Source organism: Empidonax traillii, unplaced genomic scaffold, assembly GCF_003031625.1.
Source record: "Empidonax traillii isolate 1590-97213 ecotype Southwest subspecies unplaced genomic scaffold, ASM303162v1 scaffold425:size1421777, whole genome shotgun sequence".
NCBI lineage: Eukaryota > Metazoa > Chordata > Aves > Passeriformes > Tyrannidae > Empidonax > Empidonax traillii.
The window spans coordinates 644,622-716,710 of record NW_020955618.1 but is presented as its reverse complement, the minus strand read 5'-3'; the positions used below and the strand labels follow the sequence as shown (position 1 = coordinate 716,710).

Here is a 72,089-nt window from a genome sequence, read left to right as displayed (position 1 = left end):
TTGGCCAAGAACATTTAGTATCCTAGATCTGAACAAAATGCAAAGTCAAGAAAACTGGGATTCCTTCTGGCATTGGTTCAAGATGCAACCAGCTTTTTTGGCAGGCTTCTTAGTTTTCTGTTTCATGCCTCATCCTTTCAAGGCAGACCTGCAAAAGGCAGCAAGTATTCAGCTGTCTAGTTCATGAATCCATTAAATATCTTTACACACATACACAAGGTTCCAGAAGGGCATTCCACTACATCTTCAATAACTCTACCCCTTACATGGTCTTTGGTACCACACTTCACCCAAGATTAACAGTCCAGGATCCACTTCTGGGAGCAGGCATCTGAATTCTTTCCTTACAGAGGAGGCCTCTTCTCTATTTCTAAAGCACTGTAGTGTGAAAAAAAAAAAAAAAAACAGAAAGAAGACAAGCCATATTTTATGGAACAGCTCAATGGTTAAATATTCAGTTCACAGCTCAGTGATGCTTAGTTGCATTCACTCCTCAGGTTTGTGTGTTAAATTCAGAGCACTGCTCTCCAAGCCAACAGGGGTTGTGGCATTCTCCACCCTTGCCATTGAAGCTATCCTATACTACAAATGAAGAATTAATTTGCATTAGGACAAAGGAAAGAGAGAGCGTGGATAACAATATGAAATAGTCTCCAGGACACACCTGGACCTCTCCCAAGGACAGTAATTTTACGTGTCACTCACTGGTCACTTTTAAACACTTTTATCTAATCAAAGTGCCCTAGGATTTTGCAGTCTTGTGAGATTAGCACAAATCATCTACTATCTACTTTCATCTCAAGGGAACGGGATGAGATCCCTGTCTAAAGAGACACAGCTGATTTCTGGCAGTCCCAGCTCCTTGATGCAATGGTGAAGAACCACGTTATGTTTCACTTGCCATGATGCTACACACGGTCTCATAGCATCTTGCAACCCCAGTCCCAGAGGCTATATTCTTATGTTCTTCCTGAACCTTTCAAGACAGAGATTGTCACATCACTGCATCTGCATTGCAGACAGACTGACGACCTGTACCTTTTACAATCCTTTGTGAAAACAGCTCATTGCTTTCGAAGGTATCCTGGAATATATTTTACACTATTATTGGCTCTTTAGATAAAAGAGCACAATTAGACCTTTCACTTCGCAGATATTCCTTATGTGGAATTTACCTCCCAGCTCTCAAGACAGCTATGGCCAACAGAGGCAGATCATGCCAAAACTGTTGCAAAAATTGGAGATGGATGAGATCAACTGCTTTGTTATCCTTGCAGTTGTTCTGATCAAAGTATTTTTTCCCCTGTGTAGAGAGCACAACATACCCCATCAACGCCATTACAGTTAGTGATGCTACCTTTAGTTTTATGCAAGTTATTTATAGCTTTCCACATTAGCACTTAGGAATTGTAGATGTTCTACTTTCCTTGTTTCAAGGTAAGTTTACGCTTGTTCTGTCTGTGCTCCAGACTAAGCAAAGGACAAAAACCTGGAAGCTGTGTAGTCCTGTTAGCAGGGGATTGCACACAGGCTAATAAGTTGTGTACAAAAACCTCCAAAAGACAAACCAGATATTCCCCAATTTAGGTTACTACTATATTTTTATTAAGTTTCTGGAGGTGGAAGTCACACGATCTTTGCTGTTTGGGGCTCAATGTCATGCTCAGTCCTGAAAAGTGGTAGCCCCAGGCTTCCCCACAACATGCCTGGCAGCATGTGAATGCTGCATGAGGCAGTAGTAAAATCTCACAAAGGGAATTTCCTTCCTCTTTTACCTGCTGCTATTCACCACCAACCCTGACCAGCTGAAAAGACATCATTTCATAGGGGGTTACCAGATTTTGCTGATTCTGCTGAAGCAAATTGGCTTATGTAATTTTGATATTTTCACAAAGCTAAAAATACCAAAATAGGGAGTGGAAGGGAAGTGATGAGGGAATCATGTTAAGAGCTTTAAATATATAGAACTAAGAGAGTAATGCTTGTATTTAGTATCTGGAGGAACCTTTCAGAGCATGAGAAAGAAAGAGAGAGACAAAGACTTAAATTCAATTCTTTTCTTTTCCTATTACGCAGGAGTGCAGCATCAACAACCAGCAATTGAGAGGAGAGATACATCATTAAACTTATTTATAGCATTAACTACTTTGCATTCATCCACACAAGTAAAACTGTAAAAAGAAGAAAAAATTATAAAGGGAGTGTGCGGTTCTTTCATTAGCTTGTCTGTAATGTTGGATTGGTCCATAAATTAATGTGTAAAAGAGGACAGAAAAAAAAAAGAATTCAAAGCTTTGCCATTGTAATTATAGCTCTTTAAATATCAAAAGACACAAAGAAAGATTCCTTTTGAAAAGAGCACCGATTCTCTTGGCAAGCCACTATTAAACACTTGCATAAATCTACAGTCTGTATCCTGTAAGTTGAGGTGACATTGCTATCATGGCTTACAGGTCGCTTCACGTGACCATTGGTGCACCTCAGGATTATTTATATATATTTTCAGGACACCTTGAATAGATAAGACAACTCCCCTTCTGTCAATGGTGAAGGGCTAGGAAGAAGCAACTGAGAAAACTAGCAAGAAAAAGGGCCTTGATCGAAGGTCACCTAATTGTCTTGGGCTGTTCCAAATACAGATTCTGAAAGTCTCTTTGATACAACTCAGACATTCAGGTGCACTTTCATCATGGATTTACCAGTGGGTCCTCCATAGCATGTCCCACATGCAAGTACCATGTCACAGCAGCACACCTGTAACTGCACTCCTCTGTCTTCCCCAGACGGTACTTGGCCCCAGAAAGCCACCAAAACTAACAGTCCAAATATAGTAATAAAACGTTCCCTAATATGAAGAACAAAGTGGATTGCTAGGCACTGCAATTCCTAAATTACTTGCCACAGAGCTCAGTTCTCACCCACAAATCGCTCCCTCGCAGGCAACCTTTCCTCACAGTCTCCCAGTGAGACTGTCTTTTGAAGGGTGCCACAGAGAATGGATCTCATTCTTGACAACTGCCAGGATGAATCAGTGTCCTTTGGTCCTATACATTTCACAGATTGCAAGCCTCCTCAGCTACAGTCCCATATCAGAGCAGCAGCACCAGATATTTTCTGAAAAGACCAAATCCCACATTGCATAGGGTCTCATAGACTAAAATAGTCATGCACTACTCCTGAAATAAGTCAGGGGCAGGCAGGCTTTTTACCAAAGTTTATGTGCTGTTCCCACAAGGCTGCTTTGTGAGCAGCTACAGCATCTAAGGGTTTTTCAGGGGGCTGGCTGTTTCCTTAGGCTGCAGCCTCACAGCTCTCAGGCTGCCCAGAAGCTGCCCTGTTGATGTTCAATAGTCACAGACAGACCTCACACGGAGTACAACAGCATTAAGCCTTGGTAATAGCACAGCCTGTCTTCTGATTTAACACTTTCAAAAAAAGTCCAAGACATGGCTCATCAAATGCAATAGAATGAGAGCATGTTTTAGTGAAACACAGCAACTTCTCTGCAGCTGCTAGAAACATAAGCCAACGCCCAGAAATGGGCATTTGCAGGACAATTTTTATGAAGCCAGTGAACTTGGGTGCTCTCCTCTTCTTGGTCCTCAAGCACACAGTGAGAGGCACCATCCCTCCTACTTCCAGGTATTAATGTTACTTTAAAGGTAATCCAGCTGAAGAGAAGTGCGACTCAGCTGGTCCCCCAATGGGAATGAACTGGACTACAGGAGACCAAAATAGGAATGGACCATCTCAGACTTTGTAACCAGGACATGACAGAAATGCAGACCTCAGAAGTAGTGTGGGACACACCACAGAGAGCTTCTTCCATTAGCTTATATTGAGATATTGTGGATGAAACAGCTAATTTCTAAGTGCAATAAACTTACAAAACCAGCTACGCAGTTTGGGCAGTATCTCTGTCAGTGGTTCATACTTGAAGCAAGCTCTATTTAAGATTAAGTGGGAAGAAAAGCAGTGGCTATCACAGGTGCCCTAACCATTAAAAACACTCAGTACTTTTTCCACTGATGTGGCTGCTAGCAGGGAAGAAAAAGTTTAAGAGCAGACCCCTGAGATATGTTGTACTGCCTTCTTCTAAGATTGACTTGACACCGTTTAATACAACCTCTACTCATTCTTCTCCATGAGCTAACAAGCCAATTAATTATGAAAGGCAACAGGTTTTGGCCTAAAGCCAAATTACAGTTGTGTCATTAGTCTTTGCTTTGAAGCAAAATCAAGAGTCCTACCTGGATTACATTCTCTGAACTCTTCAGTTCAAGGATACCGTGCTGTAGAACTCCAAGTAGCTGCCGACACTTACACACACATCTTAAATAGCAGCCACAATTACAGCCATAATCATCTATATTCGCAAAGGATTTTTCACCTTTATGTGTTCAGAATCTCTTTGTAAAAAATGTGACCTCAAACAAATGCCTTTAGCCTGGAAGATGCTTATCCACCAGCAACGCTCCTACCCCTAACCACAGCTTGTCCCTGCTCTCGGTGCTGCACGTCTCTGACTGCCTAAACCTTAGATTTTGTGCAGATTATACCTACAGATTGCCCACAAATTTAACTTCAAGGAACAGTATTTTTAGAAAACAGATGAAGGATGTATATGTGACAAATATTTTGTTTCAGTGAAGATACTTTAAATTAGAACAATACTTACACTAAAAAGCAGATCTGTTGGGCATACAATATACGTTTTAAAACTATACACATGCAGGAAAAAAAAAATCAATAATCCCTGAAGCAGAGACACAATTTCAAGTATGATGGTGATCCCCTAAAGATTTTGCCCAATTAGGCTGCACCTCTACCACAACACTTTAAGGTCTTCCTCCTGAGATATCTTCACTTTCCACCCCATTTCATCACCCAGCACTGCTGTGCTACCCCCTGGAGTCACTCGCTGAATTGCTGAGCAGGCTGGAGAAGCTGCCATGAGCCTCCCTATCCATCAATGCACCATGCATGGCCCAGTGACATGAGTGAGCAAGCAAAAGCAAGCCAAGCAAATTGCTTTATTCATATATTGTAAAGGCTCGATCTGAATCTCATTCAGTATAATTTATTATAAAGTGCCATACTTTAAGCTAGCAGGATCAATGGCTCATTTTATCAGATTTCTGTATAATGTGAAACAATGGGAATTCACCCTGTGACTTCTGTGTTGCTGTTGCTGCTTCTGATAAAATATTATACAAACATATTAAGGAAACCAATAGAAAACACCTGAGATGTCTATCTATGTTAGTTTTATTACTTCTGGGATCTCAAAAGGCTTAGGAAACATCACTGAACATTGTTCATACATACTCGTGAAAGGGTAATGTAATAAAACCAGGTCAAACAACACTGAATATTAAATTTAATGTAAAGTATGTAAAAAAAAAGAAATACTGGAGGTTCTGGATGAATTATTAATAGAAAAAGAACTGTACTTGTGATTGTGGGGGGTTTGGTGAGACTTTTCTGGGGTAGTTTGCTGGTTTTTTTAACTGACACACAAACTCATTTTACATCCAAAGAAAGATGCAATTAATTTTCTTCATTTTTTTTTCTGACTAAATTTGGAGCAGCTGAGAGGTTGGTTATTTCTATCTTTAAAAATGGACTTATTATGTTGCCATCTGTTGGCATATGACAGATATAGCATCCCCCAATTCCAGACAGACTCACAAAGATGCAGAAATTTAAAGAGACAGATGTGAGAAATACATGCTCTCATTTGGTTCCAGTGTTCACATCTGTTCTCCTCCAAGATTTTTCATTCATATAAATCCATCCTCAGAAGCTAGTACCTTGAAATGTTATGGCATTTCTGGTAATCATAAAAATCATATTCTAGTGGAGTTTACTGCATTCCAAAACATCATTGGATTCATAAAAATCTGGTCTCCATCAACAGGACACAAAGTACATAGCAACATTACTTGTTTGCTTAACTTCCCTCTCCTTCACAAATCATGAGCAAAAGGGTAGGTGACTCATGCAACTGTAACAGCACTGCAAGAACACAATTTCAACACGTATCTGCAGATAACATATGTTTGCACAACACCTACAAAGCAAATTGACATCGCTTTCTAACAGTCACTGTACGTTGTTGCACTGTCCCTGTGGGGGTCACAGAGAGCATGATCCATCTCCTGCTGGTGTAAGGGCATTTCTTGTCACTGAAATTGTTGCCTACCATTGCAAGCACCTGCCTTCATTTGCAACATTATTCATTTCTTTGTACAGTGCTTTTGACAGGCTGGCTGCTAATGCTTCCATCAACTATCAAAATTTTTCCCTCTCCCTGCTTCCCTGTCCCAGCCCCTCCACTCACATGGCACCAGCTCCCTGCAGTCCCTTGACCAACTTGGATAGAATAAGAGCTTGGGAGATTAAAAAAAAAAACAAAAAACAGTCACCCGGTCTATTACTCTTTGTTCTACTACCTCCGTTTTCTACACCTGTTACCCACTTTCCTTTGAATTTGAACTTTTTATCATTTTCAGCCAGCTAGGATGAAAAGGTATATAACCTACTCCCTTTATTCTGTTCATGGGAGTAGGGACTAAAGGATACTTGTGAGACACATATATACGCTTCTACAGGCAAACCTGTACCTCCTTTTTTATTTATGGATAGGTTTTAATGGTGAATAGAGAAATGATGCTTAAATTCTTATTTTGTCTTGGATACTGTGAACCCTTTTTCACCTTTAATACAATACACCTCCTTCTCTGTAATACACTACATAAAATCTTCCTCAAAATGGCAGAGCCATAAAAAATTAAAAGGTATACTACAAAGCAAACAATATTGGAGCTACATAAGCATGCTTATTATTCACATGAACAGTTTTTGGTATTTACAGAAAGCATTGACTGTTGCAGTTCACCGGCCCCATGAGCAGTATGTTAAATCATTAAAGTGTGAGCAGTCTTTATTTGTATTGCAATAATATTCTGTATCTCCATCCCAGAACCCCAGAGCACTCAGCGCTTACAAACAACCACCAAGTCATGATGTGCATTTGAGGATTAATTGTTTTCCTTTAAGAACTAATTTAATCTTTGACAACTCCTCATTTTTCTACATATTTTCAATTATTTTGAAGCATAAAATGACCTGCAGGCTACAAAATAGAAGACAGAATTCCCCCATGCGGCTCTTACACGAAACATTGAAATAAGTAGAAAATATTAACTATTGCATATTCCAGAAAGGCCACTAACCTATATATATTTCACAAATAATAAGCAACTACGTGCTTGGCTTCAGTTGATAAGAGATAGTTGATAGAAGTAACAATAAACTTCTTAATTTTCAGAGGCCAGTAAGCACTAGGACCAGTTACTCAATATCCCCTCTGTGGGTTGCCCTCAGCTTAAATCTTGTGGCCACATAGGAGGGCCATGTTTAGTATTGCCATGACAAGCCAACCCAGGGAATAAAGAAAATACAGTAAAATTAAATAAAATTAAAGCTGTCATGTCTAATATGGAGCTCTCAGAAGCATTTTGTCTCATATTTAATTACACCTAAAAGTAAATTAGATTTATATACTTAATACAATTCAGTCAGAAAATGGGGTTAGGCTAGGATTTATTAGAGAGAAATGTGCACTTGCACATTGTTGATCTACAGTTAGCAATTTCTCCACTTTTTTCTTGTTCTCTTCCATACTGATAATTCTCTGCAAGAAATCCCACTTGAGTCAATTATTTATACATCTACTTGTCACTAAAATTCCTTCTCGAATAAGTTGTTGTTTGTTTTTTTTTTTCAAATTAACTCTAGAGCTCTCAGGAATAACTACACAGGCTAACTTCCTTCACTGAAAATCCTAGCTGTAGTAGAGATTCATTTCACCTAAATTTAGTCATCTGACCAAAATGCTACCCTGAAAAGTCTAGATGCAGAGGCTAGAGACTAGTAGTTTTAAACTTTTTTACACGGCCAAACCTAAAGAGCCTCTGGGAGTTGTTTCCATGTTCTCAAGACCCTAGTCGTGACTGGAGACGACCGGCCTCTTTCCCTCCAGCAGTTGGGAAGGCAGCTCCTGATCAGGTGTGGTGAAGCTGAGCTGCTGACTTCAAGAGCTTTTGAGAAACACTTAGTGTACTTTCAAACCAAGGTGTTACATAAAAAAAGAATCACCATGATATCAGACTTCAGCTGCAGTAAAAAGAAGAGCAGAAACAACAACCAAATTTGTGAGTCACCCTATTCTGTCAGTCTTGCATCTCATCCATTAGGTTAGGGACATAAGCAGAGAAATGCTCAATATTCTGAATCCCAAAAAGCCTCATGTACAAATAAGGTAGTGGAGTACTTGGCACTTGCAAAATGAAAATGATTCTAGCCTTGCATTTTTATAATTTTTAATTAACATACAAAATCAGTAAACTTGTAGAGTGTAGGGTATATTTTGGTTTAGACAGCATTTGAGCAGGGAGTTTCAGTGTGAGACCGAAACACTTAACCTTCTGGCATCTGTGTGCTGAAGGGCATGACTCATCAGCAGAGTACACTGTGGAAACAGGCATCCCCCTCCAGCCCTGACCTGAGTGGGAGGAGGCTCTGGAGTCAGGACTGCAGATGGAAGCAAGACCCATATCCACTCATGTAAACAAGGGGTTAACAGTTCATTGTATACCCCTCCAATATGCCACTTCTGATAAATGCAGAACGATGCATCCTTAGAAATTAACAGTTACCAAAACAAATCGATATCAAATCCTGCATCGTGATGCAAACAGCTTTTTTAAAAGACAAATTTATAAATCAGAAAATTTTCACCTGACAATTTGTAAAAGGAAAAACACTTGAAGATGCTCAATGCTCCTGTGTCACTAGGGAAGGGCCTTGATGTAAAAAGTACTTCTGTTTATTGCATTAGCATCCATTTTCATTAATACCCAAGATGGTATCATTTCACACATTGGAAAGCAGTTGCCAAAAACACGCTTTCAAAAACGTATCAACTGATCAGAAAGTGCTGATGAGATGAATCAACTTATGCAGACCAAGGAGAAATACGTTCATAATCCCCTCGCAGCTGGAAGAGACGGAGTGCGCAGCAGCTTGAAAGCAGCCGTAGCAAAGCCCTTGGGTTTTTTTATGGTAACGCTTAACACTCCTACACCACTGCCATCTGCTGGCAAATAGGAGAGTACAGGCTTCAGTCTAAATTAAATAAATAAAAAAAAATTAGTAGTGCTTTTAACCATGGAGTGCTAAGGCTGGAAGTAACGCATTTGCAAGGTCGGGACTGCAGCAAGGCACTTGTCTTCAACTTACCACTGGAGACACCACAAGCTTGGAAAGCACATCACCTTCTGCCAGCAGCATTGGTAGCACTAATTAATATTATTGCTCCCTTTTTGAAAGTATTCTCCTTCCTATGAGAAAAATCAAGTCTTAAATGTTTCTTTATTAAAGACAATGAAAAAGCTTCCATTGACTATGGTGGGAGCTACAGAAGACATTTAAAAAGCACTGACCTGTTGGATAATACTTTTTAAAATGGTCAATCTATGCAATCAAAACAGGAAACAAAAAGAAAGTGCAACGCAAAGTCAATACACCATAACATTTTCTTCCTCTTGTTAGTCAGTTTAGGTTTCGCATGAAATCCAGAGGAGTCTTTGGTGACAGGCACAGCAACACATGACACAAACCTCAGCAAACCTTCCTGCTAGCTTTTCAAGTGCCAAAGTGCTACATAATTAAAAAAAAAAAAAAATCTACAGTGCAGGTGCTTTTTTTATTTTCCCTGGCCAAAGAATGGGTCAGTTGATAAATACAAATTGGAACACCAGCACTGAGTTGTCCTGTGCATTAGTTTGCGATTAACTGATTAGAAGGAAAAACGTTCAGTTCTGAAAACTCAGGTATCAGCCCCCAAAACAGAGCATCTTTCACAGCTCTAGAAGGGGTTAAATTTTTTCAATTAAAAATTAAACTTTTTAGGTAGAATAAATTAATAATAGCAGTAACAGCAAACAATTTGCCGCCAACTCAGTAATGTTCATAGAACAAGATCATGCCTTAGGAAACCGACAAAAATAAAATCTTTGTTCTGTAATCAACACTCTGTAAACCATAACTCTATAAACTTGAATCTATAAATTGACACATCTATGTTATTCATGTTATGACAAGATCTAGCACACTTGGTCATGGAGTATGACTGCTTTCAGCAATAAGACTATATAAGAACCTATAAGGTTTCTAAGATAACAGAAGAAGAAATACAGTGAAGTCAAAATAGAGGATTTCATCCATTAACTGGCCAGGGAATTATCCTGGCAGCAATGACAAGAAGTTTCTCTGAGTTGCCTATGTGACTCACATCACAGAATGCAGCAAGTTGCCCTCATGCCTTGTCATGAATGGTAGGCACTACTTATGAATGACTCCTTTAAAACAGGTAGCTGTATAAAAGCCAGTTGAACCTCATCTCGTGGTGAGAGAAGTACAAAGAGTTGAGCTGCCTCTGGTCAGCATCAGCCTTTTTGGTCACATCACTTAATAATCCTTTATAAATCCAGAAAGAAGATGAAGATTTTGAAGGAGACTACTGAGATAAGATGGTAGCCTGAAAAAAGAATGATGGTATTTGTATGAAAATTAAAGGATAGAAAGAAATTAGCATCTTTGATTACTTCAGATGAAGAAGTTGGCATAATCACAGTGGAAGAAATGGGGGGTAGGCTGGGAAGGAACTGTGAAATGAAGTTTTTGTGCAATGTGCTAAAGAAGTGATAAAGTCTAAGCAATGGCTTGAGGGGAAAAAATAATCTTGACAAAGTTGAAAACTTTGTCCTGCACATTTGAATAGAGTAAGGCTGTAATTCCTGTGCCAAGTTAGATTATAAAATAACTGACACAGAAAAGTAGGAAAAAAATGTTACCCATGCAATTGGATTTGGAATACCAGAAAAACCTGCAACAATTGGCTGTAACACATAAGAGAGGCAAAGACAATACCCAAAAATAGGCTACCCTTTATAACAGAAAGAACAGATTGTTTTCTTTTTATATATTATACATATCCTTTTATATACATGTATGTGTGCATTATGAAATAAAACTTTTGTATTTATATAAATACACAGGCTATAAATATAGACCATTTGGGGACTTGAGTTAGTGATTGGCCATTCATGAAAAGATTTCACAAGGATGGAATGGGAGGCCCAGGGAGGGGGTGAGAAGAAGGTAGTTTAACACAGAGAGTAAGTTTGCAAGTATAGAAATAATACCAATCTCTAAAAAAATACAACTCAACTATCAAATCAATCATTAACAGCAGCAAAAACAACAAACTACAAAAAAAGAATAAAACAAACAAAACCACACAAAAACCCCCAAAACAAACAAACAAAAACAACAAAAACAACAACAACAAAAACCAGAGGAATAAAAGCTGAAACCAGTCTGGATTTCCAAACTTATGGGGAGCACAAGGGAAAGAAGCAGGATAGGAACTGGCCTAGCACAAAATTGGAACATTACATGACAATGGGTAGGACTTCCAGTAATCTTGGAGAAGCAAAAGAGAGGAAGGGAGGGAAAAACCCAGGAGCCGAAACCAACACTGATAGATGAACAGTTGGAGAATGAGCAAGGGAAACAAAACATGAAACCAGTACAAAGTGGGTATTTGATGCCAAATTAAATCTGAAGTATTACTTCACATTCAAGTGAGAGGAAAGCATATCTATGGCTTAGTTTTTTGACCTATGATCTAGGCAGTCTCAAGAGACGAAGCCTTCTCTCTGCCCAGGAATCCAGCTCCCACGATAAAATATTAAATCATGTGTGATATGGAACATAACTAGATAAATGGAGCATCATAGAGAAGTAAACAAGCAATATGGCATTGAGCACAGATCTTGCAAATGAGAGAGGAAAAATATCAGCATTTTCATTCAGTTTGGATTTGGAATCTATCCTGAATTTGAATTAAGTGTGAACATCAAACGTGAGTGTAGTTAATTATTTAAAGATATGCTTTGGGGGAAAGCCTTGTTTTTATGGGTTTTTTTTTTTTGTGGCTAACTTTTAATCTTTAAATTCTCTTTCTTATTACACTTTGTTGAATAATATTTTAAGCAGTGCATCCTGTGAAGTTCCCATGAGCCTCAGTTTGAATGTGGTAAATAACATGAGTTGGGACTCACAAATAGTCTTCCATATTCCAAATGTTATAAACTTGAAAGTGCTGGAATACTTTTCCTCCTCCTCCTCCTTTGTGGAGTTTCTTTTTCTTCTTATAACTTTGGTGGACTTCTTTGGTTGTAATGGAAAATACTGTATCTCACTTGTTGTCCACTCAAGTCCCTAAGCTCTATACTTAATAGAACAAGTACAAAACTACGCCCTGTTTTTTGAAAGTGTAATAAACACTACAAAGGCTTGTCTAGATTAAGTATATTTTTCTCTAATTCCTTATCAGCATCAGAACAAGTATAGACTATTGGTTTATTATCTAACTTTTCTTTCAGAGGGATTAGCTCACTCCTCAAACTGTGTGTTACCATTCCCATTTAAGAAGCAGCTAATCTAAGGCCTAAGACAGTGAAGTAATAATGTCGTGGCAAATCTAATGTACAAACTGCATCTCACAACATTTCAGCTTCTACTCTGTCCATTGGAGTACATAACCCAATATTTAATGCAATGCAATTCACTGCATATCTTCTATCCCACTTTTCAAGAAGCTGTGTTTTACTATTCTAGCAAAAGGTCCTTGGATCAAGTATTTAGAAAGCAGCCATCCTGACTACATATCATCCATATCCTTTTTCAAGTAATTATTATGAGATATCTATTGCAACAAGTATAACAGCAATAAGTAATATCAGATGCGCGATAAACTCTTCAATAATAACTGGTTTATAATTATTATTTGTAATTAGAGTACTTGGCCAATGGAAAACCTTCTTAGACGAGAGCTTCATCACTACACGTGGTTTTATACCTACAAATGGTCATAAAATTACCCCATTACAAAAAACCTCAAAATTCTTTCAAGACAGAATGAATCAAATTAATACAAAGTTGGTTACAAGCAAATATTTCAATACCAAACTAACAGCACACTCTGGGAGAAGTAAAGAGATTCTAACCTCATGCAACTGCAACCGAGGTAAAATTCAGCCTCCTTTAATAACATTAAAGTTGAAGGATATAAAAGATTACATGGCCTGAGCAATAACCTCTGAAAAAATTTAGTTGCAGGCATCAGCAACCTTTGATATCACTGGCACAGAGGAGATCTCAGCCTTTCTGAGGAGCAGCACAGGTCTCCAGGCATCAGTGAAATATTCTATTTCAGGCATGAAGATCTATCTCCAAGGGCTAACAGCCAGATGCAGCTCAATATCCACAAACAGTGACCACAGCTTATACACCACAGACTACTTCCATGAGGGACTATACTCTGGAGTGGACTCATACTTCTATGCATAACACCAAACAACATTATTCTGAATACAGCCACAAGCTGGTTTGCTTGGTTGCTTGTTTGGTTGCCTTGTCTTTTTAATGCCTTGCTAATAAACAGTTAAGTTGTCAGAGTTCATAGAGTGACTTCAACCTCATGATCTCATGAGTGTACATCTGCCCACAGGAATAAAAGTGCCAAGAAGATGAGCTGTTTATCTCCGGGCCCCAGTGGCAGAGTACAGCTAGGAAGGTCAGGCATTACATTTGCAAGAAGTGACAGAGTTTCAGCATTAACTTCATAATTTCAGCAGCTGTAAATGAGAACTATCTAAACATGTGAATGGCAATAAGGAAGGACAACTACATATGGGAAGATGAAGGTCGTTGTAGTGTATAATATTGTGCTGTCATGACAGCTGGAACTTAAGAAGGTCAACTTGCCTCCAAAAAAAAAAAAAAAAAAATCTTAAAGTAATTGCAACAGACAGATGTGTCAGAGTGCCCCAGCTTCCATTTGATGCTGTGTCTAGGAATTCAGGATGTCATTATTAGTTTGCAGAAAAGAAAGAATTATATCAACAAAACTACTGAAGTAAAAAAAAGGTTAATTCTACTATATATTGGAAACCTGTGTATTAACCTAACAGTTGTTAAAAACAGTAATCCAAATTCCTCAACTTTTTTTACTGTCCTCATTTTTTATTTCTTTTTTAACTTACATGTTCAAATTAATTGCAAGTTTCTATAACCTCAGGTTATTAGATTCTTCTATTGTAGGCTCAGGTGTTGTTTCAAATCAACTATTAAAACTCATAAACAATGAATGATGGCCATAATTCTTCTAAGAGGAAGACGGTAACGTCACCAACCTTCCACCAATAAATGAATAATTTGAATGAATTAGTGGGAGCAAGAATGAAAAACAAACCATAAGGATGCCGTGAAGGTTCTTTTAGTTGTAAGGACTCTCTCGTGCCATAAACATACATTAAAATAAGATTAAAAAACTTCTTTTACAAACCTCATTCTTATTAACAATAGAAAATTTTCAAAATAAAAACATCAAGGAGATTAGGAATATCTGTAATAACTCATAAAAGGTCCCAGTGACCTTCTGGAAAAATAAAATATGCTTCTTAAATGATACTTTAAGTAAAACACTGATCATCTCAATTGAAGAATTAGCTGGTATAACAGGAGTTGAAATGTAATTATTATACATAATGCAAAGTTTAATTTTGATTCAAACAGAGTCTTAAACCGCAGTTTAAAAACTACTATTTCTTTAACCTAAAAACTAATATCCCCAGACTTTTACACATCCATCTGAATGAACAGCAGTGGCAAATCTGTTAAGGCAAATAAATTGCTGCTATTAGATTTCAGAAGGGGCAGTCTTTAAAAAGGAGAGAAGCTTACTGTTCCTTCCTTGCTGTCCAATGCAAAATTCCATCAAATTACAGCTATGGAAGTTAATGAATTAGAAAAATGAAGAAACCACTCTTTCTGTGCAGTTCTAAATTTTGATAAGCCTAAATCTCAAGATTAATCTCAAGATATTAGATATTAATTCAATCTTTTAGAAAATTCAAAAGAACATGTCTGGGTTCTGATGTTTCAATTTCACAGGAAATCCCCAAATCCAGGCAAAAGATAAGATTGTGGTTTTATTTTTATGTCAGTGTGGGTACTTATAGTAATAGAAGACTCTATAAATGCCCAGAATCTTGCTTTTAATTGCCTGTGCCTTTTTTACAGAGTTCTACATGTACAGATTTCCTCCTGGAAGCGTCATTTTGTTGTTTAGACCAAAAACTAATAGATTCATCAAAACAAGAAGGATTTCTATCACTTCTGTTTAAAGAAAGCAATCATCTTTTGTGGGTACAGAAGCATTGCAGGGTCATACCTAACAGCACACATCTCATTAATTGTATTGGAAACCTCTTGGCAAGTGTAAATTTCTCCCCTTCCCTAGTGATTTGTTAACACAGATGTCAGAGCTGGACTTCTGGATTATTTTGACTGTACATGACTATTGTCTACCTTAGAATACTTTCACTTGACAATTTCTGAGGTTAATTTAGATACACTCAATACAACAGATACTACAACATACAGTATCACATTTGGGCTTCTCAGCTGAGTCAATCAGACACCAGCATCAAACCAAGCACTCAGCTTGTATATGCAGCTCTTTTGCAAAGGAGACTGTAAGTCCTACCAGTTCCATAGGACAATGACCTTTTTATTCACTTTTCTTGGGTCTGCACTGCCATCACTCCAACTAGATAGAGGTGTTCTGTAGTTATGTTGCTTATCATTTACAACTAAAAACCATTTTGGTTTCTTCTTCTATCACCTTATATTAATCCTTTGGTTCACATTATATTCAGAAATTGCTTGTTCTCCTTCCAAATGCAAAACTATACAACTAACCCCACAGATAAACCCATGATCTCATGGCTACCCATTTAACATTTGATAGAAAACACTCCTGGATGATCTGGAAAAGTCCCAGTATCAGAGTACCTGATGTTTCCCTTCATCCCTCTTGACATTTTCCTATTCCTGACAAGTTTATAATGTAAATTCTGAACTAAATTTATCCTCAAGCCACAAGGACCTAATTTACTACTCCTCTGAGCAGCAGTTTACTCCACGATAAGTGAAATCCAAAGCTTACAGAGGATGCAAGCCTTCGCTATAAAATAAACCTCATTACAGGCTTATTTTATTATTACAGACTGTCTTCTTGCAGATTTTCACCTCAATTAGCAGAAACCAAACAAGTTACCCTACTAGAGAGGTGGTTTGATGCACCTCAGAAACTGGTGTAAGCAGGACCCTGGCTGCCCAGATTTAGATACAGCACATCACAACACCACAAAGGCACAGGTTGTTCTGAGAGCAATCCAGGTACAGGAACTCTCTAAGAAAGACCAGAACTCAGAGAAGGATTAAGACAACGCAAATATTACTTAAAAATTCTCCTCTTTTTACACCATCTTTTTGCAGCAGCAGATACCTCATATCATCTACTGCACAAGGGCTTTCCCCAAATTTGGAAGTTGCAAATACCAGATTTGATTTTATAATGCACTTCTAAGAGCTCTCATCATGTATAAACCCTTTGGCAGCTTAGTTTACCACCTAATTTTCTGTGTTTCAAAACTACTGTCAGCACCAACATACAGGGAGAGCTGGCCACTGCACAGAAGTGAGAGGGTCAGCAAATGTGTCCCTCTTCATGATACATTTAGTTCTACAGGTGGTACAGGAGCAGCAATGCTTGAAATGCAGCATAAAAACATATCAGGCAGTCTGGCTGCAGTTAGGGCTTCTAGCATGTCCATGAAGTCTCACTTCAATATGAATGTAGTCTCTGGACTCTCATTTTTGTTCATGTATATGAGAAGTCTGGGTTTGCTAAACTGAGAACATAGGCTTTAGTACCTAGCACATTTCTGTCTTCAGCAAAATCTCTTTGTGCAGATGCCTAACAACCTCCAGTTAAATCTTGTATTATTAAAGAAACAATAAATTGCACTGAACTCCAACAGATGTATACAGAACTGTGCACCAAAAAAATGACTATGAGTCATCATTTAAACAATTTAGATATTTCTCTTCTTCCTACCCAAAACTGCACTCTAACACTGCTACTAATGCAAACGTTATCACCTAGCTGTAGTTCACATCAACTATGATGCCTGGAGTAAAATCTCAACCGGCATTGATCTGCTGTAGGCAGCTAACTTAATCTTCCCACCTCCACTTTCTCCTCCCACACCACAGTTTACGCCACACCATTTGATTCCGAGACCACATGCCTCAGTGTTTTTGGGGACAGCGTGTAGCACTATGAGCTATCACTTTTTCGTTGTGGTTTCTAGCAAGTACCAGGAAGAGTCAGTCATAAGAATTTAAAACTCCTTTTTCTTCTTACCCAATTGCTGCAGTCTATCTGTTAACAAGACTTTTGAAAATATGGAAACACACTTTGAGCACATAGAGCTTGCTTTTGGGAACTTCTGTTAACATTCTTGCAATGCCCACACAGCTTCAGGCACTGTGCAAACATATAGAAATATAAAGACTGAAGTAAACACAAAACAGTAGAAAGAAATATCAGTAGATGTAAAAAATGAGGCAAGTAATAAATGCAGGTTAAAAATAACAGATTTATAGTACAGATTTTAATAAACAATACTGCATATTCTAGTGGAAACTTCATGCATTTGACACACTAATGCCACTGCTTGGTGCACAAAGTTGCGTCCCCAGAATTTATTTAGGAAGCTGCCAAGAAGGTTTATATAATCAACTATCTGGAGTATCTCAATACTTCAAGTGATACTAGTGTAAAATGTATTGAACTAACTTGGATTTTTTTTTTCCCCCAAAACTCTAATTCAGTTAAATATGGAGGGGAAAAGTACTCTATAACTTGAAGTCCCAGGTTTTTCCTTTAAAAGAAAAGCAAACCAATCAAATCTCAATGGCTCCCTCTGCTGTCATGTCTTAGAAGTTTCATTATATTTGTAATTTTTTAAAAACAGTTTTTTCCTTCCCCAGTCAGTGAATATCTGGTATTTTCACACATCATACAGTGAGTCAGCTCTAAAGAGTCAAAGACACCTTTATCCAAAAGCAAATTCCTCAAAGTGCAATAAAATGCCAGCTTATCAAGGCTTGAACAGTAGCATCCCTTCATGTTTGCACAACAGCTACACATAGTACTATGGAAAAGTGTTTATAAATGGTTTATCATCTTTGCAGTCCAGCTGGATGCGAATGTAGAGAAAGCCAGGCTACTTCGCATGAAGCAACTGTATCTGTAATGAAAAAAAAAAAAAAAAAACTGTAACAAAAAATTTCAGAGCCATGGGAACTGTCCTAGAGACAGAAGATGTCTCTGCTGACAGAAAAGAGATTCCACAACCCATTAACCAAGCTGGAGAGCTATACTGCCTCTGGCAAGCATTTCGCATCACTTTTTGCCAGGGCCAAGGGGCAGGTAATGGACATCACCTGGCACAGGTGAGTAGCAAAGCAGCAATATCAGGGTGTCTTGCCACACAGCTGACAAGGATTTGTCTGACCCTTGGCATACCAATAGGAAGCTTAGCAACAAGTACTCCATTGGAGATCTAACTCCAAGGCACAGAAGTCAACATGTTCCTCAAAAGAACCAGAACCAGACCCCGGGATCTGCCCTTAAAGAAATAAAGAACTCTGGAGGATGTAATTTATTCCCAGCAATGTACAAAAGAGGAAGATAATAAAAATCTGCAGTGCTCGGCACATAGGTGTAAGTTTGAGAGGAAAGTAAAATACCTCAGTACTTCACTTTCTAGACAGTCTGTGAAAGCCACCTCCCAGGTACATGGTGTGTGTGGGGAGGCAGTTGAAGAGAGTCATCCCCATCAGCGTTTCTCCCCCGCTCTTTGGCCGCCCAGCAGAGGCACACACTGCAAAGTGACATAGTTCCTCAGTGCCCTCTGAATGTAGATTTTGCACCTGAGGTTAATGGAATGACAGCAGAGAATATTTCCACAGTCACAGAATTTTTCTCAATTGCTTCCGTCTTCCTTCCGCTCAGAACCCGATACCTCCCAAACCGGGGAGCTATTTTATCCCTCATACACTACAGTCTTTGATGGTCTCATCATTCTAAATTAAGCAGCTTCTGTCATGCCCAGAGCCAGCTGTAACCCCTTCTACTGGATCTCCACATCAGAGTTCTTGGTGCATTTGTGCTGCCCTGTCTAAAGCAAACAGGTGTACACACTTAAATAGCCAGCGGTCATCTCATTCATCTGGTGGTGAAAGCTGAGACTGACGGATGTTTCAAACTGTACTTCTCTACCTTTCATTCAGTATGGATTCAGACTGGTGGAAGACAGTCTCTCTCCTCAAACTGCCAAGGTTTCAAACAGCAACAGCTTAATTTTGCCTAAAGATTATACTCACTGCATCTATCCCAATCACCTTCGTTCAGGAAACATACTAAAAGCATTCCCACTCTTCCCATACCTTTGTCAGAGCAAATCCATCCTCTAGATTTCAACTGTTGTTTTGTTTTCACTTTTTCCCTGCATGTTTTTACCATCATGGTAGGCTAATTCAGCTACAGGAAGCAATTCTATTTTATTTTTTGTATGGAGATAAAAACACATTTATTACTAACAACCTCTTAGCATGAAATGGCTTTGCTCTCTCATTTTACTGGGCTAGGCTCATGCATAAATTCCACCCATCCAAATATAGATAATACTTCTAATATCCCAAATCTAGTTTGGAGGTAGACCATCGTAATCTGACGATAAAATCTGAAAGACCTTCCAAAATATTTCAAGTGAAATCTGCCCCATAATATTAAAATAACTCCATATTTCAAATTTTCCATATGCCTTCAGCTTACAATCACAGTTTTTGGCTATAGAAGTCCACATACAATGAATGTAAGACTGGTCTTAAGTGCCTAGGTTGCAAGTACAAGCTACTTTAACATCTTCTTAAGAGGTAGATACTATATACAATATCAATGGCAAAAGCTAACTAGAATTTCCAAAACACATTAAAGCATGATTACTCATAAGGAACCTTGTGCTATCAAATACACAGTCATTACAGGGTGATCTGTATATTAAATACCCTCCAGATTAAATCTTTTTGCACTCATGTTTGTAAGAAGCTGCATCTTTATTTCCTCGAGTTCAGCCCAACCGCTGAATGCTTTCTGGTTTACTGGCATTACTGGTATTACTGGCAGGCTTGGAAGGAGCAATTTTCATACAAGAATTGCTGATATTACAGAATAAAAAAAAATACCTGGCACAATTAGACCTGCCACTTCAAGATATCTGATGCTGGAAATCAAGGGTTAGAAGAAGAATACAACTAGTTAATGTGAGCAGTGATCAAGCTCATTCTCTGTGTTTTTTTAGACAGAAGAGAGAACACAGCCTTCCAAAGCTCCTCTTGCATCTATTCCAGACTCTGCCTACAGAGCTGGAATAATTATCCTGACTTGGGATCAACTAAGTGTCAGAAAGCCTGAAATGAAAGAAGTTTGTGAGACTTATCTTACCAGTATTTGCATGCTAAACTACTTTATTCCCTAACCTCTGTTAGGTCAAGGAGAGCCATTACTGACATAAAACCAAGACATGAAGATTAAAGAATGTTTGCTGTTCCACAGCAAATCTGAGGCACCCAACTCCTGACCCTTCCTTTACTGTAATGCTGTTAATCCATGAATAAAGCCAAATCTTCTCATTTCACCCCACTGCAGATGCACCTGCTGTATCAGATATCTCTTTGTTTGCTCACCTGGTGGATTTGAACTGAACTCCCCAGATACGATCCAGCTGTGAGACAGAAGCCTGCAGCAGTCCAGGAATGCTGCTGAGCTGATTAAGTCTCGATGAGAGCAATTCAAGTAGCAAAGCTGAGCCCGGAGCTGTGCTGCAGAGGTGGGCACACAGGCAGCAGAGGTGCATAAAAACAGCTGGCAACTAGGTGAGCAGTTACACAGGTAACAATGACCACAGTGTATAAAATGGATTTTTCCCATCCAAGCTGTCACTCTTCCACAAACAATAAACTCACTTAGGTAAAGACATCTCTCTACTGGCATTAAAATAATTTAAGTTGTGTCAATTACTTGAAATTCAATCTCTTAAAAAGGCTCTGCCTCTGTAAAGAAGGGGGAATACTCATGTTAAAATCTGTAGAATATAAGAGGGAATATCCAGCAGCATCTCACCCCTATTCTGAGAACAGAAGTTCCTAGAGGGAAAACCTCAAATCCTGAGCACCTTTTCTTTATTTCAGAAAGTATTTTCTCAAGTAATCACATTTCAGGTAAAAGCAAAGGATCCAACTTTCACCTGGGAACAGGTGCTAATTCCCACAGGACCCAACATGAGCACAAGGGAAGAAATCAATAGGGAAGAACAAACCCAAACCAGTAACCAACCAAACACCAAGTACATTTTGTCTTTTTACAGGGACAGAAGCACTTGATTTCAGTGGGAGTGCAGCACCTGCCCCCATCTAACTCCTATATTTAGTTCTCCTGTAGGTTGCTTTAGTATGCTTCCCCTGGAATAGCAAACATATAGAAAGATGGAAACTTTGACCAAGTGCACTCAAGGGTAACTAATTGCCAGAGGTCTGAGGTACTTTTCCAGGGGAAAACAGTGTGAAAAGTCTGTGGGTAGCCCTTCTGGACACACATAGTAACAGAAACTTTCCACCCACATTTCTGTCACTTGCAGTACAGACTTAATTTTGCAAAGTGCCATTTTGCTTGTAGAATAACATTCTATTTATCATCTTGATAATTTTTCATATTTGGTTAAAGTTTCTTTATAACATAGAGAATCCGTGCTTTGTCCTTGTGTCCTGAATGGACTTTTTTGTCCCTGCCTATCAAGTGAGTCAGGTTGCTACTGCAGATGATGTAACAATCTTTAAAAAAACTATGTTTTGATACAGAATTTTCCATATTTTAAAGGCTTTCTGAGTCTATTTAAGTTGCATTGAGCTATTTATGTAATCCACAAATCATAAAGCAACTTAAATAATTCAACAAAGTAAAAATCCAGAAAGGGTCTTGATTTAGAAAGTCTCAGCTAGATGGAGGCTAGGTGAGCATGCCAGAGGCATCTTCTGCTTTCCTTGCTCTTACACTGCTCTTCTAGTGTTCTCAGTTGGTTGTGGTCAGAGGCAAAATACCAGATTAGTCAGATTTTTTGTCTAATTGGCATATCCATTCTTATTGATTGTAAAACACGTGCAAAAAGGGCTGAGTTCAGGTTTCAAAATATTTTTTTAACAAACTTCTTGAACTTGTTAAAACTTAGGACTGAAGTACCTTTATACTTTCTGGAACTCAGTTCAGGCAAAGAAATGAAATTCAGTTTTATTTACATATTTCATGTATTTATTTTTAGAATCTTTTTTGAGCACATTATGAATACTAAGCCAAAAGAAAGTATTTAAACTAATTTGTTTTAGAAAGAATCATGAAAAAAATTAACATTAATCCATCTTTTCTGCATCCAACATTTTGGTGCATTTCTCTAGTTAGTAGGGTAGAAGACTCCTACACAGGCTTTTTTCTGTGTTTATATTACTGCAAGATTTCAACTTCATCTGGATTGCATATTCATGACATTACTGACCAAGGACTTTGGCCTCATCATAAGTCTGTGAAGCTTTGTGATTAAGAACTTGGACCCAAAACTTTCTGCAATATCAGAGCATTCCACACAGGTTGTAAGGAGACCTACAAAATTGGATCCAAATAAGCCAATGAGCCTTTTATTATTAGTGATGTGAGCTAGATGACAGGGGAAGGCTCAAACTGTCTTAAATCTCTCCTGAAAATTTCGCATTCAGAGGTATAGTCTACCTTCAGATTCAGCATTTCTTGTCTTTGAAAAGCTGCACAGAGCTCATCCTTTTTTAAATCTTGTTAGCAGATTAGTGGGTAAATTACTTACCAACCTGGATGTTTCCCTCTACTTCTCTCCTGAGGTAGATGTGATTCAAGGTCAAGCACTTACCTTTGCATGGAAAGTTGCAACCACCAGAGAACAACAGCCATCCTGGGAGCATGCTCCCATACTTCCAACTCTTCTCTCCTACCAGCATGATGAAATAATTGTAGTATAGTTGCTTTCTCACAGCTAAAACTTTGGACTATAAAAATCCTCAATTAATATCAACAAGTTTATTTCAAGATGCTTTTCCATCCATTTCTACACCTTCTCTATCATTGGTTCTTCCTGTGCCTCTCCCACTAAATCCTCTAATCCTCCACTAATATTCCTCTACCTTCATGGTCCTTTTCATAGCGTTTCCATGTATCCCACCACTACTGACTTCTACTTAACCCTTTTCCCACTACATACACACAAATAAAAAGTATTTGCTGCCAGTACATTCTTCCTTCAACTATCCCTGTTTCCTCATGAGAAGCTTTCAAGTCTAGGGACATTCATCTGTGAAGAGTTTAGTGCAGGTGCCTCACCCTTTGTGTGTCCTCCAACTCTCCTGTAGAAAATGTGATTTATTATAATAGGAATATTACATTATCAGTTAAATATAGATGAGTTTATGCCAGCTGATGGTTGACTAGATATAAATGTAAGAACTACTGCATTACATTTGTGCATTCTAGTTGCAGATCTGTTTGTCTAAAAATACAAAGAGGAGAAATTTGTGTACTACACCGTTTGCAGAAATATACATTTAAGACATCACATCAAGATTACCTTTTACCTGCCAAATTAAGTAACAATTCCTCTTTCTTCAGCAGTATTTTTATGCCAGAATTTAAAAAAAATTAGCTAGCTTATTTAAATAAATCTTATCACATTGAACGACTTATAAGCACAACGCAGTATGCAGGTATTCTGTTCTGTGCACCTCATCACACCATTATCCTAATGCTTTATTAAATCCTTAATTGCCAGTCTGTACTCAGAGGGTGTTTTCTTCTCCCATTGCTCAGGACAGGAAAATACTCTGCAGCAGGCATGGTCTCACTTGGGGTCTCTAGAAAGTCTGTTGCCTCAGCAGTACCTTAACTTTTGAGAGCAATTATAGAAACCAGCAACTCCTTTGATCAGAGATCTGACATAGACATAACCTGTTTCAAGTCTCTTTTCACAGGCTCATCTTGAAAAATGAGCTGCATTATCATCCTGGGTCGCCCAGGCAGCAGTGCCTCAGTGCTTCTTTCTGTGCACTCCTCCCTGGGCTGGTAGCTTGCCTCCAAGCTCACGAATTTCACAACTAGTTGCGCTACACAAACTTTTCCCTGCACTGTTGGTAGGTCTTTCCAGGGGATTTAAAGACAGAGAAAGAGGGAAGGAAAAGTACCTCCCAACTTCAAAAAAAAAAATAAAATAAAATTTGGAACTTTGCTGATCTTAAACCTATAGTTCTGATGATTACTAAGAATAAAAAGCTGGGGTTTTTTTTTCAGTAGGGAGACATTCAAACTGCTTCAATTATTAAAAGATGCCAAAAAGCAAGCAAAAATACCCCAAAACCTAAGACAATCTTAGCTCCATACTGAACCAACATACAAAAGCATAGCAAAACAGTACATCTGGGTAGCGCTTCCTCGATTTCCTCTTACCTTAGGCTTTGCTGGTGCATTTGCTCCATGCAGTTGGAAACACCACACAATTCAATCTGTTTCTTATTTTCTTGAAAGACCTCCCATTATCCCTCTCACTTGTTTCAACCCAATAAACCAAGAGCTCATTGTTCTTTTACATGCCATAGGTACAATTAACTGAGTTGCAAGGAACGGGAGTAAAACATTAAAAAAAGAGAGAAAGTCAAGGTGTTCTTTGGAGTGAATTTTCTGTTGCAGAGAAAGCAGGCAGGTCCACAGAATGGGATTTAAGTTTCTCAGTGACAATCTTACTCTTAGATATAAAGACAGACACTGAGACACTCCATCGTGATGTAATGCCGTGGAAAAGCTGTGTTTAACAGAAACTTTTTCAGTCCACCTATGAAGACTTGAACACCATTGAGACAATTTGGCACAGAGAAAACTAACTAGAACTTGCAAGAAAGTTAAGCAGTGAAGTGTTCAAAACACAGCTTGTGTGGGAACACTTCAGCATGTTTTTAATCTCATGTAAAACTTAATCATATTTCCTTGTCATTTAACCAGTATGAGAATAAAAATTGTGCAACTCATCAATATAGTCTGCTCCAAAGGCTGTTATTCTCATAAATAAACTAGTAACTGAGTTACTTCTTCAGATAAGTAACAATAAGGAAGAATAGAAAAACCACTGACCACGGGATCAGCTGAGTAAGTCTAGTGAATAGCAACAATGACCTGGGGCAAGGGAACAGCCTACTCACTGAACACAACTAACCTTCAAAGCCTTGCAAAATCTACTGCTTATTTAAAGAAAGGGTGAAACAGGGAACCTTCTACTGGAAAGCAAGTTAACTCTAAGACTGTAAACTGATGTAAGGCCAAGAGTAAAATCATAATGTTAAGTGAAAAGCGGGAGAAGAGATATATGAGATAAATGGTGAAAAAAACATAAGACAAAACAAAAAAACAATCCCACGCAGATGAAATTAGGAGTTCAACTGGACTATGTAATCATACTTAATATTTTGCTCAAAAGATTTTCCAGCATCTGAAAAGCTACCCTGAAATGTAAGTGAAGACCCAACTTCAAAACACTCTCTTGGCTGTTGAACATCTTTTCTCTCATACAGTTGAGTTCTCTTCAGCGTTCCAGCATTTTATCTACTTCCCAGGACAAAGTATTCCTGTCTCCACCTTTCCCTTTAAGTTTTAAAAAAACCATCAATACTCACTAGCAACCCAAAGAGCAGATAATGATAGTTATTTATTAACATTTAAAATAAGCATAGATTTCGGTAACTAAAAAAATTCTCTGAATTGTTTTGCATGTGGTATTCTTGAAATTAAAGAAGATCAATACAACTGAAAGACCAAGCATTATCATCAAATATGAAGTTGAATGGAATACAGATCAAGTTAATAGCAATTACATTAACTTGAAGAAATTAAATACAGTTTTACACATTTTCTGATGAAGCACCACACCTCACAAGACCCAGTGAAGCATCTCATGAGAACTAAGCTGCAAACCAGTTAAGCAGCTAAAAACAAATTGGCAGCCAATTTAAATTTAAAAAAAAAAAATAAATTTAGTAGCAATGTTTTCCAGGTAACTAGCAGAAGAGGGATAGATATAACATCCAATGTATTCCAGTCATACATCACAAACATCTGAATTTTAATCAATTTAACAATTCTTTATTCCAGAAAAAATATTTCAGTCCCTTCATCCTCTATTTTACAAAGCTGCCAATCCAATCTGATGCAAATACTGCTAAGATTCTTGGGTAATATTGAACAGCAGCTGTATATGTTAATGCTTGCAAAATAAAATTTCAGCTTTTTTTTCTTAGCAGTAGATACACAATTACATTAGATAATGAATGATCTACAACCTTTAATCTCACCCCTTTGCTGAAATGTAATATCTTAGCTCAAACTAAAGCTAAGCCTCCATTTAGCTTGCTCAAATACTTAGTTTAGAAATTTTTATTCCTGCCAGGATTTCTTTTTTTAACATCTGAGGTTCTTTCAGATGTTTGCAAAACAGGAAAGAAAGGATGCATAAATTCAGATTTCAAGATTAAAGTGTAATGCTTCACATAAGAGGGCACAAATCAAGACAGCTTGTTCATTTGACAGTCCATAAGCTCAACTTAAAATACAGGCATCAACCTAGAGTATCCTGCTTCATTTTGCATGAATACCCACTTCATTCTCAAGATGCACATAAACTTGTGCAGGCAGATAAAAAGTTATGGTATCTCTGAGTGGATGAAATTCAAAGCAACAACAAAAAAAATTAAGTTTCTCAAGTGTTACAAACTAATTTTACAGGCAAAGGAAGTTAATTCAGTATTAAGATGACAAGTGCAAATGCACATGGGATATGCAAACGGCTTATAAACTCTCACTGTTAACACTTTGGTTATCACCACCACTAAACTTCAGAAGAACACCTAAAGTGGACCCTTGTATTTTAATTACTGTATGCCCTTGAAAATTCCAAAGAATTACTGTTTCCACCTTCTGAACGAAAATGCTGAAGAATTAACTTTAAAAAACTGTATACACCACATGGGAGACTGAATTCATCCTGTTATAAAGCAATACTTCTCTATTTACATTGTGGCAAACAAGCTAAGACAGAGACAACCTAAACTCAGAAGACTTTCTCTTTCCAGAGAAGGAAATAAGTGAAGTTGGGAACTTTTTTGCAGATTGTGAGAACAGCATCCAAAGCCAGGCTTCTCTAATGGGCATCCAAAGGATACAGCTGACAGACGTAACAGTGAAATTTTCCCAGAAAAGGTAGGGAAGTGGAAAGGAATGGTTACTTAGATGGGAGCAAGGCATTCTCTGTCTCTTGAATGTTTTATTAAGAATAGTCTTCTGGAGGAAAATATTTGAAGACCCACCTATTTGCACTCTGCTCGCAGTGTGGCAGAACAGTTTCTCATGAAATACGTAGGGAAATTGATTGGAGAAGACGTCCAACTGGTTATTGACTTCTGTTTGTTGCATTTTCACTTGTGGGGAAGGACAAGGTCAGAAAAGAACAGGTAACACAAACATTATGCATCCCCTTATATTAATAAGCAGCAAGTTTTATTATTAATATTTGGCTTAGAGATCCCTGGACACTGACAGTATCATTAATAAGAATTCTTCCAGATTATTATGAGAAAACTGTTGAAAGCCTGGACTGGATACAAATTTAAATTTTTAACTGAATGGTTCATATTCATCATATTAAAATGCACTTTATTAAAATATATAAAGTAGAACAAACAGTATAGAACAGATGTTTTGAGGAAAACATGCCAGCTGTACACTAATATTTTTATATGACGCCAAACTAATGTACTTAAAATTCCTATGATCTGTAGAGAAGTTATTTCTTCTCCCATGCCAAACTACAGTATATTTGTCAGGCTGAAAATAGAACAAATAAGGATGTGAACAGGTTGCTTTCGTGAAAACTTTCAAACATATTTAATAAGATTGAATGGTCAATTTTTGTGCCAAAGAATTCTCCTCTAAGTTACCATACTTTAATGGTACGCACAAAAAACCCACAAAATTTAAATATAGGTTTTGCTGCACAGGAATGGAAAAGAACTGCTCTCAATCTCTCTTAGTTTATCAGTAAATTATATGGATCTTCACTTGGCAAAAGAATAAACAAGACACTGATAATCTTCCTGTATTTCCTTAAAAAAATGGTAGGAAAAATTAGTACAAATGGCTTTGAAAATACAATAAACCCACTCCTGTAGAGTGTTTTGTACTTGAATGCCTAGAATTATTCATTTCAAAAACAGTGCTGGAGAAATTTCAAAGAATGTCCCCGCTGGATTTTCACTGTACTAGAATCAGCTGAAGTATGTAAACATCTTTTACCAATAATTTTGAAAAATTAAGGTAGTGACTACTTAGAGAATTCAAAAGACTGTTGCTTCAATTCAGTTTCAGCTATAAAAGATGCAGACTTTTTTAGGAATTTGCTAGGATGACCCTGCTTGAGCAGGAAAGTTGGACCAAATGACCTCAGTTCCAACCTTACCCATTCCATGATTTTGTGAATATATTTCAAGTGTGTAAATTCTCATATGAAATAAAAAGCAACTTAAAAATAGAACTTGGACTAAAAAGTGAAAAACATTTCAGATGCTTCCTCCTAAGTGCATTATTTGCACTTGACCTCAACATTACCTTTTCTTCAGTGCCACAGACTTTTCTGGAATAAGAATCATTTTGGTAAGGGGCTTTTGCATCTAAGTTTTGCAGACACTGAACTAGGAAACAGCCAGAATATTAAAAAAAAAAAAAAAAAAAAAAAACCACAAACCAAAACATGCACCAAAAAATTAAGTCTAGAGTAGCAAAATACATGAAGAAGCAAAATTTGTCTAGTTGTGAATACTGAATTTTTCCCAATGTAAGTCCCTCAAAGCAGTGCCAATGTTTTCTTCAAGCCAACAAACTGTATATTCAGCTGTCAGAAAGTCAAATACCAAAAATCCTATGTTGAAGACTTTGACGTTACGAAGCCAAGAGATGCTCAAAGGTGAGCAAAGCTCATACAACTTTAGTTTATCCCGCTTGTGTTGGTAGGACAAGCCTTTCAGTAATAACTGTCTATGAGAATTCCCAGGTCTCTTCGAAGCAAAATAACCAGTCAAAATGGAAAATACTCAGCATTTCCTCCCTCCTCTTTGTGTCTTTAAATGTGTGTGGTAACATTGTATCTCACTTGCATACTACTAAAATCTTAACACTGAGAACAGAATTACTTTCTTTTTTTTTTCCCTTGGGGAGCTTTTCCCAGTTTTAAACATTCTGCTGCCTCTCTGGCTCATCAACCCACAGATGTATAATTATAGTGCAACTAAGTCTATTCAACAGAGGGTACCTGCTTCTGAAAGGACAAGTCTCCTTTCCTTACCCTCCCACCCTCTCCCTTCTACACATCTAAACTCAGAGAGAACTGGCCAACCATTAATCCAGAAGAAAATGGTTTGAACTGGCTCAGTTTGGATCACAGGAAAACAAATGCTGGCACCAAGGAGAAGGCATCAGGAACAGAAAAGGGGTTCCACTGATTCCTCTATTAGCGAGTTAGCAGGCAGCCATTACACCAGCTTCACCATATTGAAAAATCAGACCAAAAACAGTATTTCTACATTTATTTAAGATATTAAGCACCATTCCTTCTCTTTCTGGAGGAAAAGAACTTGTGCATTAGGAAGCTGAAGGCTAGAAGTTTCACATGTCCATTAACTAATACAGCACTCCACAGCTGATTTTACAATGTTATATACTATTTTTACAGTACTTTATATGCACATAAAATTCCTTTTAATTTCAGCTGCACATACTAAACTCTCAGCAGTCAGCAAATCGGTCACAACATGACTAACACCATCAGCAATCAAACTCTTCTATTTGTAGATTTGCTAACAATCCTGGAACAGTGTAAGAACTGTCACAGCTCTCTAAATGTGATCACCTCCTTCTCACAATCCTGTCTCATTTTCTAAGCTTTCAAAGCCTGCAACAAAGTGATGAACCCACTTTCTACTAAACCTGATTCAATCCAAGAGCAACACTCATGCTATTAGAATAAAAGAGGCATGAGATAAAGCAGGAAATATTAAGAGAGCCTGCAAAAATATGAATACTGCAGTGGAAGCAAACTAAGGTTGCACATGCAATCAGTTCCTGAACGTTTGACTCTAACGGGAGCTTTCTTTTAACTGGAAACTTCTGCGCATTTTCGTAAAACAATTTTGTAATAGAGAAGCAAAAACATGCTGACCCCTTGATGGATCATCAGAAGAACTACCTTCTTTGGACTCACAACACTGACCTTTGCCACTTCAGCTGATCAATGACAGTTGGAATAACAGGTAGTAATCCATAAATCAGCCAACAGAGGGAAACAAATAGCTATAAAACCTGTTAGCAAGAAACATATGCATGGAAGCAGCAATTTTTGGGCTGAAGCCAAATTTCACAGTAATTGGGCTTGAAACCTTTACCTCCTAGTCTCCTCTTACAATACGCACTTTGCTTATCCCTCCTTTATCCCACTTGCTATTTGTTACACATCTACATTTAAGTGGCATTGCTTCTTTACTCCCAAATATAGGAGTGGCTTCCCTTTTGAGCTTCCAGAAAACTGCCAGTAAAAATTAAAATTTTTATCTGCTACTCTGAAGTCTTAAAAAGCATTTCAAATAATGAGCAAGAAGGGTATACTGAACTTTTTGTGTTCCCAAGTTCATAAGAGTGCAAGAGGGTTAAGAGAGAAAGCAAAAGTTAGCAAAATAGTCTGTATTCAAAACAAACCTTTGCTACTTAAGCTCCAGAACTTTGATTGCCAGAATCTGTAAATTAATGACTTGAAACACAATAAAAGCAACTGTGTTGGACAGTAAGACATGAAACACATTCAAATAATATGTGCTATTGCTATTTTAAGCTATAACATATCTGACTTCTACACTGCCGTTCTAAAAAGAGAAAGCTATCCCTGGAGTTTGGTACAGGTTGTTCAGTATTTTGTACAGTCAATACACCCGCTTAACAGTTTTTCAATATTCTCTTCTAGCAGACAATGTGTTGCTGTTTGAACTGAAACAGAAGGTATATTTTTTAGATGGTAAAAACTAGTATATAACTGCCCCATTTAATATGTACTCTTAAATTCTTGTTGCATGGTTCTAACAAAAATCATCTTAATATAGTTGTCAACTCCATGGACCAAAGTATTTTTCTCAAAATATTTTCAAATAGGGGGAAAAACACCTGGATGTTGGGACAATGAAATAAAAAAATTTGAGAAACAGAGTATATGCTTGCTAAACAAGAATTATGTTTATTTAGCTAGTGAATCACCTAGAGGAGTAAATTTTCACTTTCATGATAGCAATCTGTCAGGCTTGCAAACACCCAGAAATAGGAATTAAAGATTATTTTAAATGTAGTTATAAAGGTCATAAAAAGTCTGATTTAGACTGAGGTACATTTACTCAAAACTGAGATTCATTGAGTGGTAGCAAACAAACAGTTCCTCAGACAAATGCACTTTTTTCAGTATACATGTTACAGGAAAAAAATAAAGAAATGTGCATTAACTGGTGGTGTCCACCAAGCTGCATATTAATATTCTCTTACACCAAACAGTTTGAAACAAGGGAAATGTCATCCTAATATAATTTCATGTTACGATTCATTTGGCTAAACTGCAGCTTAGAGTTGCTTTGCCATATTAAAAGATTACTACAATAATTTTCACATGAACATTTAGACTTCGAGTTTTACTCCAGGACTAAATATGGCATGATTTGCTTTTAATCTGTTGAATAGCTAAAAACTGACAATTAAAAAAACTACAACAAAGAAAAAAATTAAGTTGAAGCAATGTGAATCTCACATCATTGAACCACTTCTAATGGTTAAATGTTAGTATTTAACAAATTCAAAGAGTTAATGAATCCTTGCATTCGTTCGGTCTCCTGTGCCTTAGCTAGGATGCATAAATACAAAAGACAGCAGATACTGGTAAAAGCTTCAGGACAGAAAGTGCTTGACGAAGGTACAGTTCTCAAGTGTGTTTGGTGAGAGAGTATAAGGGCAGATGCACTGATGAGAACCATTACAAGAAGAGTCAATTTCGTGTTAAAGTGTTCAAAGATGTCACCTTAAGCAGAAAAAAGCTTTAATAACGTCTTCTTAGACATATTAGGCATTTCCAGAGTCTACATCATTAGTGTTGTATTCTAGCAGGACATCTCCATATAGTTATTGTTTGTTTCTATTTCTCTCCTGAAAAAAAAACAAAGACAAAAAGAGGAAAATCATATTAATGAACACAGATCAACATTATGTGCTTTCTTCTCATTACAGCAGTTTCATTGCTTGCAATTTATCTAAACTGGGCAACAGGCTCTCAAGAAAAAAGCTTCAATTATTTTCAGGAACGTGAAATTATCTAGTTTAAATCAATTTCTTAAAAAGAAACACAGAACTACACATCAATCTAAAAAGCAAGCATGTTCCAAAAATTGCTATGAAGAAGAAAAGAGTTATAATGTTACTTTTAATTAGCTTACAATAAAATATATTGCACAAAGTGAACTTAGTAAGGAGACCAAGGGACCTACAAACAATGCAAGAAGTTCCCCAAATCTTCTGTTTCTCAAAAAATGCTTTACTCTCCACATGTTATATCCCTGAAAAAATATGGTATTCACATGTATCTCCTTCAAAGCCCCACATAATAAAATGTTCTAGCATGTGTAAGATCAAAAGGTAAAGGAACTAGCTGGCCCAATACCGTGCCATCCATACAAAGGCTCAAACAGAAAGAAAAAAAAATTTTTTTTTTTTTTAAAAAGCCATCCATACTTTTTTTAGAAATTACTTTCAATAACAAAATTGAAAATCAGTGAGATAGGAATGGCTACAAGAAAACTCACTTGAATGTGAGCCTGAGTTGCAGCCCAGACCATACTCACCTACAAAGCCCTCGCTGCATTGCAAGATGCCACATCTTGCGTTTAGGTCTGAAATACTAATTGCATTGTATCTCTGACAGGGACTAACAAATCTGTACTCTGTATTACAAGTCTAACAGAATAAATAACTTTCAGTGCTTCATCATCATCCTCTGTCTTCTGTATTTTGTTCCAAGATAAACATACACTTAACCATTATGACTACCTCTAGGTAAAAAAAATAAAAACTGATCAACAAACTATATCTTGTTGCTTTCATAATGTATATTCTAGCCTGTAAAAAAATACTATAGCTTGAGTGTAAAAAACTAGACCTTATCTTCCAATAGCATTTTCCATAAAACTTTTCTTTAGATGTACAACTGAGCACTTTAAACACATGTATTAATATCTGCATGGAAGAGAGGTAGGTTCCCATTCCCATTTAAAAAAAGAATAAAAACCTAGAAAAATACTTCTTATTATTGCATCACACAGCATGTTATAAATGGAACATAAACATAGCAGGGAAAAACAAAATAACCCAGGAGGCATTTGAACAATGATTTCAAAACCACTTGATCCAATACCACATTGAAACTTTATTATGCTAGAAACTATTACGGAAAACTGCAAATTAGCTTACGAACCCACACAGATGCTGCTAAAAAGACACTGTAGTGAAAGGATACGAAACATTTATACTGGTTATTACTGGTGATCTAGTCATCTCCAAGACAGACCAAATTGCTTCAAGATGAACACCAAAAAAGTAAAGCTTGTTCTTGCTCCCAATAAGCAGCTCATGATCCCATCTAAGACTGGACATTTGCTAGGGCAGAACTTCCATGTATTTAAAGCACTTGCACTATTCTGCCAGAAATCATTTTTCCCAGTTCAAAAGGTATGAATAATAATATTTTCACAGTAGAATACTGTTTTTAAAACATAAGATTTATAGTATCAGTCATTAATACAAACTGTTAGGGTAACAATCACTCTAGGCTGAAAACAGGTGATCAGTGGCCTCATGCCTCACTATGCATGTAAAGCATGCAGAAATAGCCTGCTCATGCACATCTCAGATTATTCCTCTAAGTATCAGCAGAGTTCAGCTGCAATAATTACACAGTGTTGAAAAAACACTACTGTGGTATTCAGTAAAAGCCTATGAAACTGCAATGTTAAAACTGTTAAAAACTGGTGTTTTATATTAAACAATTTCAAAAACAACCTGTATAGAACTAAAATCATGGGCTCTTGTTCATCTGCAAGTATTGCATATGTAACCACTGACTTAAGTTGTCTAGAAAGACTCTCTGCATTGCAAACTGACCAACCTGCTGCTTCGTGAAGCCCCTGAACTCAAAATCCATTTATAAAAATTCAAAGCAGTAAAGGAACGATATCCTGACTACCTGTTTCGAGTTGATGAAATAAAGGATGTGTTGCAAATTTCATGTCCTTTTTGAATTCTACAGAAAAAGAAGGCTTCAAAACATCAGCATACCTTTCCTGCAGTCTCAAAATTACATATCACTACATTTATATTTAAATACTTAAAGCAGGCAAGCAAACCTGACATTTTTTCAATGCAAGTGAACAGTACATTCTGTAAATACTGGCAATCAGTGACATTTGGCATCTGTACAGCAAAACAGAGAGAAAGAGGACCTGATTTATTCAAATCCCAGGCAGTGGTATTCCACTCAAAAACTAACAACTCTCCAACTCTTAAGTCAGATCACACTCCAAAATCACGGTCTTTTCCTGTCTCAAAAAGCATTTTTCTTCTGGAGATTATAGACAAACTAGCAGAAGACTTTATCCCCTGAAGGTTTCCACCACAAGAGCAGCATAACCCACTGGATTCCCCTACATTTCTCTTTGACCCATTTAATTTCGTTTCTTCTTCTTTCTTCAGCCGAGCAAAACTTTTGTCACCTCTCTTGCACTACTCCTGGATGAAAAGCTTCTGTACATTTAAGTTCCCTGCCAAAGGTTCACTTCACTTCAGAACTCACCAGGGTCAGGTTACTCAGTTTTAAGGGGGGTTTATTACCAGGATATGGAAAGTAAGTACCATTTGAATTAGAACAATGTGGGAACATATGGGTTAGTTAAACGTTCCTGCCAGCTGCAGACCATGTGCTGAGCAGATTTCACACATGCAAATAACTTTCTGCATAAACCAGCAACACCAAGTGAAGGAAAACCTCAAAAAAATGTTTAGGCCACAGAAATGTGCATCAATCTAGTGCAAACTATGGAATTAACTTGGTCTTAACTGTGAGACTGATTTACTTCCAAAATTTAGTTCTCTGAATTCAGGGCATTAATCAAATGATCCCATGCTGAAAAAGAAGCTGCAATGTAATTTATCCTCAGATGTAATGAAATCTCTATGCTAACAAAATTTCAAAAATCAAAGCCTCAAAAACATTTCCTGGTCTGATTTGAAAAAAAACTACTGAGATGCACACAACATTGACTTTGGGATTTCTTTGTCACACAGAAGGTGAAAAAAAAAAGCCTCATTTAAGTTGTCATAATGTAAATACAGTCTAATAAGACCAGGAAGAAACTACTACAGTCCTTGGCTGTATTTTTTTTCCAAAGATCCCACAAACTGAAACCCAAAGGAAGATCTGAAAGGGTGTCTTTGGCTGATTTTTATAGCAGTTGCAAGTGTAAGCATTTCAAGGTGCCCATTTTGAAAGCTACCTAGGATTCCAAGGTTGCACAGGCAAATTGCAGAGCTGCCACACAGCACCTCCAGTACTAGCAGCTACACTTGCAAAAAACCCCCAGAATTTTGCTAAACCTATGCCTCTTACTGCAACGTTTAAAGTGTTCGTGCCTGGAGCTGTCTGCTTTGCACCTCTCCCAGGAGGCAGCATTCTTTCTACAGCTTCAGAAGTTGCTTTACTGCAAACTGTGATTTCATCTTCAACTTAAAAGCCCTGCTCATCTCCAGTGTAAGCTAACATGTCAGACTGCATTCTGCGAAGTGAGGCGCAGGCACTCATCTCCTCTGCCAACTGCGCTGCGTGGGCAGGAACACCTGGCAGAGGCAGAACAGGCAGCTGTAGAGGTGGTGAGAAGAACCCACAGCAAAGTTCATGAAATCTCATTTACTAATGGCATCAGTCACAGTCTGAAAATCATTTCACCCCACTGTAGCAATACAGCTAGAGCAGGATAAACATTGACTTTAGAGCTTGAGAACCACAACAAAAAAACAGATTACTGAGAAAACTGAAAAATGCCAGAAATCATTTACCCCATTAATGACAAAGATATCGTTGGCTCTTAACATAAACTAGATTACTGAAACTTTTAAAATTGTGTAAAAAGCAGTCCTTTTTAATTTCTCACTCTTGAATTCCAAACTAGAGAGGGTACATCTCCTAAACACAGAGATTCTCAGAACCAGATAAAAGTATTTAAATGAATTTCTCTGAGAAGCACTTCTGGGAATTCTGGGAAGACAGGAGGGAAGGATCTCTACAATTCTTACATAGACCTAGAAATTATCCTGTGGAGTTCCCCTCCCTAAACACTCATTATCTTCTATTCTTTAACACAACATAAAAACCACAAGGCACAAATTAAAAATCAAAGTTAACATACAAAATAGAATGAGGTTTTACAAGTTCAGAGTAGTTCTTTCTCCTGGTAAGTCTTATGAATCATCTGAGACCCTGCTACTGCAGTTCATTTGAACTACAGACATAAGATTTTCAAGCATATAAATATTAAGAAATTCCAAAAAAGCTACAAGACCTAGACTTCTAATTTATTTATTCTTCCTATTAGTTTTGAAGGCATTTTACTTATTTTAGTCTCTGAAACATACTTAGCAACGGGAAAAAAATGTGAATAAGTTACAGTAAAAAGGTAAATAAATTTAAATTTGAGCAGACTCGTGCATTGTTAGTAGAATGTAGAGAGACCATATTATTTTATTATGGTAATGATAAAGGCATTAAGAACCTAATCCACATCTCAAATTCCACAGGGTACAAACTCTCAGAAGGCAGAGGTGGAGAAAGAAACCCAACTATTTTAAAGGCATCATACAATAACACACAACAAGAAAAGGCTGTGCAGAAATCAAGCTTGAAATCCCTGAGCCATAAAAGCCCTTCCTGTCTTGTTTTCCCAGGCATATACTTTCAGTGGTGGACCAGCTAATTCTAACTCCAAGTAGCAAGTGCTTCCTTGCAGTGGTGTACATCATCACACATTGAAATATTGGACTTTAATTAGCTACAAGATAGCCATTTTACCAAGTTCATTAAAAAGTAAAAACAAACAAACAAAGCAAAAAAACCAAACCAAACAAAAACCAAACCAACAAACAAAAAACCAACCAAACAAAAAAAAACCACCAACACACCAAAACCCCCCACACACAAACCCCCCGGCCTCCTGATCTTCATTGTTTGTTCACAATGCTCACAGTATAACATTGGCTTTTGAAGACTGACCATAGCTTCTCACTAAATCTATATATGATCTCTGTCCCAGCAAAACAAGCAGAAAGATGACTCTGACACCTTTGTTAATTTTTTCAGATGCCCAAAGCAACAAGAACATATTATTTAATTGCTCTGCTAAGGAATCTGTAGTTGCCTTGAAAAGGAAAATGACATTCACTGCAGGGCTTATAAAATACACTGGGGAAGAATTTCTCAGGTAAATTTTCTTTAAGCCTCACCACTCATGCTCTTTGCACACATGTGTAACTCAAATTCCAATCTCCCATGAGGAAACACAGACTTATTTTACCTTGGTTTCCCATTACATTTTATAGGGAAATGCAATGAACATGCAAGTTTATGCTTATTTTTTCACAACTGACTATAACCCCTAGGGTACAGAAGCAAAACAATAATTATCTGTCAATATTAACTACACAACCAATCCTCTTAAAAAGATCACACAGAACTGGGCTGAAACAGCTTAGCAAAGAATAATTTCAGTAATATCGCGTTTCAAGTAAATGAATATGAAGGTTTAAGCAAATCAATTGACATAAACCAAGCAATCCTAGTTCAACTGAATCTACAGAACAACTTTAATAGACACACAAGATCTGTATATTTTAAAGTGCCATTTTTTCCAGGAAAGCACCACCATCAGTGAGTTCCTGCTAACTAGCCCATCTGCAGTACAGATCAATGAAGCAAGGCTGAAGTACTTTGTGAAGAGACACATAGGTTGAGACTTCCTTGCAATATGCAGGCATATTTCTCCCCTGCTAAATGCAGGAAAAGCATCACTGTTCTAGTCAATTTGTTTTTAACAGAGCACTGAAATCTGAGGAGATGTAGCAGGAAGCAAAAGGTTGCGTCATGAATTTTAACAACTATTTGTGTATACTCAAGGTTCTCCTTTTGCTCTGGAACAAGAGACTTAGAATTACTCCTTTGCTTTAAAAAGACACAGCATTTAGAAAAAGGTACAGCTATCACAGATTCAGCTCAATTCAAGTTCGAAGTCTTGTCTTAGTCAGCTACCTTGATATTTAAGAACATTATAGCATTAGAGTCCAAAGAGCGACTGGTCTCTTGAGCATTAAGGTAAACCACTTGGTTGATATTCCTAGTTTTTCCAATAGGGGTCCCTATTTTACAGGAGAAATTGGTCTTTCAAGTCCCAGAGTTAGAGAAATTAAATCCACTGTGTAAAGGACTATGCTTGATTTTGCAGGTAGTGATTTCAAACTAAGAATAAAAATGTGTCAAGATTCATACAAGTGTTGCTATGAACTAAGACTGCCTATGAGTTTAATTACATTCCACTTCTTTTATTCAACAGCCCAATATGCCCTTTCCCTCTTGCATCATCCCTAGAGAAAGGTAGGCCACACCACTACTCAAACTCCTACATAGTCACTCTATACAAGACCACATTATAACATCCAGACCTCTCCATACTATACCCACCCTTTAATGAACTCCAAACCCTACCTTGGAACAGAAACAACTGACTACCACATGCACAGAGATCAGGCACATTTGAAGTCTGTAACGTAAGAACTTGAAGCTCATTTTTAAGTGTTTTGAAAAGACTGAAGATGCAAAAGCAAATGAAAAGTAAATAAGTACACCATCACTGGAAGGAAATTCTGGAGCAATATGTCCAAAATTATTCTAGCTCCAAATAATCCTCTTCTCCCATGACCAGGGTACATATTCATCTCATGATTATCAAGGGAGAACAAACCATCTCCTGTTTCTACTTTCTCGTGAGACCTGCAATATCACTTTCAATTATGAAGATAAAACTGTTGATAAACATGAAGTTCAAGGAAATTGCAAAATAACGTCCCTTGAAACATCATCAAAAGCATACAGAAAATTCATGTTTCTCAGAAGATATTACATAAAACTGTTTGAGAGGGTTTCATGTTTATTACATGAACCTCTTTTAGATGTAAATAAATACACAAACTTTTAAATGTTGTCTAGTACAAATACAACATTAAAATTTTTGGTCAACTACCTGTTTTCCTTGACTTGTACAAGGACTGTGCATGTATCTATATCTCATTTCGACATTATAATCTAGTACTTTCTGGCTGGGGGCTAAGGGAAAGAAGAACTGCCTACAGTGCACTCTTAATGGGTATCTTCTCTCTTCTTTCAAGATATTTTAAAGAAATATCAAATGAAGTCAGCAATGTCCTGGAAAGGAAAGGAGTTACACTGCTTAACACGGCAGCCTGATTATGACCTAATTACCAGAGAAACAAAAGTTACATTAGTATCAAAAAGACGGAGGGGAAAAACTACTCCTTTTGAGAGTCAGGAAGTTCTAGATATGTCAGCATTCCTATTACAAGGCATAGAGTACAACAGGAAGAAGCTAACATTTTAAATGCTTCTTAATCTGTCATTTAGAAGCTTCCTGAAAAGTAAAAATATTTCAAATGCAAATTAGATAAACAAATATATACTAAATTCTTCTCTCATTAATAAAAATTAATTATTTTTCTGGACTATCACACCAAGAAAAACATCTAAAACATTCTACAGTTACATGAAACCAGGATATTTTTTTTCCAATGTATGGAACAAAAGCAGAATTCTTCATCAAAAAGCACTACAAGAAGTCCTAGGGTAATAGGTAATTGCAGGTTAATAAACCATCACATGAGGGCAAGGAAGTTGTTGCCTTCCAAAAACTTCATTTTTAATCAGAGTCACATTTGAATTCAATTCATATATTTACTCAAGATTAGGGGCATAACTACTACTACAGATGGAGGGTTTTCATTTTCAATATATTCTATTTTCTAAAATGTAATTACGTCCTCTTAAAAGCCATATTTGAAGACTTTTCTTCCATCTTTTTTTAGATCTTATCACTACAACTTCCTGCTGAAAGACAATAAAACATGTTTTTAAGTAATACACACACATAGATGTATTTACGTCACAAGGCAGCAGTTAACTCAGGACTAAGGGCATTCCAGATTATTTCAATATACATCTAGCAGAACTCAGGAAAAACATCGCTCATTTCTTTGATCTTTTGGTAAAAGATCACAGCATTTGTATGTTTAAATAGGCTACTGGAACCTGAACTGCAAGAGAAGTGTGGAACAATTACTGCACAATCCCAACCATAGATACCTTGCCCTGTAGATTACCAGGGTCACATCAAACACTGGTAGACACTAGAATTCTAATATTTATGGTTAAAGAGATCATAGTCATTTGTAAGTAACCTTTATCAAATGGTAAAGTTACTGAAGTTTCATGTTAATCAGAGACTATTCCTTGCTTTTTCACAAGTATACTGCCATGTTTTAATAAAACATACTGCTAGGTCATATTGGAAATGAATTATTGATCCCCCTGAATTGTTAAAATTAAACTTTTACAACCAATCTTTTTAGGATAAGTTAGCTGTAATGACGAATAGTTATAAACTAAATTAAATCCCTAAATCATACGCTGTTTACAATGTTTAGATCACTAGCTGTATGGAAGTTTGTTATCACCTATGCAACAACAAAACATTAACTGAACTTCAAGGAACATGGAACTGACTACTGTTGCTTGATGTATCTAATATTTTATTAACAGTAATAAGCACGTTTTTCATGATCGAAACACTGGAAACAAAGTAATTGTCACAGTTGCCAAAGAAAACGAGCACAAACCAAATTTTCATCATTCTACTGGCAGTAGAGAAGGCACATATTAACACAGCTCCATAAAAGCCTAAATGGCACTAGGTAATAAAGGATTACTCAATTAACCATAAACCAGACCTTACAATACCGATTGTTGCATTTGAAACTTGAATCATAAAAGAGTGTGTTTACAATGTAAAGACAGGTTGCTCGTACATTGTGTGATAAAAGAAGAAACCCAGAGATTTAAAATCAACACTTCAGTCATAAGAGAATGATAAACTCTCAGTAAATGCCATTAGTTTAATTTGGATTTTCTATACTTTAAGTCCATATTTATTTGCTAAAGGCATACCTCAAATCCATCTACAAAGACAAAACCTGAAACTACCTATACAGTTCTAAAGTAGTTTTTCATAATTGGTCATAAAACCCAATTTGTATGATGCTGTAAAAGAGCCAGTGGCTACTGTGCAAGTATCTTGACAAGTATGTTTTCTCTTAATAGTATCGAGAAAGGTAACTGTTTACAAAGAAATGCAGAGTTCAGTACTTGAGTCATACAGATCCTGTATGCTTTACCAGAAGACATCAAAGGAAACAGCAATGTTCCTTTATTACACAAATATGCATAATCACAGTCATCTCGTTAGAGACCTACTAAATGCTGAAATTAGTACTTTGAATTTTAAGTTTAGCATACATAGAAACACTTCCAATAACCTACATCCCCCCTCTCCATTACATTCTGTGGCTTTCGCCTACTACTGAGTGAACAAAACCACAAATAAAACACAATCTTTCTGAGTTGCTAGGGCATGTCTGAATGATGATTCCTTTCGTAAGTTTCAAAAGCAGGTACTTTTGAAGCACACCAGTTATTTGTGGAGTGCCTTAAAACTTTAAAAATTAAGAAAATACTGAAACATGAAGGCTATAGAGACATATTATAATCTTTGTCCTCCTGAAACATTACAAAATCACAATGAATCACAGAATCATAAAATATCCTGAGTTGGAAGGGACCCACAAGGATCATGGAAGTCCAACTTCTGGCCCTGCACAGAACAGCCCAAGAATCACACCATGTGCCTGAGAGCATTGTCCAAGCACTTCTTGAACTCTGTCAGGCTTGGTGCTGTGACCACCTCCCTGGGGAGCATGTTCCAGAGCTCAACTACTCTCTGGATGAAGAACCTTTTCTTTTATCTGACCTAAACCTCCCCTGACACAACTTCAGGCCATTCCTTCAGGTCCTGTCTGGTCACCAGAGAGAAAAGATCAGTGCCTGCCCCTCCGCTTCCCCTTGTGAGGAAGCTGTACACTGCGGTGCTGAGGGCTCCTCTCAGTCTCCTCGAGGCTGAACAAACCAAGTGACTTCAGCTTCTCTTCACACAGCCCTTCTAGAACCTTCACCATCTTTGTGGCCCTTCTGGATGCTCTCTAACAGCTTTAAGTTTTTCTTATATTGTGGTGCCAAAAACCGCACACAGGACTCGAGGTGGGACCACACCAGCACAATCAAGTCCCTTGACCAGCTAACAATGCTGCACTTGATAAAGTTGTACTAAAACCTGAAAAAGTCAAAGTTAGACCCTTACACTGCATATTAGTTAAGAAGACAGTCCATCATCCCATAATCAAGTTAACATGGAAGTAACAACACTAATGTAGGGTATTTTCAGTTTTTATTTTAGAAAAAAAGAAAATTTTCAAAAGGCATTACACAGCCAACTGGGTATTCATCTACCCCCCAAATGACAGAAACACAACAATTTATTGCAGAGCCATGCAATAAAACTGATTTGGGATAAAACTGATTTGGGATATGCCTGACATTGGTCTATATACAACGTTTGTTGAAAGATCAGACATGTGCAAGAGTGGTGAAACCACTGCAGTACTAGAAACCTAACAGAAGTAATGAGTCTGCGAAGCCAGAATTGTGTCAGCTTCAAGTGAACAAATTCACAACTTCACAGGTCACAAGGCCACTAATTAGCCTAAACCCTAGACTTTTGGGTTTTTTTATTCAATGGGTGGTGTGACAGGATGAACAGAGATCTGCACTGCTACAAATTCCCATTTCTGAATACTTGCATATCATCTCACTGCTTCAACAGCTCCTGAAATGTTTCTAACCACGAGACAAATCATGTATTTACCGTTACTGGCAAGTCTGGAAAGAAAGTAAACATAGGAAAAGTAAATGGTGAACAAAAGTGTTATGATTAGGGAGAGTACACGTAAGACAAAGTACACAAGTACTATAAACCAGATTTAATTAAATATCTTTTTGCCTGTCTAGTTTCCCGAAATACCTCCAAAACTAAAGTTTACCACATTTATCACATGTATACTCTTCTTTGCAGAAATGGAAACTACACATTACTTTTTTAGGAAATACGCTATCAGAAAGGTCCAAAAATGATTTTGACACTGTATAAGTCATCACTGTATTACTTCTGTGTTTCACAAAAGACAAACTGAATCTAGAGGAAAACCTGCTTTTCGCAGTAATCATGCTGTTAACATTTAATTAAAAAAGAATCAAAATGCTTTGTTAAATAAAGTAAGCTGCTTCTGTAATTTTTGGTCCTTTTTATGACATCCAGAAACTGTAAAAATCTGAATTACAAGACTTCAGTTATGGATAATACAGTCAAATCAGTCTTCACTTAAACTGAAGAAGTAGAACATGTCAGATGTCTGCTTATTGAGGCCTATGTTAGTAATGCAATCAAACACATGCCTGCACTAACAGACAAGTTAAGAGAAACTAAATCTTTTCACTAAGAGCCAGTTTTATCAAGTACAGCCACTTTGGGTAAAAAGCACAACTTTCTGATTCAGCACCTGCACACAGAAACTCCAGCTGAATGAAAAACAAGGCTTTCAAAAGCATGATGAACAGGAGAGCTACTATAACGACACTGATTTCTTACCCTACGCATGGCTTCCTCCTCCTCTTGACGCTTCTCATAATGTGCAAAGTCATCAAAGATTGAGGTGGTATGCTTGAAAGTAGCAATTATTTTAAGCACTTGCTTGGCTTTTTCTAGGGGTACCTCTTGAGTGTCCCTCGAATTGGTAACCGGTTTGTTGTCATTGTTTTCCAAGCGAATGTGCCGCAGTTGGTTATTGGGAACGTCTTTGACAAAGATCCATTTGACATCAAACTTCCCCTTCCACTTATCCTGAGACCAGACACCAGCATATGCATTGTAGTCCACAACAGACTTCATCTCAGCCACTCCACAAAAGTGTCCACTGCCATTCACACTGAAGAGTAAATAGAGTGGGCCTTTTCCATTCAGGGAACGGTAAGCAGCATCCAAGCGCTTATTACCATGCTCAGTACTACACCAGATAGAGTACTTAATGGAGCGATGAATATCGTCCTCTGAATAACTTTTGATTATAAACACACGTCCGTTCTTCAGATTCCAATCGAAGTCTTTGGGATTGTAGTTGTTTATGGCCTTTAGTTTCTCCAGCACTGGGTGCACTTCCACACCAGAAGGTGAGGAGCTGACAGATACAACACCTAAACCAAAGTTCTCACTACCAGCTCCATTGTTCTGGCTGAAGCCCACACCCCTATTACGAGGAGCTACCCAGCGGTTTTGCAACTGTTGCTGCTGCAACTGGTGAGGCTGGGCCTGCTGCTGAGGTCCTTGTTGCTGCTGTGGTTGCTGTGGCTGAGGCTGCTGTTGAGGCAGTTGGCTTTGCACCAGTGGTGGTGGTTGAATTAATGGCTGAGGCTGCTGGATTATAGTCTGAGGAGGCAGTACTGGTTGAGCTGGGGGTGCTTTTACCACTGACCCTTTGTCATCCCAAGTTCCAATATTCATGTTGTGTTTTATAGGTGGTGGCGGTACAGCAGGGCCCCCAATGCCTACATTACCTTTAGGCTTGAGTTTCGGCTGAGGTTTAGCAGGTTTCCTTGCAATTGCAGCCCATGAGGTTGGTTTAGGTGCTGAACTGCTAACTGGGGGCACGCTGTTAGCTGCAATGCTTGTCATACCTGTACTGCTCAGAGCTGAACCTACAGTTTTCGTTACAGCAGCTGTCATATCTCCACCGATTTTCAGTCCAGTCATGCCTTGCTCAATGCTGCTAATCCCAGGCACCTTGCTCAGAGTATCACTGCCAAATCCAGCCTGTCCATCTGCTATGGCTCTCCCAAGAGAACTAGGTGGATAGCCATAACTGCTGCTGTAAGCAGAGCTTTGCGTTGATTGTCCCTGAGATCCACTTGTCCCCCATGTAGAGAAGTCTGCATTCCCAGGAAAAAAATTAAATCCATGCTGCCCAAGAAATGGAGGGGTATTTCCTAATGCCCCAGGTTGACTAAATACACCATCAGGTATGTAATGGTGTTCACCATTACTCATCTGTCCATAAGTTGTCAAATATGGCATTGGAGGGTCGCCTGCAGTTGACCATGCTGCTTCACCTAAAGAGTATGGAAATCCAATGGATGGAGCATAATAGCTAGGCATATATGGGTCTGACATTGGTGGATAGCTGTTACTCTGCAAGAAAATAAAATAAAAATCAGCAATATTGACAACTACGCTCAGAGCAAAAAAACCCTGTAATACAACCCAAGACATTTTTAAGGGTTACATGAATGCACTTGTAGCTTCCAGAATTCCTCCCAGCATAAGAGATATCTGTCAGATATGACCATTTTTTTCAAGGGACTGTCTCAAAGCACTAAAGAGCCATAGTTTTTGTAACATACTATCTTTACTTTTAGTTACTAAGCTAGGTTAAAAATGTCTCCATGCAAACAGTGTCAAGAAAATAACTTAAAGTTAGCTTAAAGTAGCTTTAAAAAACAAGTCGTAACAACTGTACTTTCATAACTAAAGAAAAATAGCTGCAACTATGATTCTAAGTTTTAGTATTCTTAGCTTCTGTCAAATTTCTCACTTCTGTTGGAGATACCGACAGAATATTACAGTGAAATGGATGCAAGGGTGCCTGTTTGTTTCAGAAGAAACAACAATAAAACCATAACATTTCCATGCTATTGAGAAGGGGCATTAAATCAGTACTACACCAGACAGACTCCTGGGAAATGACAGAATTTACTTCTTGAGACATTTGAAGGACTAGCCCATATGACTTCTGATGTCGTTTTGGGAAAAAAATGCACATTATCATTCTCCAGCTGATGCCTCCTTAATGTTGAATTCTTGTGGAAATAAAAGTGAAGGAAAGCAAAATTCTCAAAGTTTTTTAATAATTTGCACTTTCTCACTCTCTCAAGACCTTACAAACTTAACACAACGCATATAAACTTTTGGCTACAGAGGCAATTCACAGCTCTGCAAGTCAAGTCATTAACTTCTTGGCAGAGAAGTTGTACCAAGCTGTAGTAATATTAAGTTTCAATCTATTATGCCATCAGCTGTGAGCTACTTCTACCACCTTCAAAGGAAATCATGCCCAAGCATTTAATAAATTCTCAGAGCCAATAAAACTGTTGTTTTGAACTCCATCCAACAGATGATAATTTTGTGGCAAATGTAAGGGGCTGGGTTTTGGTTTAGGGATTGTGTTTTGGCTTTTTGGGTTGCTTTTTTCCTCAGGTTTCTTGTACTGCATCTTTCTGAAGCCAGACACAAGTACAATAACAGGAGACATCACAGCATACTTTTTAACTGTAGTTTGTCCACAATTCTTAGGAGTACTTTACCTGCTAAAGATATCACATGGTAAGACAAAATATGATATAAAATTGTATTCCAGTGGATATTGAAGCAAGTAAGTAATGCTAAGAAATATCCAAAAATTAGGTCTGGAAGTCAGCTGAACACCAAAATTAACTTCAAGGTAGTAAACAATGTTCACTTACCTGATTTGTCTGACTACTTAGATATGGCTCAAAATCATCATCATTTACTGCATCCTTTTGATGAATCGAACCGTTTTGTACTGAAACTAAAAGTAAATCTGTATTAGTATATTTTCTGGAAGATCCATGCTGCACTTTTAATCTAGGTAACACTTCTTGATCACCTACACATTGAAATACATATTATTGTCAAGCACCCGTCCAATTTAAAGAAAACATCTCATTTTACTGATCATCATGATCAGATCTCAGGAGAGGTCTGCAAAGATAGCAACTAGAACAGACTATTCCTGACTATTCTTTCCTGAGATCCATAGACAGAGGAAAAAACACATGCACACTTTTATTTGCACAGGCAGTAGTAAATCCAGTGCTTCCAGAAGTACCAGACCAAGCGCAAATGTGCAGACCAACCAGATCTATAGACATATTCAATAGGTTTGGGGAAAGCTGCAACATACAGCTTTCTCCTGCTAGGAGGAAAGACAGTTACCCATCAAGACAACTGTGAAGGGCACCACTATTCAGATATTTAACTCTCTATTTCCTACATAACTGTTCTATATTAGTGGCATCTCTGAGGGGACAAAGCAAGATAGAAACAAGAGCTTAAGTCCCAAAGGGTGATTACAAGCCTTTCCCAAACTTATATGCTACTATATGCTGGAATCTCTTCCTACCTGCTCTTCTTGGTCTCCTATTACCTTTCATTTCATCTAAGGCATTACACCTACCTGGAATTTTCCAGCTACCTAAATTACTTGAAGTGTCTCTCTACCATCCCCCAGGCTACTATTCAAACAAAGCCACGCTGCAGAAATTTCTGCTAGGTTCCACTGTTTCCCATGGTGCAAAGCAGAATAAGGATTTAAACCAGCACTTGCAATTATACAACTTGAAGATGAAGATCTCTTCCCCCCAAAAAAAAAGTAATTTCTGGTTTTCCAAATGCAATACTTTTTTGGTGTTATATAACAAAAAGGTTTAGTGGGGGGGGGGAAAAGTTTCAGATTGATCAGTAAGGTGCACTCAGAAACCATGACAGCAAAAGTTACAACAAAACAGCAGATTTTCTGACAGCTTAAGACTCTGAGTTAGGAGCTGACTCTGTGGTTTCCCTCTTTTACCAAATGCTTCTGAAAAGCATATACAACCATATAACTAAATCTTCAACTTTGTTGAAATTAATATTTAAGAGTGGGGGGGAGGCCTTCTGCTTCATTGGGTAAAGGGGCGCTGCCACACAAAGTTCACATTGTAAACCAAGTGGTGCCTGGACTAAGTCACTTCAATTTTTTTTTCACATTTGACTTTAACACCTCTCAAACAAAACTGCCTTCAGTGAATGAAACTAGCTGAAAAAAAATGACAAAGGTATAGATATAATCACAATGAACAATAAAAATCCTGGAAAATTTTATTAACTTCAGACAGCAGTAAAAAGAGGTAAAAATTCATAATTTAACACAGAACAGAATACTTTTTTTTTTCAAAGCAATTATCTGGGAAGGAAGAAAGCAACTTGTGTTTTGAATACGTTCTTGAAGTTTTAAAACTCAAAACACTTGGCACTTCAGTTATTAAAAACTGGTACAGAGCATTTCTATACTAGCTACAGTAAAGCATGACCAGCAGTGATGAGCACAATAGGGTCTAAAACTGGACAGAACAATATTCCTAATTAAATACCACACTTAAATTAAAAATTAGGTGTTCGGGGTGCTTTTCCCCCATAAATAAAAAGTTTCAGTTAAGGTCATTAATTATCCTTAATTTACACATAGTGGTAATGTATTAATGAGCTGGAACACTATATATTTGGCCCAGTTCCACACAGGATGAGCCTCAAAACCAAATATTGTCCACGTCATGCCCACTTCTTAGACTTCACCAAATAGTACAGACAGCTCAAATACAACTCTGTTATAATGAAAAACATGGGCAGCAACATATAAGTTTCTTAAAAGCATGCAACCACAAATAAAGGAATAGACAGTTGTATGTCAAGTCTAGTGTCCTATCAAAATTAATCTCATACTGACTGCTAATCTTCATAAAACGTGCAGGTGCTGTGTTTATTGTTTCACAAAGGTCACTGAAGACAAAATTATTTTTTGGTTTGACATTACAACTAACTCGGAATATTCTTGTAAATGTATTTTCTTTCTTACTCATTCTGTACTGAGATCCTAAATCAGGCAAAATATTTCTACATATTCTACATCTACTAGATATTTTTCCTAGTAAATACATACATTTCCCCATGAAATAGCACCACTGGAAGCACATTTCTTTGGCTTTTCATTCTAACTTTACCTAATGTGTTAATAGTGAAGAATGTAGCCCACACAGACATTTAACAAGAGCAAATGAATGCCTCATTCCCAAAATCTCATGTTAAGTATTCCAGCTGAACAGGGCAGTGATGAAAACGCTAATTGAAACTAATCCACAGATACTAAAAATATCTGTATCAATACAATGCTAAAATACTGTATACTTCCACAAACACTGTGAAAATATACAATGTAATTAGATATTGGGAAGAAACAACTCATCAAATAAAGGAATATTCTTTTAAATGTTACTGTCCTTGGAATAACCACTTGCAAAATGCATAAGTTCTAGCCAAAGGCATAAGAATAACTTTTTCATTCGAAGTTGTCATACCTTAATGTGAAGAATAAATACTAAATAAACAAGTAACACTTCATTGTTGTTTTAAACCTAATAATTACATTTAAGCCTTCTACAAAACAAAAAATTATTATATACAAATAAGACTAAAAAACAAGTCAGCACCTTCCTATGACAGGTGTGATACACTGACACAATAAACAAAAGTGGAAAAAAAAAGGGATTTCCAGGAATGCTTTGTTTCTCCCCACCACTATGCCCCTATAGGACATAATTTGATTGATGTCAGTTCTGATGTTTTATGTCAACTGTACAGTAGTTGACAAGTTGAATAAGAAAACTTTCACGACAGGATGATTTAGTCATTGAAGTCTTTGAAATATCAACATTAATATCCAACATAACAGATGGATAGTACTGTTCTACACACTAAAACGTCAATCCCACAAATTCTGGTCAAGGGAAACAACGCAGTACACCAATTTATCAATTAAAGCATCAAAACCATTTTACTAGACAAAACAAATCAGCTACCTCCCAATATAATTTACAGGTCTAATATTTTTCATTTCAATATGAAATATGCATACATCCCTTTTACTGCTCACTCACATTCTCAGTCTACCAGGCATGTGGACAGCTTCTACCACCCTTTTTAACATCACTACTCTTATGCAAAGAACGAACTTCAGATTAGTCTGTTAACTCAGTATCACATCTTCCTTCAAAGCTCCTTTAAGTTGAGACCTATTATGACAATTGAAAAAGACTGTCTGCTAATATGTGGTCAGGAAGGACTGCTGATACTGACTTAATTTATCCTCTTGAAAACATCTCCAACCCAAAGCCAACTACTTGTGCTACACTCTGCTACCATCTTCAATCTCACAGACCTTTAATCTAATGCTACATCATAACAGTTTCACTAAGCAGACATTTCACCAAGTAATTTAACAAAGCAGAGATTATTGTTCTGTTCCACTACAGTTCTCATTGAAGTCATATTCTCACCAGGAGAATACATCAGAAGCATTCATTATTTAAAAGGATGCACTCCATAAAAAATCCAAGTTCAGAAATTCAAAAATCTCTTCCTTACATAGCAAACCGAGAGATGTGTTTTGATTCAAACATTCCACTGCAGTGACAAATTACAGAACACAAAAATATGCTAACATAAATAAGCCAAAGTAGAGCTGACTAGTGCATTTTCACACACTGCAACATAACACCCAAATAGAAATGCTTAATATTTTCACTCCAATTCACATATATATAGTTCAAAAACTACTTGTATGATTCTCTAACAGACGCAACTCAGTAACCTCACTAAAACTGAGAAATAGTAATTCAGTGATTGTGAAGCCATTGTTACAATGAATTTGATTTTTCTTCTCATTTAAGGGCAACATGGAAGGTAAACCTACAAACTGCTGCAAAAACATGAAGTACTTAAAAACTGTAGTTCGGGGAAAAAAAAATAAAGGTATTAGAATATGAGAGAAAAATTATTCAAGACCAACCAACCTAAGAAGGTCTAAGGAGGTAAACACAGTTCATTTTTCTCTGAATGCAGAGAAATTAAAACAAACAGGCCAAATTCAGCAAGGTCTGGGAGCTCTCATAAGCAATATATGTAACAAGAAACAGATAATCTGCACTTAGACTGAATAATAGAATAAGTACATTGTGAATAACATTAAATAACAGCTCAGAGAGAACAATTAGATTAGTTCAGATAATGAACAGAGGGGGTCTAAGAGTACCTGAGTTCCAAAAAAAAAAAAAAAATTGTTTCTTATCTGCGTAAGTATAATGAGCATATTAGCACACAAAGGTAGCTGTGTGCATGCTATTCTATAGCCCAGTTTGCTGAGCAGCTCAGAATTAAATGGGCCCAAGTGCACTGTTAAGGCAAAAAGAAATTCCAAACAGAATGTTAGTAAGAAAACAAATTTCAAACCAGAAACTGCAAGGTACAATCTGAGATGCTGTTTACAACTGACTTGCCAACAATTTTAGAGAGAAGAATATTAAGTTAGTAGAAATCAGTAGTTCCTTCTTTCCTTGTGGGAAAGAGACCCCATGGAGTTCAATATTTAAAAACTAAGCTGCTGACAGAAACATGAAAAAAGCAGAAAAAGCAGAAGACCTACAAGCACTGATAGAGGATTCTATACTGATGCTAAAATGAAGAAAGACCACAAAAATGTTGAGAATAAGGAAGGTGATGTTATCTGCTCAGATATGAGTAACTAGTCACGTGGCTGCTGTGTGCAAACTAGGGAAGCTATTCAAAATATTCTCCCTATGATTCTGTTCACTTAACAGGAAGACCCAAGGTGTACTGGTAAAAGAGATTATACAAGTGTACCACAAAGTCAGCTAAAAAGAAGTAACTATGTTACTGTCAAACTTCTAACAATAAACTTTTGTAAAATAAAACATTTTAAATTGATGCACTTCTGTGCCACAGTAAAAATGCTGGGAAACAACACTTTGGCACACAATTTCCTGTCACTCTGCTCTGAAATAAAAGATATAGTATAGCTACAACTTCTTCTCATGACTGTCTAAAGACACATGATCCTACATAAACAGCAACATTACAGATTTATATAGAAATTTGAGGTATTAACTTACCTTTATTCCCCTGTCCTTTAGGTCTCTGAATGTAGGAAAGTGGGAGGAAAAAAGCAAAACAAGTTCAGTTAGAATCCTTTAACATTAACTTCAGGGTAATTACATTTATTTGCCAATTGGGCCCTTTGAAACTTAAATGTAATTTTAAAATATTATTAAAATCATTCTATTATAAAAATCCTGGGACATTATATAAAAGATTATAAAATATTACGAAACCAAAAACTGACAGAATTTCACAAAAAGAAAACCATTGGAATAATCTTATGAAGCTTAAATGGTGTTGAAAAACTGAACAAGTGAACTTTGATTGTTCCCCACACACCACGAAAAACATAAGCAATAAACATAAAAACAATGTATTGAGTAAAAAAAATTAAATTAGTAGCTTTAATTACTGACAATCCTTGAACTTCATTATGATATGTTATCTTTTAAATTGACTGACTACAATGCCTTGCTTTTTAGATATACAAAGGAATATACACTGATATTGTAAACTGAACTTCAGGTTGTGCATTCCTCACCTAGGCAATTACATTGAGAAAATGATACAGCCTGTACGAAGCTTTCACACAAAGAAATAATACCTTAAGGAGGATTTTTTTTTTTTTTTTTAGGATTAGTCATTACAAAACATTGTTAATCTGTCATGCACTGAGAATCAATGTAACAGTACAAGTTACAGTATCCTTAATTCCTCTATAGCAAGATAAAATCGTTTAGAAAAACGTTAGTCCCTGAAGATCTAATTCATCTTCTCACATATTTTCAACTGAGCACGAGTCTCCAGGTTCCGTCGCTCTCTTAACAATTTTTAGTCCCAAAGAGCTCAGTATTCAGAGGTTTGAAAGTTTAGGAGGTAACCACCTCCATATTGCTTTTATGTGTATCTGTCTCAAGAGTTACCAGTACACTGTCCAACACTGCTCCCTCTAAATCTGCACTGGTTAGTCACCTCCCTCTCCCACAACCAGAGAACCATCTTTGTAATCTTAAAAATCTCAGCTATCCCATTTTATAGGATAAATCTAATCCAGACACAAAGGCATGCAAAGACCAAGATACATGGAACTAGAAAAGTTGGGAAGAAGTAGCCTTCGTGGAAGTCGGAACAATCACAAACTAAGAGATCACTGAGTTAGAAATAAGTCTTAAAGGCAATTGTGCTTAAAGAGCATGCACAGAGACAAAAGAAACAAAATATTAAAGGCACGGAGAGAAAATAAAAGGAGGCAGGACACCGCAGGGCCAAAACTTTTGGGGAGTGGCAGAAGCCCATGGAGGTAGCATAGACCAAGACAGAACCGTTTCCAGACTGAAAGAAAGCCCAGCAGAGGCCTAGCAAAGATAAAGAAATAACAAATTCTAAGCTCCGTGAAAGACTAACTTAAAAAAAGTGCCCAACAGCGCAAGGACATAAACGGAGAACTGGTGGAAGAAGCGGAGGCCGGAGGGAAAGGAGGGAGAAGAGGTGGGTGAGGAAAGCGAAAGGCAGGAAGAGAAAGGATGTGGTAACGAGGAGCCAGAGGGAATTAGGGGTGTGCAGGGGAGAGGAGACGGCGCCGGGCTCCGCGGGGAGCCTGGCACTGAGGCGCTCCCGGAGCGGAGCGAAGGCCCGGGAGCCCCGGAGGGGCTTGGTGGGGAGGGCCAGCCCGGGTGGGTCCAGCACAAAGGGGCCGGGCGGTGGCGCGGGCTGAGCGGGCCGAGCTGGGCGCCGGCGGGCCCTGCGGCCGGGTGGGAGGCGGAGCGGCCCTGGCGGATCCGCGGTTATAAATAGGGCCGGGAAAAGGGCCCGCCATCCCGGCTCCCAGGGACCACCGCTCCCCATGGCGGCGGGGAGGGAAGGAAGCGGGGAGGGAAGGAGGGAGGGAAGAGGCCGCGGACCGCGCCGCCCCGGCGGCGAGGGAAGGTGCAGGTGGCCGCCCTGCCGCCGCCCCCCCCGCCGGCGGTAGCGACGGGCCCGGGAAGAGGGAAAGGCAGGGACCGGACAGCCGCCCCTCCGCCCCGCGGCTGCTACCTGGTCGACACTGGTGGCTGACATTCTTCACGGGGAGCCGCGATCCCCTCGCTCCGCTCCGCCTGGGCCTCGAGTGATTCCGCACGCCGGGGCCGCTCGCTCGCCTCCGCCGCCTCCTCCCCCTGATTGTCGCCGCCGCCGCCGCCTGGGCTCGCCGCCGTCGATCGGGTTGCCTCTGGAAGGAGCCGCCGGCCGGACGCAGCGCCGCTTCCCCCCCTCGCTCCGGGCTCCGCTTCCCCACAATGGCGGACGGGCTCCGACTCCCACTTCCGCTCCGCGCCGCCCTGACCTTCCGCTCCCCCCTCCGCCGGCGGCGCCGCCGACCTTTCCCTTCCCGTCCCCGCCTTCCCCATGTCACGTGGCCCGGGAAGCGGCGCCGCGCGAGCGCGCCCATGGCGCGGGGGGGCGGGGCCGGAGCCTCCGGTGGGAGCGCGCGTGCGCGCGGCGGGAAGAGGGAGGGGGTCCGGGACGGCGGAAAGGGTGGGAGCCACCTGTTACTCTGGCGGGCCGGGAGCGCTCCTGCGGCTCAGGAATGCTCGGGGGCGAGCGAGAACGGCGTGTCCTTGCGCTCCCCCGCGCGTGTGCTGCCGAGCTGCCAGGCCAGGAGCTGTGCCGGGCGGGAGACGGCGGGGCCGCGGGGGGACCCGGCCTGGCCGCCCTGCCTCGGCAGCTCCTGCCCCCCGTCCTCTCCTGGATCACAGAGTGGGTCAGGTTGGAAGGGACCTCAGAGCGTCCATCTCAACGTCCCTGCTCAGACATGGTGATCCCAGATACACGGCACAGGATTGTGTCCAGACAGTTCTTGAACATGTCCAGTGAGGGAGACTGTACAACCCCTATGGAAAATCTGTTCCCGTGCATGGTCCTCTGCACAGCAAAGAATTTCTTCTTCATACTGAGGTGGAATTTCTGTGCATCAGTTTCTGCCCATTGCCTCTTATCCTATTGGTTGGCACCACCAAGGAGAGCCCGACTCGATCCTCTTGACACCCTCCTGTTACATATTTATACAGACTGATAAGGTCTCCTCGCATTCATCTCTTTTTGAGGCTGAACATGCTCAGCTCCTTCAGCCTTTCCTTGTAAGAGAAATGTTCCAGTCCCTTCATCATCTTTGTTGCCCTCCGCTGGACTTGCTCCAGGAGCTCTGTTTCCCTCTTGTGCTGAGGAGCTCAGAACTGGTCACAGCGCTCCAAATGGGTCCTGCTGTTGGCTCATGTGGCCCCGCTACCTCTCCCATGGCACCCTGGTGCAGGGCTGTAAGTGGAGTCCAGCTTGGGCTGGAGTCCAGAACCCTGGGTAGCTATGCCCTCCAGCCAGCTGAGCTCATGGATGGCAGGATTACCTGCTCATAACCCTTATCCTGGCACCCGTGCCTGTTTTGCTCTACCACTGGCCAACACTTGAAAGTCTGTGCTTCAGCACGGGTTTAGTGGGAGAAAAAACAATGCTTCATTAAGTGTGGGGTTTTTATTTAGCTGCTTTCAGTTCCATTGTTAATGAATTACACAGGCCTTAATCAGTATAGGGGCTTTCTGTAGCAGCCATCAGTAAAATCCAAGACTGCTTCAACAATGCCACAGGGGAGAATTAAGCATTTATAAACTCAAGGCTGAAAAGATAGTGTTGCAGTTCATATGCTGCTTAGTGTTTGGAGGAGACAATGCCTTAAATCCGACACAATTGTGTAGCTGTCAACGCAGTGGGAAGGGGCATCCCTCAAGACCCTCAGTCCACGTTCCTTTTGAAACTTTGTATGTGTGTGTTTTTTCTTCACAAAGTAAAGTGGTTTGGTTTGATTTGGTTTAGCAATTGCACAATGGGTTCTTGGGAAAGCAACAGTTCTGGATGAAGTTTATAGTTGCAAATAATTTCTTAACATTGTCAGAAAGTAAAATTATACTGGAAGTTACCCAGAGTTGGTGTAGGTATGGCTTGTAGAGTGTTTCTTTATTCCACTGCAGTGAAGTTTGTAATTTTGACAACCATCCATCAAGAAACACCCTGGAGTACAGAGGAAAGCAACAAGGATGATATAAATCTGGATCTGGAAAATAGCTTCTAAAACAAAAGATTGAAAGAAATGGCTTTGGTTAAGCCAAGACTGAGAAGAATGAGGCTAGAATATGATAGGAAGAAAGTTGAATATTTTTATGCATTTCAAACAAGACCCATATCATGGGTTTAAACTGCAGCTGGCAAGGTTAAAGTTGATCTTCTTTTATGACACCTGGATGAAGTAGTTAACCTTTAGTAGATCTGCAAAGCTAACTTTGTATAAGACTCATTTAAAACACTATCTGCAAGTAAGACTACGCTCCCGTCTCTAGCACCACAGTATCAAAGGAGGTGGAACCTTTAGATTCAGTCTTTCAAATCATATATCTCTCCCTTTTTTCCAGTTCTACTAATTCATAGGCAGCTATGGTATGAGGGGATTTTCATTTCTTGGTGAAGGAAAGAATTCATTTCTTGAATTTCTGAAGTTTACATACAGAAAATAGAGCTTGAGAAAATTGAGACAGAAGAAAAGTGAGAGTGAGTCAAACAGAGCACAAGCACCTGAGTAGAAGGAGTTCCTGCGTTAGATAGTCTCCTTACCGATAAGCTAGGCATTCCTTTCTGCCTTCAGTTTGTTGGGGGTTTTTTGTTTGTTTTTCTAGCATCTTCTATCCTTATTTCATTTAACCACAGTGAAATAACTCTTCAACTTTGTAATGCATTTTGGTGTGGTGATGATAATGCCTTGAGAACTGTGGGTTCTAGTCTGTTCCCACTGATTAGAGAATTCAGATCTCAGCATTTCTTAGGTCATGGGGACTCCCGGCCATGAGTACATCCCACAAAGTTACACACTGAAGACAGCAGTGAAAATTCCAGTTTTGATCTTAGAGACCTAATACTCAACAAGAATCTACCACAGAAGTCTATTAGGGAATCTGAGCCAGTGAAACATCAGGTTTTAAACCATCTGTTTCATAGCACCTTGCCAGTTCTCAAGATTATTTCCTGTGATCTAGGAAATGTGGCTTTTTAACCCTCTGGTTTTGGAATCATAAAATGGTATTAAACGGCCAGTGTTTCAAATGGTTTTGGCCCTCCTGATTAGACAAGTCTGGAAAGAATGCAGTCAAAAACTTTGAAAACGGGCATCAGGAAAGGAGAACTCAAATTTATTACTTGTTTAGCATATCATTGGTTTTGACCCAAGGCCATTAATTTTATGAGACTGACAGTTGTTTTTGAATATTTGGGGTTTTAAATGTTCTTTTCAGAGAAGTACTGTATTGCTTTTGAGATAGTGCTGGCCCCTACTGACTTAATAACATCTATTTAGTTAAATATGCAATGTAATAGGGGAAGAAATAAAAGCACTAGGAATTTTTATTCAGTTTATAATGGTTGCTGTAATTTGCATGTGAGTGTCCCTGGTGGTGCAGTGGCTAAACCACAGCGTTGTCAACGCTGAGATCTGGGTTCGATTCCCGGTTAGGACACTCCCCGGGCAGATGGAGCTCGTTAGCCCATTAGGCAATCCATCTACGTCCTGAGGACCTCACTGCCACCGTCCAAGCGTGCTTGGCCCCGGCAGATGAACCTCAGGATTAAAGGGTGGGCTCAGTTCTGCGCACACTGTGTCTCACCTAAAAAAATCCAATGCGCAGGCTGGAAGGTGGAAAGACCTTCCCCGGTTCTTCGTTCGCGAAGAGACTGGCCAATTTGCATGACAAAAATTCATTGTGCTGCAGATATTTCCAGTTTTTGATAATGTTGGTGTCTGCACTGTGAAATGATTCTACATTGTTCCTCCTTATCTATACCATTAGGAATGTGGTAGAGTGAAAATTATCCTTAAAGAAAGTGCAAGTTCAGCAGGATTCCAGTCTGCATTGCAAGCTTAGGCTCAAATAAACCTTTTTGATGGGGAATAATGCAAGCCTCTGAGGACTTGCTGGAATGCTCTGTGGCAATTAGTTCTGTAATATTATAGTTCAAGTTCTGGCCTTATGTGCCTCTAGAGACTTTGGAAATATATACAGTTCATTTTTCAAAATGCTTTTAGGTCTAGTTTTTATCCCCTCTAATTTTCCATTGTCCGGTAGTTACATTCAGGAATATTATTTGTGATCTGAGCCATGATAAATTGATTCCACCACCCTTTGCTATCAGATTATCATATCGAAGATCTGCATCGTCCACATGTGTGACTTGAAGAGTTGGTGCCGATGGAGCTGTTTCTAAGCCAGTTTGCTTGCAGTTTTCTGAACTGACTTAATCGGGCAGGGAGAGGCAACCAACAGTAACATTCCCTTCAGGACTCCATTTCCTCGTGGTTGTTTGAAGTGCATATCAAACGGACATGTGCTCATGACCCCAGAAAGGTCTTGGGGCCCCTCTAGAAATGTATCTCTAGACTACAACAGAGCTCAGGAGGATGACACTTCCCTGTGTTTAACCACAAAATCAATAGGTCCTTATCAAAGTCTTCCCTGTTACATTCAACAAAACCTTTTGGATTTTTCCATTACTGCTTTTAGCATAGTGTTTGTGCCAACTTACTGGCAAATATAAAGGGCAAAAGGATGACTGTGTTTACCCTTCTGAGATACCTTTTTCCCTTCAGCTTCACTGGACAAAACCAGGAAAAGAACATACGTACTTTTTAAAAATTAGGAAAACTTTATGGTAACAATTTCTTTGAAAATGATCGAGATTGCGAACACAAGTCCTGAATTGCTCAGCAAATGCAGTGAAGATTCTTTTCTTAACCATTAAAATAAAAAAAAAGACCATGATTTTCTCATACTTCTCTGAGGCTCTCACTGAATTGTAAAACAGATACTTTGTCAAGTCTTGCCTACACATAGAAAGTGCCCCCAAGAACCTTAAAACCTAATACTAGACAACAGACAAATAGCCTCCTGCCTCTGCTTCTCAGTGTAGCCTAACAGCTCAAAAGGATTATAAAAATACTTGTTAAATAAGTTGAAAATAGATGCTACTAGTGTTCTTCTGTTTCTACTGTCTCCAAATATATATATATAAAAACATAATTGCATAAAGATCTAGTGTTGGTGATAGACCTTCTCCAAGCAATAAGCTGGACTAGGTGGCTTTCAGATGTCCCTACTAACCAATATTTTTATTGTTATCTGTGATAGAGAGAATCTGTGAATTATTCATGAGACAAAGTCAAAGCTTGGGTGTTGGTGACTGCTGATGAACATGCCTTCCAGAATGTCCCAATTATTAGCACATCTCCAGCTACCCCTTGGTATTAGCTGGGGTCAAGAGTCTGGGATGCCCAACTTCATCTGGCATGAAGTAGCATTTGCATTAATGAAAGTCCTCAAAATGTGGTTATAAATGAGTGAAAAACAGAGCTCAGCTATAATAAACAATAAAGAGTTTCCCTCTATGTGTGTGAGATTTAATAGTTCTGAGCTATTAAATATAGGCATATATAAAGACTTTATCATATATAATTTACTCAGTCGTTATTACACAGCTACACGTTCTGCACTCGGTGTGAAATTCAATTGTATGCTGAAGTCCAGGGCAGGTTCCAGAGTCCAGCAAGTGTTCTTTTCCAAGATTTGAACAGTTCTGAATGTACAGTATCATCTACATAACAGGGATTTTCAAAATAAGCAACAGGCATTCTGGAAAGTACACTGATCTTGAAAGAGTGATAAAATTACGTGGCATGTTAATGTTGTTGATGCACTTTTTGGGAATGAGGAAGTACAAGCTTGCACTTAGGAAAGAGTTTGAAGGAGATCATTGTATGAAAGGACTGCAGAATTGTAAGGTAGACTGTAAATAGTCATAGAACAAAATTATAATTGATGGACAATTAAATAAAATGTAATAGCTCAAAGCTAACACTGTGACAGAGTTAAGCAGCTAAATTAGTGTATGGTATCTTTAAAAAAGAGATTACTTTGTTTAACAACAATGATTTCACCTCCTAGATACTGTGATTTTATTTCCCTTGTTATGCAACGTGTTATTTTTGGTGGGCTCCATTATCTGGGAGCATGAGGTAAGACAGAAGCTTTTCACACTGGCAAGCTCTTGTCCAAAGAGATCCTTATGTACGGTATCAGTATATTTGATACCACTGTGTGTGCAGTCTATTTGGCTCAAGGGAGCATGGAGCCATATTTCAGTAGGCTGGGTCCACAACAATGATTAATTACTGACAGATCTTCTCTGATCAGTTCTTATGAAAGACAGTCTTAAAAATTATATGTATATACTATTTATTTCTTCCTACTCTCTGTGAAACCCTCTTGTCCTTCAACCTATTTTTTTAATTTAAATTTCATTCATATTTTGTTTAAAACTAACGTCCTTGCTGTGTTTGCTCCTAATGACATAGAGCAATCTCCTTTTTGGTGTACAATGTTGCTCATCACAATTGCACATTTGAGGCTTGGTCCTGCCATTGTCCTGACTGCAGTCTGGAGGGTACAGTAACACTGTGCTACAGAAGATTCCCAGTGGACATAGCTTGTATAGCTAGGTTACTTCTGGTCTGCATCATAGTGCTATTCAGACTGTACATTTCCCTGTCCATTAGCAAACAGCGCATGGCCTTTTCCCACCTGTTTCAAATTATTTCAGATGCCAGGCCAGAAAAAGCATGGAGCTGTTGTACAGACACTGCTCAGATACTGTACAGTTTGTCCAAGTATTTTTAGGTGACTTGTAAGAAAAGCTTCTTTAGTTCCATTTAGTCTGTGACATTTTTACTCCAGCACAGCTGCTTATATGTTTCATTCCTATCTCAAGATCTGGCTTGGGTGAGCTGTAGCTAGATATACACAAAATAAGCATTTTAAGAGCCTCACATGGTAACCTTCCTGCCTGAGAATATGCACTGAATGCTATTCTCTAATTTTAACTTTATAATTTTCCTGATGTTTAAGAGAAAATGTCATGAACTGGGCTCCGTAATTATTTCAAAGAGAAACCATGTGATTCCTACCTCAGACATTAGATGCAAGAATAATCTTTTTAATTAAAATGAAGTTTACTGTATCAAAAAGACCTGGTGTGCATTTGCTGAGATTGTCACCTATTCCACAAATTTACTTTGGCACTTATTTCGGGGAAAAAAAGGATTAAATAGATTATGGAATGGGTACACAGTTTTACCACTGAATTAATGATTTTCTGTGCACTACGGTGAAAAATACCTGTAAACCTTTCTGAAGTCATATTCCGCATCTGACTGTGGCATTTTGACTCCTGCACTTTTTGTCTGTTTCATTAGATCAGTGAAGCATTTTTACTGCCTGACTCTTCGTGTCTCAGGAGTCCCCTATTTCTCTTTTTTCACCTAAAAACTTTTACTATTTTTGTATTCAGAAATGGCAGAAAATCATCTCCCTTTGCCAGTATTCTGTGTTTTTAATTCTTGCTCAAGAAGTCCTGCAACTTTTCAGTAGAATGAGGGGTTTGGCTCTGCTCCCAGCATCCATACAACATCCCATTCCATTAATCTGATTTCTGAACTTGGAAAACTTTCATCAATTTTCTAAGCTTACAAAACTTTCTAAAATCCTTCTATCACTGATGCTTACATTTTTTCCTTGATGCTTTTTGCTAAGTAGTTCATTAGTGGTTAGATTCAAAAGTTGTATGGCATAATGCAGGTGTTAGCTGCTAACCAGAAGGAGAGGAACTGGAAGGTTATCTCTAGCACTAGCTCCAAGCTCACTTGCTCTGACAGATCCAGAGAGAATTAAAGTAATCCCTCTCCAAAACCCTGTACCTCTATCTAGATCTTGCTGTCTACAGAGGTATGTCTATGCATTAACTCTGTTAATGTTCTAAAACCATTTATATAAGGAGACAATGATGTCAAAATTCATTATTTGAGTGGTGAATGTCTATAACACCAATCTAATCTCTGTTGTGCTGCATAGAATTTACTGAAATTTAAATCAGTGTGATGTTCTTCCTATCAGAAGCAAAATTTTTCAGGCCATGCTTTTATATGTTGGGTTATTTCTCCACACTTCTTTTTTCCTCAGAAATGTTGCACTCTTATATTACACCCCCAATAAGTAAGGGGGTAATAAGGCAGTAAGTGAAGAATTGTGTTCCTGAAAGACATTTGCCTTAGAAGTATCTACAATAATTACCCTTTCTTTCCGTCTGTGTTATGTTCCTCTGCTAAATTATATGCTTATTTTATACATATAATTTTATATTATCACTTATTGCATCATGCATAATTATGTAGATTTTATTGTCACTTTTGTTTACTTAAGAATTGTTTTAATGTTCAGAATGACCATTTTAGAATTAAACTTTTTTACAATGAACTGTGGTAAATTTGTTCTTGGATGGCATACTGCATGTATCTCCTTGAAACATTTAATGTCTGGGGTGCTGAAATCTTGTTACGATATCCTGACCTGGATACAAGCCAGGGTTTCAGAGTCCTTGGAAGCACTGTTTTGACTGGTTGAAAAGGTTGTTAGTTTTCTCTGTGTATTTTGAGTGCCATCATCTCTCATTGAACAAAAAAACAGGAGTAAGATGTAAGTCCATTCTACCTGAGCAATGCAAGAGGATAGATTCAACCCTATTATTGGTGTACAGTGTCAGTGGAATTTTGCCCATTGACACAAGGCTGAATTTGACTCTCAAAAATACAGAAGCTGCAGAAGGCAGCAGGTGTTAGTTCTGCATTGCTAAACCATCACAACAGTTCACCTTTGCAAGCACAAAATCCAGCCAGCCACCCTTTTATCACTGTGATAATAAAAGGAATTAATCACCAAAGGATGATAGAATGTAGTTTATTTTTCTATTTGACTATTTTCTTGACCATAATATGTGAGAGAAGGAAAACTATGAATCAGAGTATTTGATATTTTATATTCAGTCATGCCTTCCTGTAAAATAACAAGTTAAATCTAGACTGTGAGTTCGATGTAAAATGGCTAAAAAATACTTTCAATTTACAAAAGGTAAGACATTTCTTTTTCTAAATATAGATTAATTGAATAAATAAATATAAAATACAGCTGATGTAACTAATTATATGATGGAACCAATAATCCATTGGCTATCATGAATCCATTTTTATTTTAACAGCCTCATCAAAGAGAGATATACAATCCATTCTATATCCTTATATTTCACTCCAGACATAGAAGCTGTCCATTTTTTTAAGGCTTTTCATTAATACATGTAATCAAATGTCTGATCATCTGCTGGATCAACACCATTAATTCTAGTCCACTCAAAAGTGTCTCCAGGGAAGAGAACTCAGGATTATTTTTTTCTGAGCAGTGGTTTCTGCTTTCAATTATTTTACTAATTTCTGTTTGCCTGCTGCTGTTTTGATCTTTCCATTTTCTTACTTTTTTGATCAGTAACTGCATCTCATAAATGGTCCTGCTGATTCTGGCATGACAATGCTTTCTCTTACTGCTGACACTTCACAGTATTTTTTCTATTTTATGTTTTAGTTGCCTGCTCATGGTCATCTTTATTCCCTAATCTTAATTGCATGGCCTACACTGGCTAACTCCCTAATTAGACAAGGCACAAGTACTCAGGTGCTCAAGGTTTGGTGCCAGTCCTCAGTCGGTGCAAACTCAGTTTACTTTAATCTGATCACCCATCACTTAAAAGATCTCAATATTTTATTGTTTCCAATCAGATCTCGGTTTCTCACAACAGTCAGTCTGAAGTCTTGCTGAAAAATGCTCTTTATAGGTAATATTTAATGTATGGATTATACACATTATGATACAGTACTCAGATCCAATACAGAATTTAAAATAAGTAACCAACTCTCATACTTAAATCAACAAAAAATAATAGAGATATTAATAAATTTACTGTATTGATTTGTGTTAAATTATTTTTATTTTAGGAAATTGCTGAGATAGGAGGCCTATCAAGTCTCTTAGATTAATATACTACATTTTTAAAATTATATACTTACATAATTATATAGCTACATTTTACTGACTAGCGAACAGGATTAGAAGTGTCTTCTTTGGTTAGTTAAATGACCTCTCGGTCTTCTTTTAATTTAAAGACAGAAGTTAATTTTTATTTACTTAGGGAATTCTGATCAGGAAAGGACACATGTCTCTTAATATGTTGGGCCTAAGGAGTTGGGAAAAGAATGTCCTGTGCTGAAGCTCAGTTTGAGACAAATTTTGTGCATACTCAACAGTATTTTGTCATTTTTTAATTTACTGCTTTTCAGATCTGTTGTGACTTGCTACTAACAAGCAATCAAATAGCAAGATTTACAGGAGGGAGACTAACAGCAGCTATTCCTACCCTCAAAAGGAAAAATATTTTGCTAATTGCTTTATTTTTGGTAACTTTTAAATAGATCCACTAGGTGGTGCTTGAAATAAGCTACCCCGGTGTGACTTGCTCATGGCTGCTAAGCCCATCTCAGAAATCCAGGTGTAGCTGGAAGTCTTTGTGACAGAGAAATATGAACCTATATTTCATTAGTCAACACTCTAACAGCAATATTCTGGGCAACAGAAATGAGTTTGTTATCCAAGTGCTTGGGTTCCTCCTTTTCTATTTCAGAAGTAAAATAAGATATTCACCACTGTTCTCCATTATAAATTTAAGTTATTCTTCACCTCTGGTACTCTCAGACCTCTGGTACTCTCAGAATAGATAATTTTCCATTAGTGTCTTTGGCATTTGAAGGAAAACTTTATATCCAAACTCAAAGTGATTTGGATAAAGACAAAGCTTGGCACTACCTAATGGCTTCATCAGTCCCAAAAAAGGTTTAACTTCTAGTAAGGAATAAAGGAAGACTGTTTATGGTGTTACTGCACATGGCCACGGGAAGGGGCAGGAAGGCCCCTATGGCCAGTTATGCAGGTGCAAAATTCCTTGTGGAGTCCCAGGCTTGTTTTTCTGAGTTATTCTTTAGCCATTTGCTGTGTAATCACTCATTCTAATGTAAACCAACTTCCTTGGAGCTTGCTCAGGTGCTCAGGCAGGTGGCTGAGGGCAGCTGTACCCATGCAGTGCTGACACTTGCACCACCCATTCAAGTCTTGCCTGAGAAGTAGGCTGGCAAAAGTGAGACCTGTGAGAGAGTTCTGATTATTGGGGTAGGTTTAGAAGGGCTTCAGGTTTGGGACGAGTGAGCTGAAGAACTGAAGTGGCAGAGCCCAGTGGGAAAGTCAAGGTAATACTGAGAGCTGGGCAGGAATTGGAAGTGCTGAACTAGCAGCTATTGAAGATTAGGAAAATCAAAGTAACCCCAGCTGAAATAGTTTAAGAGACACAAGACAAATTAAGAGCAAGCCAGGCTTCTCTTATTCACAGAAAAGATGTGCAAAATTACTATTGAGGCAGGGTATGAAGGAGAAGCATGTGTGAATTGCCAATGGAGGAGACTAGAGAGTCTATTATAAAAGCCGCTAAAGTGTGCACATGTGAACCTGGATAATATAGACCTAGTTGTTGGTAAGTGCACTGCAGACAAATTTAATCTGTCATTTAGGTGTAGTGAAAAGTCTGTTTTGCTCACGGCTAAAGCACAAAGGTTGGGAAGCAGAGTAAGGTATATGAACTAGGATGATGTACATGAAAAGCTAGCCTTTCACCTTTAGTATGTCTGTATCGGGCTAGGTATTTTTTGTCTATGAAGGAACAGCCTAAGGATATTAAAGAAAGGATCTTAAAGAAAATAAAGGATTTAGATCACTGGAAAGCTATAGAGAAGAAATTAGTCAGAAACTCAGCACTTTGTGCAAAGGTTATTTATAGGACATGAAAAAAGAGGATAATCATCTGCCGTTCATCTTGGAATAATGCTGATCTCCATAATCTGAAATATGCAAATTAGAAAATATTAGTTCAGCCCTCAATTAGTATGAACTTGATTGTTTAGAGGCCTCCTTCTTCTCTTTTTATTAGTTACTGTAGGTCTGAAATGGATACAGAAGTTTTATGTTTATACTACTTTCTTTCTTCTGTTTGTTGTTGTAGCTAAAGTTTAACATCAGTTTTAGTTTTGTACCTGAGTGTCTTCATTTTTCAAAATGCTAAATTGCCAAAAATCAAAGTCTGTCTTTTAAACCAGAAGTCACAGTTGGATAGATCAGGTAGTTGATTTTATTTTTTATTTAGCTTACTTATTTATATAGGTTGGAGGAGGGATGTTAATAACCTAGTTCTTTTTTTGCTGCTTCTGTTTCATTTTCATGTGAAGAGGCTTGTAAAATCTTTGTTTGTGACCACATGAGTCTGCCACATAGGCAGGGTGAGAACTGTAGGTGGTCATCTCAGCAGTGAGCCAAGAAAGAAGCCCTTGGCTCTGTGAGCCCTCAGAGTAGAGGGGGAGCTACTCCCTGTGCCAGGCTCTGGATAGAGAGTCTTGAAATCCAGATGTGGAAGGAACACGCTCTGATCTCTACACTTTAACATTGCACTTATTGTTATGATCTTTAATGTTATTTGAAAAGAGAGAATTCAGTTTCAAGAGCTGAAAATAGGTCACTTTGGTAGGACCTCAGCTAGGAATGGGAAAGAGTTAATTTCTGTTTCACTGGCATAAGGTTGTATACGTTTTCATTTGTTTAAACAAGGGATTTAATAGTTATTTCTTTTAAAAAGAACTAAAACCAATTTATTAAGTTTCAGGATCAAAATAAGACTATATGGCTTCTTTTAGTATTTAATACTAAGATAAGACAAATTATTTTTGATTTCTTCAGTTAGTCTATAAATTTTGTGATGCAAATTAACTAGAAAAGTTCACATTAAGTAAGGAATTTTTTTTCTCCTGCCATGTTGTGAAATTGCTATTAGTTTTAAACCAGGCCTAATTAATTCTTGGTGTAAGTCCACATAACTGAGTGATGTCAGTGTTTTAGAAACATTTTCTGAGGTGATCTATAAGACAGAAAATGGAAAGTTTACAGTGAAGTCAGTCTGAGGACAAAGGTACAGAAAAATCCTTTGATTGAAAGCCTGGCCACACAGTCTTTGCAAAGGGGAAGAGAAGTAAGTTCTTTGCTTTGCTTGTTAAAAGCTAGAGAAATAGCAGGTAAAGATGTCCTAAAAGTACGGTTTCTGCAGTTTTTCAGCAGGCTCTCTCATATAATTAAGATGTTAAAGAGAACTAATCATGGTGCTTGCTATGAATTAAGCACTGAATATGTAAGGAAAACAAACAAACAAGCAAACAAAAAACTGGAGTGAATGACTGTTTCTCCAAACAGAAGGAGGTTAGTAACAGACCATACCAGGGAACTGCATTAAGACCATATTACTTTTGTTTGGAAGCAAAACTTTTTACCCACTTAGTCTAAAAAAAGGCTAAAATGAGATGGAAATAACTCTGTTAGAAATCAAAGACGAGATATCTTACCCCTTTACAATAGGACAGAGATGACTAATAAGAATTCCAAAGTAGAGTACAGTATGTGCTCTGTTTGTGCTTGTATTGCCTTCAGATACATATAATGTACCATTTAATTCTATGCAATTGGTCATGCTCTTTTAGAAAAGATTGTCATATCCACTTCTCACTTCCAAAACATTTATCACGGGCAACTAAAATACTAGTATGTCTTCCTGGCTTCCTCTGATGGATGATTAGCCAAGAATCTCACCTTCACAGCCTAACCCTTTCCTGCCTCCTCCTTGCTGCTGCGGCAGATGTAATCTCTCTGGCTGTCATTTTGGCTATACCTGAACATCTGTCAGGTTTCTCTGTATCTTCATCCCTAGATCACACCTCCTTTTAAATAACTCACTTTGTATAATGTGACCAGGATAGAATTCTCTTTGTCTACTCACAAAACTAAAGTTCTCATTCATGTTATGGTTCTCTCATTTCTTGAGACCTTTTTCTGGTCTTGTCAAATTCAATCTTGCCCTTGTCACACCCACCAACAAGCTATAAAAATTGCTTTTTGTGCACATCTGAAATTGTTAGCTTTCTGTGTTCTTCTGTATACTCTCATTTCTCTGTCACATCAAACCTCTCTCCGTCTACCCTATGGCATCAGCTTTTCTTTCACTGTGAGTTAGAATTAGGTGCAGGCCACCATCTGCCCTCACTGCTGGGAAAAGTTCCACAAAATAAGTCTTTCAGTCCCTCCTTGAAGCTCTTGCCTAGGCCATTTGTAGGCTTCTCAAGACCTGGGATGCAGACATGCAATAATTTAGTCTTATTATTTTGACCAGTAATGGTTCCTCTGTTTTCTCATCCTCTGTCTACCTCTGTCTTTTTATGTCTCTTTTATATGTAGGTGTAGGCTGCTTGAGGCCAGGGACCAACTTGTTCTGCATCTGCACAGAACCTCAGAGAACAGAGTAACCTCAGCCACAGCAGTTGTACCATCAATGCATACATAATATTCATCTTGCGTGTTTTTTTTTTTTTTTTTTTAATAATAGATATCTTTTTGGATTAACCAAATCATGGAACTACCTTCTCAGTCCTTCTGTACCTGTCTTCTATTTAATTTCACAGATATTATACAGAGTTTCCCTGCCAGGACAGCCAAAAGGAAATCACAGGGAAGGACTATTTCAGTGCCTAAGAATAGCTCTGTCCTCTGGCTACCTTCATGCACTAAAAGAAGGTAAAACATTGACACAAGATAGAAATGACTCTCGTATATTTCCTTCAGTGGTGCTGCAATAGAGGCTATCAATATGATTAGTACTGGCAATGCAGACAGTATTCTTTTCTAGTTGAATTCACTGAGAAAAACGGTAAAGAAAATCAAGAATAAAAATACCTAATTTGTTTATTAATTCATCTCAATCAGTTAATACCCAGTGATTGCCAACCTGGATTAAAGTTTATATCTTATTGAAGAACTCAAATATTGTTTCACTTGGCAGGCAAGGGTCTAGGTAAGCAGGATTTCCCTGAAGGTAGCAAAAAATGTTGATGCAATGTGGTTATTTATTAGCTTTGGTTTTACTTTTAGAGAGATGGGCAAATAATGCCCTAGTGCTTAGAATTTAAATGGGTCAAACTATTTGTACTGCTTAGACTCTGACCAATGCCTTTATAAGTTCCTAGAGATAAGCTTCTCAATAGACACAATTTTGAGAAGTCCTTTATCCTCCTTTGGTACTTTGTGCCGACTTAAGCACTTTTGAAAATCAAGCTATTCATTTAGGTTTTGCAGTAAAACTACTCAGAACCATTTCTTTGCAGAAGATATTCCTCATTTAAACTCAAAGCTTTCCCAGAAAACAACCAATCTGCTTGCACAGAGATCTGCCCAATTTTGATTGAATTGTTTTCTTGAAATGTCTGATGTTGATGGTGTAGTCACTGGAAGTGCAGTACCTAAAGATCCATCTAACATCTTAAATCCAAATCCAAATATCTTAACTCAGAATCTCTCATAGGTTTTTGTTTTTATAACATAAAATAAAAACAAATTTTGTAATCTTGGAATGCAGTAAACGGATGGTTGTCCTCTGCACAGATTTATTCACATCCCTAGCTTTAACTGGTTATTTGAAAAACATATTAAAAGGTCTTTGTTCCCAGTTTAAAGAAAGAGCAATTTTAAACTAATTTGTCCTTTTCTGAAAAAGCAACTTCCCTGGGGGAAAAAAAAAAGATAGTGAGATGTTGGTCCCACTGATGAAATCTGCTTTCCATTTGACTAGGAGAAATTAGTTTTGATAGTGAGGCACACCAGTTTTACTTTAACAATGCCCAGAAGACACAGGTATCACATCTGTACTTCTAGTCACTCTGCTCACTTTCATCTGCAATACTTCTGGCAAATAGTCACCAGCCAGAATTTGCTCACAGAGAGCATCAGTATGCCTTATCTACCAAGACATATGGCTCTTTGCTGCACACCTTGCATGTAGAAGTAACGCAAACCAATGAAGGCCTGCCTTGACTGTGCCCTTGCAAAATTTTCCTTGGTGGTCTTCTCTGACATACCATGTGTTTTAACTGGCTGTAGAAAATGGGACATCTCTTACCCAATATTTGTTTTTATTTATTTGTCTGGATCAATGTGAAAACTTGTAGGAACATTTTTTCAGTGTTGACTATTTGGCACCAATCTAAGCTTTGTTTTCCCCTGACATTTTTACCAATGTGTGAACTAAGGCACCTAATGTTGTAACTTTATATTTTTCAAGATTTGCAGGCATTATCATTGCTCTTATATAAGCTTTATAAAATTATAGACTCTTCAAAATCAGTGCCAAACTCCTATCGTCTACCATTTTAAATACAGCAAGTGGGATTAAGGCTACTCCAGTGATACAGCAAATCCTATTAAAGTCATTTAGATTAGACTTTCAATGTTACTTAGGTTCCTAATTCTCCTTTAATGCGAGTTAAGATGAGGTGCATAAATAACCGCTCTGGGGCTTAGGAACTTTTGAAAATCCCACACACCAACACACAATTTACAGATTTTCATGTGATTTAGAGATCTGATTTCCCAAGGAAATAAGTGTGGTTATGTTGCCTGTCCCCCCTCTCTCTCTCTGACCTGTCTCTCTTTCTTAAAACTTTTGAACATGAGAGCTGATGTTGACTACATTTGACAAAAAGGCAAGAGCCCGAAGGTATTAAGTCATTACAGTGCATAATGATTGGAGAAAGGCAAGTTGCAGCATAATCTTAGCTGTCCTCACTTCTCTCTTGTCCGCAGTCTTGCAGGTCAGCACGCATGTTGGTCACAGCCAGCACAGCACCACTATCTCTGTCAGGCAGAGGATCTTAGCTCCAGCAACAATCCACACAGAGAAGGCAGTAGACACTGCTCTGACGAGGATGGTGAGGGAACTTGAAACACTTGTTCACTGGAAACTGGGCCGCATTGATTTCATCATCTAAAACTTGTCATTAGCTAACTTGCAATTGCCAACAGTGAACAGTAACTTCTCAACATAGCTGGAAAAATGTTATTTAAAACCACACATTTCCTCTGAAATGGCATCAACAGATTTTATTTAAATTTAATTTTTCTCTGGACCTTCACAAGTTTGCTGTCTCACAAAGGACAAAAACATTTGATGTTCCAGTCGCGCAGCAGCTGTATGGAAGAACTGACATTGGTGCCTACTCTACAGAAGGTTCTCCAATCTACAATGGCTCTGTGACATGCCACCAGCAGGAGCTGCACTGTCATCCAGTCATGGTTCACAATGGATATTACTTCTCACCCCCCAGGTTATCTCATCTTGATCCCAGGTGATCAGGCAGCTGGACATGTACCGTGTCAGGACAAGTGGAATTCTATCTACAGGCTGTGGCTCTAACTTGATGTCTCACACTTGGGCTCTTTTGTAAATGAAATTCTGATGCCAAGGCTCACGAAGCTTTATGTCTTCAAGGCAGTAGACAATACTTTTACATGCTCAATGAAAAGTACATTAGGAAACTCAGTAGAGATGATTGACCTTCAGCTGGAAACAGAGAAGCTGGTGTTAAATGAAATTAAGTAGTCAATGGCTCATCTTAAAAAATTTGTGTTGAGACAGTACCCATTGGAGGCAGCACAGAACAGTTTTTAATCCAGTATGTAGAACGAGAATTAGGATAGAAGAGTAGCTATTTTCTCATCTACTCAAAAGAGTATTTGTAAAGAATATTTTCTAAGGAGTTTAAGGCAGTGATGTGTCTG

The 72,089-nt window shown here is 38.2% G+C and overlaps 1 protein-coding gene across 1 annotated transcript; it reads right to left on the bottom strand.

Annotated features, from left to right (window-relative positions):
* Positions 1 to 31,468: 31,468 nt before the first annotated feature.
* On the bottom strand, positions 31,469 to 54,803 carry YTHDF3 (YTH N6-methyladenosine RNA binding protein 3). The gene is made up of 5 exons (XM_027894319.1): positions 54,436 to 54,803; positions 52,416 to 52,440; positions 47,136 to 47,221; positions 44,212 to 45,804; positions 31,469 to 32,443 (listed from the first exon to the last, which is right to left on the bottom strand). Exons 1-5 carry the CDS (start codon positions 54,457 to 54,459, stop codon positions 32,420 to 32,422), a joined length of 1,752 nt encoding a protein of 583 aa, XP_027750120.1. The 5' UTR covers positions 54,460 to 54,803; the 3' UTR covers positions 31,469 to 32,419.
* Between the last annotated feature and the right edge of the window lie 17,286 nt (positions 54,804 to 72,089).

What these genes read in the sequence shown, in the direction of transcription:
- YTHDF3 (XM_027894319.1), bottom strand. Translation starts at nt 54,459, where the DNA reads ATGTCAGCCACCAGTGTCGACCAG. An exon ending in TAAAGGACAGGGGAATAAAG is followed by an intron (nt 47,222 to 52,415) that starts GTAAGTTAATAC and finishes ATTTACTTTTAG; the next exon opens with TTTCAGTACAAAACGGTTCG. An exon ending in TAAGTAGTCAGACAAATCAG is followed by an intron (nt 45,805 to 47,135) that starts GTAAGTGAACAT and finishes ATTTTCTTGCAG; the next exon opens with AGTAACAGCTATCCACCAAT.